Source organism: Xiphias gladius, chromosome 20 (assembly GCF_016859285.1).
Source record: "Xiphias gladius isolate SHS-SW01 ecotype Sanya breed wild chromosome 20, ASM1685928v1, whole genome shotgun sequence".
In the NCBI taxonomy this organism is placed as follows: Eukaryota; Metazoa; Chordata; class Actinopteri; order Istiophoriformes; family Xiphiidae; genus Xiphias; species Xiphias gladius.
The window spans coordinates 25,234,626-25,299,914 of NC_053419.1; the positions used below are offsets into that span (position 1 = coordinate 25,234,626).

General features: G+C 47.5%; 3 protein-coding genes across 10 annotated transcripts in view; 2 read left to right on the top strand and 1 right to left on the bottom strand.

Moving 5' to 3' along the window:
* Positions 1 to 721: 721 nt before the first annotated feature.
* On the top strand, positions 722 to 41,539 carry myo5b (myosin VB). Of its 6 annotated transcripts, none has more exons than XM_040157507.1 (39): positions 983 to 1,009; positions 10,376 to 10,486; positions 10,916 to 11,087; positions 11,685 to 11,829; positions 12,481 to 12,637; positions 12,896 to 13,039; positions 13,127 to 13,208; positions 13,676 to 13,783; positions 14,031 to 14,140; positions 14,231 to 14,496; positions 15,499 to 15,580; positions 15,732 to 15,872; positions 17,007 to 17,129; positions 18,573 to 18,656; positions 20,823 to 20,957; positions 21,039 to 21,136; positions 22,103 to 22,189; positions 23,561 to 23,672; positions 24,116 to 24,327; positions 24,856 to 25,012; positions 25,278 to 25,517; positions 26,249 to 26,485; positions 26,795 to 26,888; positions 27,212 to 27,354; positions 28,413 to 28,532; positions 28,913 to 29,047; positions 29,176 to 29,241; positions 29,752 to 29,991; positions 30,503 to 30,600; positions 32,075 to 32,273; positions 32,372 to 32,465; positions 32,611 to 32,754; positions 33,621 to 33,772; positions 33,859 to 33,948; positions 34,095 to 34,245; positions 36,255 to 36,549; positions 37,258 to 37,432; positions 37,519 to 37,599; positions 39,070 to 41,539. In XM_040157507.1, exons 1-39 carry the CDS (start codon positions 983 to 985, stop codon positions 39,220 to 39,222), a joined length of 5,460 nt encoding a protein of 1,819 aa, XP_040013441.1. In that variant the 3' UTR covers positions 39,223 to 41,539. The 6 variants fall into 6 exon arrangements, with proteins under 6 accessions (XP_040013445.1, XP_040013441.1, XP_040013442.1 ...); XM_040157508.1 differs by having other exon boundaries at positions 30,506 to 30,600; XM_040157509.1 differs by lacking the exon at positions 983 to 1,009 and adding an exon at positions 9,164 to 9,234 and having other exon boundaries at positions 39,070 to 39,222.
* Positions 41,540 to 52,164: 10,625 nt separating this feature from the next.
* il7r (interleukin 7 receptor) lies at positions 52,165 to 61,454 on the top strand. 2 transcript variants are annotated; one of them, XM_040158039.1, is made up of 8 exons: positions 52,165 to 52,296; positions 54,579 to 54,714; positions 54,803 to 54,960; positions 55,415 to 55,566; positions 56,281 to 56,437; positions 56,544 to 56,655; positions 56,742 to 56,814; positions 57,493 to 61,454. In XM_040158039.1, the coding sequence occupies exons 1-8, from the start codon at positions 52,176 to 52,178 to the stop codon at positions 57,901 to 57,903; spliced, it is 1,320 nt and encodes a 439-aa protein (XP_040013973.1). In that variant the 5' UTR covers positions 52,165 to 52,175; the 3' UTR covers positions 57,904 to 61,454. The 2 variants fall into 2 exon arrangements, with proteins under 2 accessions (XP_040013973.1, XP_040013975.1); XM_040158041.1 differs by having other exon boundaries at positions 56,547 to 56,655.
* The window catches only part of capslb (calcyphosine-like b), an 8,571-nt gene continuing 4,689 nt past the window's right edge, over positions 61,408 to 65,289 (bottom strand). Inside the window, exons 3-6 of one of the 2 annotated variants that reach the window (XM_040158042.1) lie at positions 64,789 to 64,966; positions 64,489 to 64,698; positions 64,131 to 64,247; positions 61,774 to 61,885 (exon numbers count right to left, since the gene is read on the bottom strand). In XM_040158042.1, the coding sequence (XP_040013976.1) occupies positions 64,146 to 64,247; positions 64,489 to 64,698; positions 64,789 to 64,966 (490 nt within the window). In that variant the 3' untranslated portion in view covers positions 61,774 to 61,885; positions 64,131 to 64,145. Of the gene's footprint in view, positions 61,886 to 64,130; positions 64,248 to 64,488; positions 64,699 to 64,788; positions 64,967 to 65,289 lie in introns of both variants that reach the window. The other variant, XM_040158043.1, reaches the window with a different exon arrangement.

Sequence of the window (65,289 nt, forward strand, 5' to 3'; positions counted from 1 at the left end):
GGGGGAAGAGTTTCTCCGAGCTCACCTCCGATCCAGGTCAAACAGAAAAGAGCAAAGAAGAAACATTACAGCAAAAGAAAGAAAAGAAAGGAAGGAAGAAAAGAAAGGAAGGAAGAAAATGAAAGAAAGAGAGAAAGAAAAAGAAAGAGAGAAAGAAAAAGAATGGAAGGAAGAAAAGGAAAGAAAGAAAAAGAAAGAAAGAAACAAAAGGAAAAAGAAAAACAAAAGGAAAAACAAAAAAGAAAGAAAAAAGGAGAAGGAAAGGAACTAAAAAAAAGAAAGGATGAAATAAAAGAAAGAAAGAAAAGGAAAGAAAGAAAGAGAAAGAAAGAAAAAGGAATAAAGAAAGAGAGGTAGAAAAAGAATGGAAGGAAGAAAAGAAAGAAAAGGAAAGAAAAGGGAAGGAAGAAAGAAATGAATAAAAAGAAAAGGGGAAACTAAAAAGAAAACAGAAACAAATTTTGAAAAATTATAGAAATGAAATGTGATTAATAACCATAAAAGCCATCATCTGCGACCCCTCTGAGTTGTCTCGGGGCCGTCCGTGGGGCCCCGACCCTCACGTTGAGAACCAGTGATCTGTGTGTGTGTAGCCTGCTGTAGAAACCTGGCTGGGATCCAGGGACACAGCCACTCAGGCAGCTTGGTGCGGCAGGAAGTGCGCGGCCTCTCGGGCTCCGTTCGTGGATCCTCGCTGGTTTTTACTTGGAGGCGTTTTACCTGCGCTGGATCGGACTGTGCGGGACCAGCGGAGGAACACCCGCCGAGACCAGGACCCCTGGGCCGCGGAGAGCCGAGCTCCACCGAACGAAGTGACCGAAACTCCGCCGGACACCTGCTGCCCCTCCCGTCCCTCCCGTCCCTCCCCGGGACATGCGGACTGAAAGACTTCACCTGGTTTAGAGGAGGAAACTTGTGGGTTCGAATGGGAACAAAAGCACCGTCGTAGTTTGTTCGTTCGGGAGGGAAAACGAGCTGGAAAATGTCTGTGTACGAGCTGTACACGAAGGTGAGTGTGTGTGTGTGTGTGTGTGTGTGTGTGTGTGTGTGTGTGTGTGTGTGTGTGTGTGTGTGTGTGTTGGGGGGGTAGTTTCTGTTCAGACTTATTTACCTGTCAACCAACACACCGACATCAGGTCTCTTAGTCCGACTCGCAGACTCCATTCAGAACTCCGTTTAACATCGCGCTGTTTTAACCGAGCAGTCGGCATCGACCGAACTTCATGTTATTTCGAGCAAACTTTCGGTGCGGAGCCTCGCGTCCCCACACGCCGGCGGAGGTGCGGCGGCGGGCGGACAGTGACCCAAAGTTGACATGAGGTGTGTGGTGGATCACGCAGGAGCCGAATGTCTCAGCGGGCTGGGGGCAGGTCTGGCCTTGACTCATTTTATCGGACCATTTGACACAAGCGACACTCGGTGATGTATCGACGGATTTTTAAATGGAGTTCGGCTCCGGGCCGAGCGGGCAGGTGCAGAAGTCGCGGAGCTCGGAGCTCGGTTGAAATGATGACTGTTCATTTCCGGTGTTGCAGAGACAGAAACGGGACCTTCGTCCTTCGGAAGCGATGTTGGGACCAGGTGTCGGAGCGGTGACGCCGAGTCCAGCATATGTTGAGCAGTCTGTCGATCCGTGGGGGATCTGACTGGACCTGACCGTCCAACCCGGGCACAGTTAGCGATACTCGGAGGAGGGAAGTTGTTTGTTATTTCGCTGTGAGACCGTTTATCTGGAGGCAGAGCTTTGATGTGGACAGCAGCTCTGTAATCCTCCTCCTGGACTCCGTGGTCCACATCGTTAAGTAGTGCCACTTAAAGCCTCCTCACCCGCTGTGAGACGACATAATCCGGGGCTGAGGGCTGGGGGCTGGAAGCTTGGAGGCTGGGGGCTGGAAGCTAGGGGCTGAGGGCTGGAAGCTTGGGGGCTGGGGCTGGAAGCTGGGGGCTGAGGGCTGGAAGCTTGGGGGCTGAGGGCTGGAAGCTGGAAGCTGGGGGCTGAGGGCTGAGGGGGGTCCTGCAGCTCCATCTGGTTTGTGTTCAGGGACTGAGACTCAGCTGACTGTTTGATGCCTGGTTTGAAAATCAGTTTTATCTCTGCTGAAACAGGTTCTGCGGGTTCAGACGGTAGAAACGCTGAGGTGCACATTTTATCTCCCTGCAGCAGGTTGTTTTGTCCGGCGAGTCCGTCAGTCAGGTCGGTTGGTTTCCGGTTGGTTTTTATTTCTTTGGGAGCAGAGGAGCTCAGACTCGGCAGCCGCTGCCCGACACGAAGGTGTCGCAGCTAAAACACTGAAGACACAAGTGTCTTTACGATTCTTTGCTAGAAACGGCTGATTTTAAACATATTCAGGTCCTGATCACAGGAGCTCTGAGTCAGTCAAGCACGGTCCATCTACACCCACATGTGTCCAGACATACACGAATCCCGAGGGACCTAGCAGAAGGAGGAAGCTAAAACCTTAAGAGGACCCCCCCTAAAACCTCAAGGCAGGATCTTCTGAATTATAACAACTGATCCTAAACAACAAGATCCAGACTTCAGCAAACCGGAACGGAGGATGCTGGTTTTTCTGCTCTGAGATCAGCTTCAGACTCTTTGTGTTGCGGGTTGAGTGGTTGAGTCTTTGAGACAGGTTTTGGGTCTTGCGGATCAGGATTATCCTGAAGCACCACACAGCCCCTCTGTCGTTGCTGAGGTGGGGCTGGGGGTGGGGGCTTTGAAGCTCTTTACGCGTTTGCCTCGGATCTCCAGCCCAGTATCTGCAGGAAGGACTGAACCTGGTGAGGAACGTCCAGCCTCAGGGACAGATGTGTCCTCTATGTGGAGGGTCGGGTGCCGCATGGATACGTAGAACGTCTGACCTGGGGGGGGGGGATTAGTCAGGTGATCAATTAGTCAAACAACTGAAAATGAATCAGCAGCTATTTTGATAACTGATAAACAGTTTTAGTCATTTTTCAAGTAAAGAGACTAAAAGTTCTGTGGTGTCAGTTTCTCTAATGTCTCGGTGATAAAACAGATAATGGAGTCAACTGGTCAGTTGACGAAAAATCCGTCAGCAGCTATTTTGACGAGGGACCTAATTGTGTTGGTCAATTTTGAAGCTAATGTGTCAGGTGTTTCCTGCTGCTCCTCCCAGACTCTCAGAGCAATTGACGCTTTTCCTCGTCGCACCTGATGGTTAGTTTCTGGTTGTTGGTCGGACAAACGTTTAAAGACGTCACCTGGGGCCCGAGAATAGTTGTCGGTTCATTTACTGTTGATTGACTAATCAGGACGGCGTAACAGGTGGACGTCTGCCGTTGGACGGTGTAACAGGTGGATGTCTGCCGTTGGACGGTGTAACAGGTGGACGTCTGCCGTTGGACGGTGTCACAGGTGGATGTCTGCCGTTGGACAGTGTCACAGGTGGATGTCTGCCGTTGGACGGTGTAACAGGTGGATGCCTGCCGTTGGACGGTGTAACAGGTGGATGCCTGCAGTAGGACGGTGTAACAGGTGGATGCCTGCCGTTGGACGGTGTAACAGGTGAACAGGTGGACGTCTGCCGTTGGACGGTGTCACAGGTGGACGTCTGCCGTTGGACGGTGTCACAGGTGGATGCCTGCCGTTGGACAGTGTCACAGGTGGATGCCTGCCGTTGGACAGTGTCACAGGTGGATGTCTGCCGTTGGACGGTGTAACAGGTGGATGTCTGCCGTTGGACGGTGTCACAGGTGGATGTCTGCCGTTGGACAGTGTCACAGGTGGATGTCTGCCGTTGGACGGTGTCACAGGTGGATGTCTGCCGTAGGACAGTGTCACAGGTGGACGCCTGCCGTTGGACGGTGTCACAGGTGGACGTCTGCCGTTGGACGGTGTAACAGTTGGATGTCTGCCGTTAGACGGTGTAACAGGTGGATGTCTGCGGTAGGGAATTGTCACAGGTGACGGTGTCACAGGTGGATGTCTGCCGTTGGACGGTGTCACAGGTGGATGTCTGCTGTTGGACGGTGTCACAGGTGGATGTCTGCGGTAGGGAATTGTCACAGGTGGATGTCTGCCGTTGGACAGTGTCACAGGTGGACGTCTGCCGTTGGACAGTGTCACAGGTGGATGTCTGCCGTTGGACGGTGTCACAGGTGGATGTCTGCCGTTGGACGGTGTCACAGGTGGATGTCTGCCGTTGGACAGTGTCACAGGTGGATGTCTGCCGTTGGACAGTGTCACAGGTGGATGTCTGCCGTTGGACGGTGTAACAGGTGGATGTCTGCGGTAGGGAATTGTCACAGGTGGATGTCTGCCGTAGGACAGTGTCACAGGTGGATGTCTGCCGTTGGACGGTGTCACAGGTGGACGTCTGCCGTTGGACGGTGTCACAGGTGGATGCCTGCTGTCCAACCTGCTGCTCTCTCTCTGTGGATCAAAGTTCCTCCACAGGTTGCTGCTTCCTGTTCACCTGAGGCTGATGTCATGGTGCTGACACGTTGCTGGGCGGAGACTCAGGGACTCCTGCTCACCTGTGCGCTGCTCAGTGTGTAACCTGAGACAGGTGTACGTAGTGTTGCCCCGGTAACGCAGAGCTGTGAGAGGGGACGAAGCCCCGGTTTTTCTTTTCTCTGACAGCAACACGATCAGCAGACGGACAACAGCTTCATGACTGAACAACAGTCTGCAACAACAGTCTGTAACAACAGTCTGTAACAACAGGAGGTCTGCAGCAACAGTCTGCATCAACAGCCTGCAACAGAGGTCTGTAACAGCAGCCTGCAGCAGCAGCCTGTAACAGCCCCCCCCCGACTTCCAGTGCAGCAGGTTTCTACTGGTTGTTCTGGACGCTTTGTTTTCTGGGGGACTGACTCGTCCTGCTCCCTTTACGCCTCGTTCATTACGAGAGAAGTTATTTTCCTTTTTCCGGAGAAACTGCAGAAATTCTCTCCTCCCATTCAACCACACCCCGGCTCTACCAGGTGACATCCTATCTACCCCCCAGCCCCCCACACGCACTTGAAGTATTCTGACATGAAGCAGTCATCGGCTGTGGGGATTATTTCCACATACACGTCACATTAAAGCTCCGGAAACGTAACTCTGCTTCAGCCAGTGTTTCATTATTATTTATTGTCTTATCATTGTAAAGATCCGTATGTGTGCGTGTATGCTAGGCAGCCCCTCCCGCACTGAAAATACATTCATGCCGTCTACACGGGGGGGGGGGGCATTCACTTTAATCAGAGGTGAAGGCAGGACAAACCCAACCCTCCTTTTTATATTTCATATCAAAACAACTTTAAAAACTTTCAGAGCAGCCTGTTTGTGTGTGTGTGTGTGTGTGTGTGTGTGTTTTTTTTATATATCTATGTGTGTGTGTGTGTGTGTGTGTGTGTGTGTGTGTGTGTGTGTGTTTTAATTCATATATATATGTGTGTGTGTGTGTGTGTGGTTTTTTTTTTTATATATCTGTGTGTGTGTGTGTGTGTGTGTGTGTGTGTGTGTGTGTTTTAATTCATATATCTGTGTGTGTGTGTGTGTGTGTGTGTGTGTGTGTGTGTGTGTGTGTGTGTGTGTGTGTGTGTGTGTGTGTGTGTGTGTTTTGTGTGGGTGTGTGTGTTTTGTGTGTGTGCTGGTATGCGTCTCCGTGTCCTCATTACTGCTTGTGTTTCCTGCTGAGACGCTCATGCAGACGACATGCTGCTCAGCCATTGGACAGTTTCTGACAGTGTCCCAGATAAACAGACAGCTGATGCTGATGGAGGTCCCATTATAACGCAGGGCTTCTCTGATTGGCTGCACCGGGACATGAATGAACAGTAAAGAAGCCGTCTTTATTAAAGAAGGCACCGATTGAGTCCAAGCACTTAACTTTAAATTATTTCAATAATGAACCATTTCTCTGGACTGAACTGGGACAGTCTGTCTGTCTCTTAAACCAGGCTGCTAACAGTTATTTCCATTATTGATTAATCTGCTTAATTAGTCTCTCCATTAATGGTGGAGTTGTTGGTCTATGAAATGTCAGACACCAAAACCCAAAGATAATCAGTTTTGCTGTCGCTGAAAACAAACGTTCAGATTTCAGAAGTAAAACTCGTGATTTTTTGGCATTTTTGCTTAAAAAACAAATTAAACAGTTTTCAATGGATCATCTAATTGTTTGTGTTTTAATATAAATGTCCCTTGTAACACAAACCAATCTGAAAAGAGAAAGCATTTTTCCCACGGTGTGAATAACAGGTCTTCCCACACCGTCACTTATTCCCCTAATTTCTGACAGTTTGTGAAATATTCCACTTAGCAATGAAGAAGAAAAATTAAGAGAAAAACTGGACAGTAAAGTTGTGAGTTTCATCTCCCTATGAAAGTAAATATTTCATAGTTTAAAGCTTAATTCTGAAAATAAAACGACCAAACTTCAGCTGCTCATGTCAAAGTAGGTGTATCCCAGTGGTTCATAGTTGATAGACAGTACAGAGAGCAGCAGTTCTCAGATAAGACTGAGACAAACAGCGGCTACAGTGGGAACATCTATCTCTTCTTCCCCTTTTCAGATAGTAAAATATGAAAATGCCTGCAGCAATCAGCAGGTTTTACCCTGCAGAGAAACAGACTGTAGCTGCTCAGTCACAGTCGACTGTAGCAGGAGGGTCAAGAGGAACTTTGCCGTCTCCAACGGTTTCTGGAGTCGCACGTCCTTGAATGTCGTTATGTCCCGTGATTTAGTCAGACGACGTCACAGCCATGAAATGAGAGCGCGAAGACCAGAAGAACTCTTCCTTACGTTGTCCAGGTCTTTCACTGTGAAAGTCCCTATTTCTGTTGAGCTGAAGGATGGTTTTACGATTACCGTTGTCCAGTGGGAGAATGAAGACCTGAAAAATGACCAAGAAGTGTCTCAAGTGAAAACCGAAAATCAATTTCAATACAAAATGGTAAATAAATACAAATTGGTCCTGACATGTGTAGAGGAGCTCTGTGTAAAAGTCTAGTTGAATACTTCACTTTATTTTTTGCCGCAGATCCTTCAATAGATTTGTGTTAATCGGATCATCACAAACTAACCGACACACTGGTAAATCAGTGCAGGAATACTGGTTTGTTTCTGGGAATACTGGTTGTGGTTTGGGGCCTGGATGGATGAAGAGACAATGGGCCCCTACCTCTGTGAAACAGGACCCCCCCCCCAGACTGTCTCTGTCTGTAAACTGAGCTTCTAGCTCGCGAGTCTGCACTTCCTGCGTTTGTCTTCTCTTTAAAGCTTCGAACCACAGTTGTTGTGTGTAGTTGATTCATCGTTGCAGCAGGTGCTGATGAACCCGTCCGTTTACCTGTCACCGTAGAAACCTTTTAGAAGAGGTTTCTACTCTCAGCTCAGTTTTGACTTTGAGAAGCTCACGGAGCGAGAATGTATCGTCGGTATGGATTAGACAGCTGGTATCGTAGCTGTCCTTCAGAAACCTGGACGTCAGAGCGCAGCGGTGTCTGTCACCGTCTTCAGTTTCACGGGGGTTTGATCAGAATCTGGTTCTGATTAATGCACAGTCCCAAGACCAAGAAAGCTAGAGAACCATCAGTCCTTTTTCAAAACAACTGAAATGATTCTAAAAATAGTTGAAGATATATTTTCTGTCAGTCGACTAATCATTGCAGCTTCGGTTACAATAAATAATCAATGACATAAACAAACCCTGCAGCAACCCTCGCCAGCAGAGGGGCCCGTAACCACCTCGATCCACCTCCGATTGAAATCCAGCTGAGTTCTCTCAGTCATTCGGACAGGTCTCTGGAGGACTGACCCACAGAGCAGATGTCAGCGTTCTGCTGGTTCTGGACCGCTGCAGCACATCCAGCCGCTCTCCATGTTCCCCCCGGTTCCCTCTCTGAATCAGAGCCTCGTGGTCACGGTGACTGAGACGATGGTTCAGGCTCTCAGAAACTGAATGTAGGTTAATCTGTTTAAATGAATCCAGGTCTTCTCAGCCTGGTACAGTTGTCTGGATGGACTCAGATGGCCCCTAACTTTGCCACCACCGCTGCAGGTTTTCTTCTCAGCGCTCTGCTGAGCTAGTTCAGTGTCTCGATTCTGTACTTGTGAAAGTCCAGAGGCGGAAAGTAGAAAATCATCCTACAGACACTTCATTAATCTGAAGGCAAATTCAAGTGTCAGTGCAGCACGATACCGAAGAGTTCACACTGTGACACCGTCGTAAAAACGAGACGTTATTCAGACATGAGACCGACACGTAGGACAGTAACAGTCTGTAACAGGGTTCAGGTCTGAGAGGAGTCTATGTGTCTCTGACTGTAGGGAGTCTGCCATGCAGTGTGGTCCACTCGTCCAGCTCCACTGGTACTCTCAGAACAGAGAAGCCGGAGTCAGCAGATTGATGAACCATGGTGTGGTTCTCCTCCTCTTGGTTCTGCGTATGAATCGGATGTTCTGCTGTTGGCTGAGGCTCAGCAATCTACATCGGTTTTCTCCCGGTTTCTAGTCATCGTATGTTGGTCTACATGACTCAGCGCTGGTTAATCTTCTTACAGCATCTTTTCCGAGATAATCTCCTGACAGTCTGTGGAAAACAAAGGAAGCAACGGTTCTAGACGTTGGCGGTCGTGGCTGACTTCTCTCCTTCAGGTTCTGTGTAGCTCTGTCTTTTTTAGTAAAGAACCAGATATTTCTAACACGGTCGTTCATCTTTTGTTCTGATGCTTTGACCGGGAGAGTTTCGTGTTCATCGCAGACCTGAGGAGAGAGAACCGTCTGTTATTTAACCGCCTATGAGAACGTGAGTGGGACTGTCGCCGCAGAACGCGGGTGTCTGAAATAACTCCTCACTTCACAGCTCTACACAAGATGTTCCTTCTTCAGGGCTCAGTGGAAAGGCAGTGCAGCGGTTCCATGATGTTCCTCAGTGTGGAACACGAGGAAGGAGTGTGTGCTGTCGTTTCCACACTAATGATCAGCGAGGAGCTAATGACGCCTTTGATCGGGAGCAGAAACTTGTTAATCTATAGAAGCAGATAAAACTTCAGACAGAACTTTAATTAACCCTGATTACTGTGAAGACAACGTGAACTCTAACAGGAACCGAGCACAGGCACTAGGATCAGGTTTCCCCATGGTTACAGGGACTCTGAGCTGGATCTGGATCTGTTTTCTATAATGTTGTGATCATCTTTAATTTTAGCGCATCGGCTCGACACAAACGTAGAGAAGACGAGTAGAAATAAACAGGAAGTTGAAGAAAATGGAAAAGGTCATTTTATTTCATTTGGAGGTTGTGACGCTGTGATCAGGGGCTCTTTTTCTTTTTTGCTATTAGAGGCCAAGTCCTAATAAATAACTTAAATCAGTGGTTCCCAAACCCTCTGTGCCCCTTTTTTGGAAGCTGTAATTATTTCACACCCCCACGGTGCATAAATTAATTACACTTCTATCTGCTGCTGAAGTTGCTGCGTAAGTGAAAACGGAAACGAGGCTTTTGGACAGAAATCTCTTGATTCGACCGGTGCGTCTTTTCTTCACTCTCAGAAAGTCTCCCGTTTCTTTATTTCAAATGAATCCGTCTCAGACATTTCGGCTCGTTATGACAGAAAACGCTGGCGGCAGTTAATGAACTGCAGCAGGTAGTGACCAGTCTCTGACGGTGAAAAACACATGACAGAGGCCCGGCCTTCGGTGTCTGAATAAAAAGCGCTGCGCTCAGATCAGATTCCCAGCTTACATTCGCGCTGAACGGTATTGGAGAAAGAAAAGGAGCAGACAAACGAAAAGCGGACACAGGCTCAAACATGAGACCAGAATAAAGTAGTAAAGGCTGATCCGGCTTTTCCTCCTTCATCGGCCCCCGAAATTTAACAGACACCACATTTAGCGGCCGGAGCGACATCTGCTCAGATCGAAGCAGCTCTGAGAAGAGATGAAAATCTGTTCTAGAGTCTGACAGAATCCCAGTCAAACCTCCCCTGTAGAAATGACTGGGTGCGGAGCTGAAGATCACCTCTGACTTTAGGTGGAACTGGATCAAACAAATACCGTGTTCTTCTTCTCCGCGCCTCTGTTTTTCTTGTAGAACGTGAGTAGGGTCGAATTCAGCTGGGACATTGCTGAAGAACTTACTAGTGAACCGATGATCTGTCAGAAATAAAACCTGTTGTGACCCTCGGAAGCAGTTTGATCGAGTTTGAGTCACGTTTGATAACTGAAGCCCGTTGATCTCCTTCGGAGACTGAAATGAAGCCGCCTGTGTTTGATGATTGAGGAGGTTTTAATGCCGCACGATGTTCGTCACCTCCGTGTTTACCGACGGGAAAGGCTCCTGGTGTTCTGTCACATAACGCTGATTGAAATCCCGAATCAGAAGCTGATGTGGTCTGACCTGATGATGTGTGTTTCAGTTCACTCGGGTCTGGATCCCGGATCCTGAGGATGTGTGGAAGGCTGCGGAGATCATCAGAGATTTCAAAGAAGGAGAGTCGCTTCTTCACCTCAAACTGGAGGATGAGACGGTATTTACACGCTCTCTGCACACACGTCGTAAAACCTGGCAGCTGCCACAAAAACACAGTTACCTCAGAACACGTCAGTGAACCAGGACCTGTTGAAAACAAATCACCACTTCAGGCTGGGATGATGTTCTTTAGTCCCTTCTGCTTTTAATCCCATTTAAAGATGAAGTCAGCAAACACTCAAAGCCTCATCCATTCTGCTCCATGTGTCTCCAACATTTAGACTCAGTGACACACACACACACACACACACACACACACACACACACACAGAGACTTTCAGCTGTTCATTAAGATATGGATGAAAGTGAGAAGTCACAGTGAAACACATCAGAACTAAAAGACGTGCAGCCTTCTGCTCCGGTGAAAGCCATTATTCGATTTGATATTGATTGCGTATGGATCGTGTACTGTGTCGTCCTGTCTCAGCCTCTGGAGTATCCCGTCGGTCCGAAGAGTAACCCTCTTCCCTTCCTCCGTAACCCCGACATCCTGGTGGGGGAGAATGACCTCACTGCTCTCAGTTACCTGCACGAACCTGCAGTCCTGCACAACCTCAAAGTCCGCTTCCTGGAGTCCAACAACATCTACACATACTGCGGTCAGTCCCCCTGCTGATCTCTGATCAGTTTTTAATGCCATTATTCTCATGGGTTCCTTTATTATATTTGTATTGTTTTTTTTAATTATAGAATTTAATTTCCTTTTAAATTTTTTCCGTTTATTATTTCTATTTATTGTATTTTTTTTTGCTTTTTATTTTTTTTTTATGTGTTGATTTTATTGATCTGTCTGTTTTACACACGCGCATCATCGCTAATTAGTGGATTTCACCTGTTCAAGCCTTTGCTTAGCTTTTTCTGATCCTCTCAGCTCTAATAGAAAGTCATTGATCGTATCGTTTTCTAATCTGAGTGTGAGGTATTTCTGATCACATGTTCACGATGCAGCTGCAGCACCTCCACCCTGTGTGTTTTGCTTCTTTATTTTGGAGTTTCTGCTGAAGTCGCACTCCGGCGGGAAATTCGGCGTTAGATCATTTTGTGAACGAAGCCTCGGCTGCTCCTGGTGCGACTCTGCCCCGCAGCTTTAACTCCTCAAACACTGGCACACACTCTGCTTGGAGCTGAGGATGTTTGTGCGTCTTTGGGCTGATCCCGGCTCCCGCGGCGCCGTACTCTGTGTCTGTTTTCCTCAGGGATCGTACTGGTGGCCATCAACCCGTACGAGCAGCTGCAGATTTACGGAGAGGAGGTCATCAACGCCTACAGCGGGCAGAACATGGGCGACATGGACCCTCATATATTTGCTGTCGCTGAAGAAGCTTACAAGCAGATGGCCAGGTCAGATCTGAATGTGTGAGTGTGTGGTTCAGTGTGGTTTTAAAGGTGGCAGCATCGGATCAGATCAGATCAGATCAGACTTTATTGATCCCTGAGGCAGATTCACATGTTGGAGCAGCACAGGGTAAAATTCCTGTGTTTCCTGTTTCCTGTTGTGTGTGTGTGTGTGTGTGTGTGTGTTGGTGTAGGTGGATAATTAAAGTGCTTGGGTCACAGTTACAGACACACTCCTAATTTATATCTGATTTATCGGTTCGCATTTAATTATACTGTAAACATCACAACTGCTACAGCTGCCTCCAACCACATCAACGGAATCACTCGTGGTAACTGGTTTAAACACGTTAACTGGTTTAAATGCATGTTAACTGGTGTAAACAGACACGGGAACTGGTTTAAAAACCTGTTAATTCGTTTAAACAGGCACGTGAACTGGTTTAAACAAGTGTTAACCGGTTTAAACGCACGTTAACTGGTGTAAACAGGCACGTGAACTGGTTTAAACAAGTGTTAACTGGTTTAAACATACGGTCAGGTAGCGTCTGTGTTGGTTAGGCAGCAGCAGTAACACTCACCACCAGCTGTGTCAGAAATCCTGTTGTGTTGCTGTGAGTGTAAACGTCAGATGACGGTTGTGTGTCGGCTCTGTAGAGATGAGAGGAATCAGTCCATCATCGTGAGCGGAGAATCGGGAGCAGGAAAGACGGTTTCTGCAAAGTACGCCATGCGTTTCTTTGCCACGGTGGGAGGTTCATCTACCGAGACTAATGTGGAGGAGAAAGTCCTGGCCTCCAGTCCCATCATGGAGGTGAGCAGTCTGGCGCAAGATTTAAACTTTACAGATATTCTGTTTCATCGTGAAAACGCTTGGAGCCTAGAGTTTCAATGACACTGACAGGGTTCAATGTGTAGTTGCTGGTTATTTTTCCCCTTTGGTTAATTTTGAAAACAGAAAATCGCTGTAAAATGGCTGAAATGCAAAAATAACTTGGCTCTGGCACTGCTCCAGGGCTAGAGTGGGTGCATGTTACACTAATAGTCTTTCCTGCTCATGTTTGTCCACCAGGCTATAGGAAACGCAAAAACCACACGAAATGACAACAGCAGTCGCTTTGGAAAGTACATTCAGATCGGTTTCAGCCGCCACTACCACATCATCGGAGCCAACATGCGGACGTACCTGCTGGAGAAGTCCCGGGTTGTTTTTCAGGTCTGATCTGATCTGTGGGCAGGATTCAGCCGGCAGTGCATTATTTATCCGTATGATATGTCTTCATTGTTTGTGTTTGTTCTACAGGCTGAAGATGAGAGAAATTATCACATCTTCTATCAGCTCTGTGCCTCTGCCAGTTTACCAGAGCTCAGGGACCTCAGCCTCAGTAAGTCTACGCACTGATCTGGATGTTTGAATGTCTCTGTACGTGTTGTCTCACCACTACTACTACTGCTACTACTACTGCTACTACTACTGCTACTGCTACTGCTACTACTACTGCTACTACTACTAATACTACTACTACTGCTACTGCTACTACTGCCAATACTGCTGCCACTAATACTACTGCTACTGCTAATACTGCTGCCACTACTATTACTGATACTACTGCTACTACTACTACTATTGATACTACTGCTACTGTTACTGCTACTACTGCTAATACTGCTACTGCTACTGCTACTGCTACTACTACTACTACAACTGCTAATACTGCTACTGCTAATACTGCTACTGCTACTTTAATCTGGTCTCCACCATCGTTCAACCTCCCTGTTGCCGTAGTATCAGAGGGAACCATGACTGTGAATCCACCTTGTGTTTAGATTGGTTCTGGTTTCTCTCATTCAGCCAGTGCAGAAGACTTCACCTACACATCTTTAGGGGAGAACATCTTCATCGAGGGCGTGAACGATGCTGAGGACTTCAAAAAGACCAGAGAGGCCTTCACACTGCTGGGTGAGGATGGACCCACAGACCAGTGCTTTGTAACCTGTTTGGCCTGTGACCCCTCAAAATGAGGCCGTGTGTACAGAACGTGTGGCCCTTCATCACAGGTTGCATGGTCTGAATGTGGACATGAGCTGTGAGCGGGGGTTTAGTAGTAACTCATTCAAAATGGATAAAATGTGTCATCTTTAACACAACACATCAGGTCAACATGTGTGAAACATCTGTTCAACATCTGTTTGTCTGTTATTTCCAGGAATAAAGGACAGCAGCCAGAGCAACATTTTCAAAATAATGGCCTCCATTCTTCATCTGGGGAACGTAGCGATCTGCCCAGAGAGAGACGGAGAGTCCTGTCACATCTCAGTACGTCACCACCATGGTTACGGCTCGCACTGATCATCAGAGCTTTAATCAGTCGTCTAACAGAGAAGCTGTGTGTTGTGTGTGTTGCAGAGGGACGACCTCCACCTGAAGCACTTCTGCAGACTGCTGGGCCTGGAGCTGCAGCAGATGGAGCACTGGCTCTGTCACAGGAAGTTGGTCACTGCCTCAGAGACGTATGTGAAGACTATGTCCAGCAAACAGGCGGCCAACGCCCGGGACGCTCTCGCCAAACACATCTACGCACGCATGTTTGACTGGATCGTGGAGCACATTAACATGGCCCTGCAGACGTCCTCCAAACAGCACTCCTTCATCGGGGTCCTGGACATCTACGGGTACGAAGGATAGACCATAATCCTCTGCTTTACCTCTTTGTTTTCTATAACGTCACATTCAACACGGCCCATGCACACCACCCGATGCCCTCCCATTTTCCGACACTTCCAGATTACGTGAGTGTGATGTGCGTTAATATTCCCAGCAGCACGGCTCTGTGGATGAAGATCTGCTGTTAGTCTCTTCAGGCGTAATGAAGAACCTCACTGTATTTTTCACACCGTCCTTTGGGTATTTCCATCTTGAGTTCTGTTTCCCATTTATCTCCGATACACAGAAACACACCAACAATGTTCCTTTCTGCATCACAGAGCGTCACAGTCTGTTTGGTTCGCAGAGGAAATCTGCTTTTATCCTTTTCTCTAAATAATCTCTGACTTGTACAGAATTTAAAAAAAATCCCAGATCTCCAAGTCAAACTCCTCCTTTACTGTTTGAAAACTTGATTTCGCCTCCGTCGGCTATCGTGTTTATGGCTGCACTGCAGGTCAAAGATCCCTTGTTGGAGTATACAGTCATCCTGTAGACCTTCCTGCAGAAAACTTTAACCTCTCCAAATCACACCGTGAACCGGAAAGACAAGCTTTTTTCTATTTGCAGTCAAACAATGGACGCGACATCCTTCGTACTTGAATAATTGATATGAATTGTATCACGCCTCTGAACCAGAAGGTGGATCTGAGCAGCGTAATAATTTTATCTCTAAGGTCTTTGAATGAACTCGAGACCTCGTAACAGTCGTTCTTGGTCATTTCGAGACCTCTCTAGTGTTTTGCTGGATAAAGGGGCAGAGTTAGTCCAGGATGTCCAGGGAACATCTGTTTTCACTATGTAGACGTGTTCACCTGTTTGTCTGTGTGTGCGATCTGTGCAGTCTTAATGCATTTTGGCTTAACGGGGACGTTGGCCGACAATGTTGGACGACAATGGCCCACGTTGATGCAGAAACTGGTACCTAAGACTCACTAGGATAAGATGGTCCTTTGTCTGAATGTCTGCAGGTTTGAGACGTTCGAGGTGAACAGTTTTGAGCAGTTCTGCATCAACTACGCCAACGAGAAACTTCAGCAGCAGTTCAACTCGGTGAGCCTCGCTCTCTCTTTCTGAAAACCTTCAAGGACGTGTCTGTTACGTGAAAACTCGTCAATGAATATGAACCGTGTTATCTCTCAGTGCTTACTACAGCGTTTATTAAAATCTTTCACCGTAGCTGATTTTGGTTTTGTCTCTTCAGCATGTGTTTAAGTTGGAGCAGGAGGAGTACATGAAGGAGCAGATCCCCTGGACTCTGATAGACTTCTATGACAATCAGCCCTGTATCGACCTGATCGAGGCTCGACTCGGCGTCCTGGACCTGCTGGATGAAGAGTGTAAAGTAAGACTGACGATCAGACCTGCTCCTGGTCCTTAGAGTCCTCATGAACTTCTCTGTTTCAATGATACAGATCCTGTCACAGTTTCTGTATCGATATACACTCAGTTGTCAGTTTATTAGGAACACCTTGACTAAAACAGTCTAATCCAACAATCCTGGAATAAGTCCTGCTTCATGGAGGTTCTAATCTTCAGTTTGTGTTGATTCACCCGTGCGATCACTGTGGAGGCTGCGGTTTGTGCTGCTGTTGTATTACAGCGCATCACACTACAACCGCAGTACAGAGTAGGACAAGTTCAGCAGTAGAGGATGGAGGACGCCGTACGATCACCGTCCTTACTGACACCAGCGCTTCAGCTGCCTCTGCTGCTGTTGCGTCTCAACTCACGTTCACTAGCGGACTTCTTTCAGATATACACCACACTGCCCCCGTTCATGTGTTTTGACACGTGGGGATGTCTGAACAAGTTAGGAGCTGAGAGTTTGTTGCACAAAGTTCAACTGTCCTATAAAAGTATGAAGCTGAACTTCAGATAAACTGATGTAGCAGGAGCAAATGCTGTATTTACACTCTGAGACCAAAGTTTATCTTCCTAAAGGAGCCAGTGGTAAAGGACCAAAGGGCTGTTCCTGATGATCATGGTCGCTGACTGAAAGCTCTCACCTGGCGAGCAGCTGCTCACATGTCTTTGATAAATAAACCATTATTCAAAATGACTCTCACCTGAGAATCATGAGGCAGGAACAGATGCAGGATGAGAAAACAGTTCTGAGTCTGATCAGTGTTTGTGTCACCAACCTCTAACCTCTTCATTGAAAAACAGGAGATTTCTGCTCGACTTCTTATGTTTAGTTTAATGAACCATTGAGTTCCCTGTTTCCAGATCCGGCAGAGCTCTGAGAGGATGAAACTCTGCTGACTGGACCGGTTCTCTGTCCGTCCCTGTAACTGATGGGAATGTTCTCCCATGTAAATGTCTCATTCTCCCTCTCGTTCCCACCAGTCTTCGAAACCACTGATGATCATGTGGAACAACGTTAGAGGGATAAATGTGTTTTTCAGAGCTCAGGTAGCCTGAATAAAAGTTGCATTTCCTCCTCCAGTTACATAATCTACCCGTTGTTGTGTTTCAGGTGCCGAAGGGAACGGATCAGAACTGGGCCCAGAAGCTCTACAAACAGCACTCCAGCAGCGCTCACTTCCAGAAACCTCGGATGTCCAACACCTCCTTCATCATCATACACTTCGCTGATAAGGTGAGCAGAGGACGGCTGCTGGTTTGATCCCCTCCAGCTCCAGATTTCGGTTCTGTATCAGCTCTTTTCCAACACAACAACATCCTGCAACAGCTCATTTTCAGAAGCAGCATTGCATTAATAAAGTAAGACGTGTGTTTGACTGAGCACTGCAGGGAAATGTGTTTCAGTTTTGACTGGTTTCCAGCACTGAAAACGTAATGAGACTTTTCACAGGAAATCAGCAAAATACATCAAGAATAACTGACTTCAGTGATTCCACATCCACAGATGCGTAACTTCACTTAACAGTTGAGTCAAATGTGTGGACAGAGCTCATTTTAAAACAACGGGAGTTGACCAAAGTGCTTTACAAACACATTTAAAACGCAACTGAATAATTAAAACACAAATAAATAGATAAATGATTCCAACAGACCAAATGAAAAGAATTTTACGGATGTATTGATGCTTCAGAGGACTCAAACCTAACTGTATACAGGCGGGATTTAAAAGTGGTGATAGCTGGTGAAGATCTGTTCCATGGTCGGGGAGCAGAAATGGAAAAGGCTCAGTTTGGTTTCTGACTGAACCTGAAACAGAGGAGTGATCAGATCTGAGCCGTCTGTAGCAGAGCTTTAAAAAGAAGTCCAAAGAAACTTTGACCGGAAACCAGTGGAGAACAGAACCGGGGAGATGTGGTCTCTGTTCTTGGTATCAGGAATGAGTCTCGCCGCTGCATTCTGAACCAGCTGCGGGTGAGCGAGGGAAGACCGACTCCGAGAGAGTTGCAGTTGTCCACTACGCAGTCTGCAGATCTCAAAAAAGAAAAGGTTTCATTTCTGCTGTAAATCGGCAGACGGTATTAAAACACAGCAGAAAGACTCATTCTCCGTCCGCTCTCAGGTCCTCAGGGTTTCTCTTCACATTGAGTCAGACTGTCCTGATTAAACACAAAGAGTCTGCAGACTGTTCACTGAAACAGAGGAAGTGCACAGGTGACACAGGTGTTTGTCAGGCCGCAGGATACGTAAAGAAATGCAAACAGGATTGAGGTCAAGATGTTTTACTCATAGACTTCAAGCGGAATTCCAGGCTCATCTCCATCTGTATCAGTATCGTATAATATGGAATAAACACAACACATCTGCGGTACTTCATGACAGGATCATTCTCCTGGTGCCGCCACCGGAAACATTTCAGCTGCAGAGGCTAACAAACCCCGTTTTCATGGGTAAACACGATCAGCAGTTAATCACAAGACAGAAGACGCGCTATCACACAGGAGACGACATTTACTCAGAGCATCAGTAACAGCCGAGCGTGAAATAAAACTGGAAACACTGGAAACCACGAGCGGCTTTGCCTGTGGTTAACATTCCTCTGTCTTCCTGATGGTTGGTGATTGTCTGTCAGATGTAGAGTCTTCCAGCTGCTGTTCACTGAAGACTGTTTTCTGGACAGGTGGAATATCAGTGCGAAGGGTTTCTGGAGAAGAACAGAGACACGGTCTACGAGGAGCAGATCAACATCCTGAAGGCCAGTCAGGTAAGAACTCAACCAGAACCAGGTCCACACATCTGACTCTCCTCGTTTCACGGTTTACAGTTTTCACTGATGAGCAGACGTTGTGTGGAGAGTTGTTCGTGTTCACAGTCGCGCAGGTCTGACACGTAGAACCTCCTCTTCGTGAAAAGACAATCCAGTAAGGCAGAGCGTCGCAGGGCCTCTTACAGCAGTGGGTCCCGGTGTTTGTTCTGTTTTACCAGTGAGTCGACTGACGACCCCCCCTCCCCACACAACCACGCCCGCTACCTCCTCACACACATTTCGAAATAAAGCCCCTCTGTTAACACACAGTTGTGGATAGACGAGATGATCAGACATCCGCTGTCTGAGTTTAAAGGTGCGACGTCGACACCTTCGGCCGCCGGCTCCTGCTTTCTGAGCCTCTGACTTCACTGGAACCAGAGCTCAACAGATGAAAGAGGAGCTATGATAAACCTCAGGCTGACTCGTTTATCTGCTGGGGAAGCAATTAAAATGATCCGTTTTCAGAGCTGTCCTTCCCATCCTCAGTTCCTCATAAATCCAACCGGCCGTGGAGCTGATCTCAGATCTGTCTGCTGCATCTGAAGATTCAGAAGCGGTCAGGGCGGAGGGAGGACAGCGCTGTCTGAACCTGCGTGCGAGGAGATAAGAGATGGTCTGTCCTGAGGATTTATAGAGACATACAAGGACGTGACATGTTGTTTCTGTACAGCTCCGCCTTTTAACTGTTTCTGTATGAAGTCCATGTCCACTGAGTGAAAGGTCCTGAAGCATTTTCCCCAAATGTTAACTAAGCTGTTAATTAACTTTTTCCTTACCAAGTTAAATCTGATGCTGCGTTTGTTCCACCGATGGACAGCTGGGGGCAGTGATGAGCCACATTTACAAATGTATTATGAGGAAGGAAACGACTTCAACGTGTTTGTTAGGGCTTGAGGAAACACACTGAATGTGAGCAGACACTCACAGTTCACCCTCAACGACGACATCCGACAGGATGTCATCTGCTGCTCAACCCTCTGATGATGGGAAGGAGTCACCAGGTCCTGAGCGGAGCTGTTCTACTCTCAGCGCGAGGAGAAAGGCCTAACAGGAGGAACTGGGACAGAGTTTCTGACTGTGTTCTCTGCTCTCTGAGATCCGTAATGAGGCCTGAGGCAAAGCCCTGAACCTCAAACCCAGGGAAGCTGCTCAGGGGTCATAAGGACTGTGCAGCTTCCAGAGTCCCTGTGGCTCCTAAACTACAGCTCCTGACCCAATGCGGGGCAGTTTAGGGTTAATGGGTAGGTCGCGAGGCAATGTCCTGATCCTGGACACGTTTCCTTCTCCTTCACATGCGTTGAGTGGCCTCCGGTGTCTGTCTCGGTTTGAGTCCGATTCAGAGCCTCCACAACCAGTCAGTGTGTTTAAGCCCTAAACTGACATCAGAACATAAACATAAAGACCAGAGCTGTCAGGGCTTCGCCACATCTGGACCAAGACTCGCTTATTATGTGTGGATACACGTTCGTTTGACTGAACGGCCACAAACTCACCAGTGTGCACATTAGGGCTGCAACTAACAATTATTTTCATTATGTCCATCCGAGGTTGTTTTGTCCGACAGTCCAAAACCAGGAGATGTTCAGTTCACCATCATGTAGCCAATAATTTACCAGGGATTGACTCACTGTGGATTAATTTTCTGTCAGTTGACTCATCAGGTAATAAAGTTAATGGTTAAAGCTGTAACCGCGGTCGCCCCTCCTGTGTCCCGCAGGTTCAAACGGTGTCGTCTCCGTGTGTAGTTTCGGCTGCGTCTTGTGACGGCAGCTGTTTTTGTTACGTTGTTTTTGTCGGCACCTTATTGACATTCGTTTGTGTCGGCGTGTTCGTTGGCAGTGCTGTTGGGCCCAGAGGTATTTTAATGTCCACAGGGCAGCGCCTGTGTTTTCTCTGTCACGAATTATCCTTCAAAGCTGAGTATTTTTGTAACATGTCTACAGGGGGTTTGGGAGGTGAAATCTATATGAAAATGATAATAAAAGTGAGTTTCGTTCAGCATCGTCAACTGAACCCGACATCGCTTCAAAGTCCTAGTTAAAGTCTGATGTAATAATTGTGATGATTCATCTAAAATCAAACTGTCGGTACAGTATGAACGTGGCTGCCTGCTTTCCCCAGTTTCAGCTCGTAGCAGATCTGTTTCACGAGAAAGACGACGCGCCCCCCTCGAAGACATCCAGAGTGAACGTCCGAGCAGCAAAGTCGACTCCCAAAGCTCCCAACAAAGAGCACAGGAAGACTGTGGGGCACCAGGTCAGATCACTGCTCCTCTCTTCAGGACCATCTGTAACAATGTCCCTGTCGCCGTTGCTCACGGTTTTCTGTTTGATCCAGTTCCGCAGTTCCCTCCATCTTCTCATGGAGACTCTGAACGCCACAACTCCTCACTACGTTCGCTGCATCAAACCCAACGACTACAAGGAGGCCTTCTCGTGAGTCACTGCTTTATTGTCTCTGCACGACAGAAAAGAGTCAGAGTTCACGTTGTGTGAGTCGGTTGAAGGTTTATGGCAGAAGTGGCTCGGATGTTTATTCACACATGAGACTGACGTGTTTAAATGCCAACAGATTAACGTAATGAGGTGCAGGTCTGAAGCGGATTAAGGATTTCTTGAAATTCCTGATCTGTTGGTTGCAGCACCACACGCTGCTCTGATGTAGACCTAACAAGACAAACAAGACTGATCCTCTGGATGAATCGGTTAATCATTTGGTCGTTAAAGTGTCAGAAAACAGTGAAAAATGTCCAGGATTGTCTTATTTCGTCCTTCAAAGATATTTGCTGTCTCATTAGACAAAGAAATCCTGACAAAACAGAAGCTCAGTTGATCAAGTGATGGATTAATTGATTATCAGAATAGTTGCCAGTTACTTTGCTGTCGATCGACTGATCTGTGAGTCAGGTCAGGTCTCGTGTAAAGCTCATAACTCACTGACTGACAGACTGGACTGCAGGGAGCCGGAGTTTGTCGTCTTATAGGAGAACTTCAGGATGCGGGGGGACAATGAAGATGTTTGTGTCTCGGGAGGAGATTTCTGCTGACACATTAGATGTGTCCACGGCTCAGTGGGGAGACTGCAGCCCGGGAGTTACAGATGATCTATTGTTCCCTTCAGAGGAACGACACTGGGGGAGACGTGTTCTGAACAAGGCCCGTTTGAGGGCTGTTAAATTAGATGATGGGCCTCAGTCACATGTTTTAGTCAGACTCGTCTCTCAGCTAACACACTCCGTCAGTCAGCTTCAAACCGACTCTGTAGGTCTTCGCTCATCCTGCTGTTGTGTGTGCGATGCCAAACAAAAAGATGAGGTAGGACGTGACTTTCAAACCGCATCTGAACTTTAAATTTCAGGTAGTCAGAGATTATGTTCAGCGGCTTCCCGTTTGCTGTTGCAGGTTCGACTCGAGGCGAGCCGTGCAGCAGCTCAGAGCCTGCGGGGTTCTGGAGACGATCCGGATCAGTGCAGCCGGATACCCATCCAGGTGAGTCCACCTCTTCTTCTCAGTAACCGCAGCACTGATGTAGAGACTGTACTCAGATCTGTCTAACAGCATTTCACCGTCTGCGTTATTCAAATCCATGTCACGCCTCAGATATGACCCAAGTCATCTGGTTGTTTGGAGAGACCGGGCTGTGCTTGTGCTTCAGGCTCAAAGCAGCAGCGACGTCTTTCAGTGTCTCCGGCTTCTTACCCTTTTCTCAGCAGCTCTCCCTGCTCTGAGGCTTAAAGTCTGCTTTTTTTAAATTGAGTTTTGTGATTCCTTGAGGCCTCACTAGAGGACAGAAGGTCAGCACTTCCCTTGAATCTAATAATCTGAGTCGTGACATGTAAACCACATGAAACGGAAGAGCTTTAGTCACGTATGTTGCATAACTGTTGCAGGGTTTCAGGTAAGTCAATCACTGAATCTGCTGATTATTTTCATGACTGCCGAATTGGTTTTTAGAATCTGAAGATTTATCTCCAGTCCACAATCCCCAGTTACAGGAATGGAGCCAGAGAATACTCTGAATGATCAGAGCAGGTGCTGTAGTTTAAAGGTTTTCAGAATGCATTCTTTTTCTAATCTAAGTTTTCAGATATCTGTGTGGACCCACTAATGTTGCCCAGCATTAGTGGGTCCACCAGATTTCTCTGAGTTTGTTGAGGAATCTTTTACGTTTGGCAGGAGTTAAAGTATCTGCTGTGAGACAGCGTTGAGGGATTTCCTGTGATCCTGTGAATATTATAGGATTATATAACCTTTCCGGAAATTCTTTGCCATAAATTGAATTTGGTGATTTGACTTCATTACCTTCACCAGAGAGGTTCTGTTTTTTCACTGGCATCTGTTTGTTTGTCAGCATGATCACACAAAAAGTACAGAAGGGATTTGTACTGAACTCGGTGGAGGGATGGATCAGGGTCCAGGGAAGAACCGGTTACATTCTGGGGCAGATCCTGATCATTTACTATGAATTTGAATTTTTTTCCTCTGAAGTCTGGTGTATGTTGTTTGACATTGATGATGGTGGAAGCTGAGCCCTCTGACGGCAGAGTACTGTCAATGTGTTTATATTTAACTATATTTATATTTGCAGTGTCCTTCATTGTAACGGGTTGTTCTTTTTACCGGTCTTTGGTTGCTGTTGTTTTTTTGTTGTTGCTGTTTCCTCTTGCCGCTCATCTTGTTCCAGGTGTGTAAACAGCAGCGGAAATTATCCGCAGGTGTATTCACAGCGAGGTGTAACACGGTCCTTCAGTGTTATTCAAGTGAAAACGCGAGTAAATAAATAATCACAAAACAACCTCGCACAAGGGAAATGTAGTTTTCGTTAGAGAAATAAAAGCATGCGTCGTGTTTTGTTTCCAGGTGGACGTACCCAGACTTCTTCAGCAGGTATCGAGTATTGATGCAGAAATCCGACATGATGTCGGCAGACAAGAAGCTGGTGTGTAAGAACCTGCTGGAGATTCTGATTAAGGTGAGAACACGTCTTCACGGAAACACCAGTGGTGGGAAATGAACTGGTTTCATGCCGTAATGTTTTATAGACCTGATGTTTGGGTACTTTTATCGTGTCGCTTGTGTATTTCTGACTGATCCAGCGTGTGGATAACGTCTCCTCATCCTCTGGTGGTTGGAGGTTCACACCGTCCACTTTCTGTGCTTTCAATAAAGTAATCGTCAGTTCAAGGACTTCTGTCAGGTGATGTTTGCTGTACTGTTAACTCGGGTAGCAGCTGACTCCTGTATCACCCCGTGGATTTATTTAATGCTATTTTCGATTTTTAGTTCCAGATGTTTTGTAGGAGCTGGGGGGACTTGGTTCGCGATCAGCCCTCGTCAGTTCAGTACTTAACGGATCATCTTGACGGACGGAGACTGAGATAAATCTTTCAATAATTTTTTCCTTTTGTTTCTCAGGAGCCGGACATGTTCCAGTTTGGTCGGACTAAGATCTTCTTCCGAGCGGGGCAGGTAGCGTACCTGGAGAAGCTGCGGGCTGATAAGTTCCGCGCGGCCTGCATCAAGATCCAGAAGACGGTGCGAGGCTGGCTGCAGAGAGTTCGGTACCGCAAGATCCGCAAGTCTGCCGTCACCCTGCAGAGATATGGCCGAGGATACCTGGCCCGCAGGTTAGTTTTTATCAACACTGGGAATAACTCGGTTCTCAACTCCTCCTTCCAGGTTTTTGCATATTTGTCTCAACACGGTGGAGGTGAACTTTTGCAGAACTCACTGTGGACAGTTTCCACAGGGACCAGTTCTTAAATCGCAGAAATGCTGTTTCGGAAAGGAGAGTTTACGCGTTGGGACAGAAGACAAACATTTCACCGCTGCAACAGTATTTTTTAGGTCTTACGAACCAGTGCGGAGTGGACACGACGCAAGAAATAACATAACTAACCAACTAGATGAATGAAATGTCCCGAATGTCCTTTGATAAAAGGCAGCGAGCAACAGGAAAGTTTAAGCATTGGTTTCAGAGAAAGGCTTTGATGCTGTTGGTGGAGGAATGTGGAGGTTCAGACGCTGCTTTGTAGAACCTGTAACTACGCCCTGCATCAAGCAGTGGTTTTGTGGCGTCTGGGCAGCGTGAGACCGAGTCCGACTGTCTCACCTGAGTCTGCTCCTCTCTCCCGTTGTTTTTTTTTTTTCTCCAGATACGCCGAGTACCTGCGTCTGACTCGAGCGGCGCTCCTCTGTCAGAAACAGTATCGTATGGTGAGAGTGAGACGGGCCTATCTGAGAGTGAGACAGGCTGTCGTCACCATCCAGGCCTACACCAGGGGGATGTTCACCCGCAGGATTTACTGGGAGGTAAAGTGTCTCCAAACGAAAAGCCTCGGCCTCCTTCTCCTCCCTGTACACGTTACCCGGAACAGATCGGGTCTGCGAGGACAGACTCGGTCTGTTGTCCGCTTTGTGTTGTTGACGTGAAGAGTGGATTGGAGACAAAGTGTTTCCAATTTAAGGTGGAATGTGATCAGGCGGAGTCTCAGTCCGTCCCACCGTGTGGCTGTGCTCTGCGCTGTAGTGAGAGGACTTTGGACGCTGTCTGATCACTGTCACCTCTCCTCTGCAGTTCCTCCTGCACCACAAGGCCATGATCATCCAGAAGAGCGTCCGCAGCTGGCTGCAGAGGAAGAAGTTCAGACGGGCGCGTAACGCCGCCGTCGTCATCCAGTGTGCGTACAGACGCATGCGCGCTAAACGACAACTCAAGCAGCTGAAGATCGAAGCGCGGTCCGCCGAACATCTGAAGAAACTCAACACGGGCATGGAGAACAAGATCGTCCAGCTGCAGAGGAAGATGGACGATCAGGTGCAGAGACTCAGTCACATGCAGCAAATACACACACACACACGCACGCAGCTGAACACAAACTACATTCATCGGTAGAACGACCGATGCTCCTACAGTGGCACCTCTAATGTTACTGCCACTAACACTGCTCCATGTGCTACAAGCAGAGAAAACCAACCACAGAAACCTGCAGAAATAAAACCGACAACATCTTTTATCAACACTGAGCAACAGGTTCACTCAGCTCATGAAACCTGGGTAGAGATTAGTGACACAGTTGTGTCCTGAAGTCCACGTTCTGCAGAAAGCTTTTCTCTTTTTCCTCATATTTATCAGGTACAATTACGATAGAAACGTGTCAAAACTGGTTTATGACAGACTATAATGTAGTTTATAAGCAGATCTAAGAACATGTTTCAGTGTTTCTTAACGTCCAGTGTTTGTTCTACATATTCTATTTTATTCCATCCTGCGTTTTACCGTGTTGTGGTTCATCGTCTTTTCATCCAGCAGCCTCCGCTGACGGAGGAGTCGGAGCCGGTGACAGAGACGCTGACAAACACTGAGATTTGATCACAGCTGCGTCAGAGTCTGTTAGAAAGCAGTTACTACGTCTTTATAGTCTGAGTCATCTTTAGAAGCAAAGTATTTTATTTAAAGTAAATTGTTATCATGACAATAACAATAATAATACTGTCATCCGAAATATTCTGTCCTGCCTGTTTGACCTGTTTTTTTTCCTGTTTCAGTCCAAAGAGTACAAAGCTCACAATGAGCAGCTGCTGATGGCGAATTCCAGTCTCGGCTCAGAGGTGAACAAACTGCAGAAGGAGCTGGAGCAGATCCGGGGTCAGCAGGGAGAGGGAGGTCAGCTGACGTCACTGCAGGACGAGCTGGAGAGGCTGAGGGAGGAGCTGCAGGAGGCGTACGCAGAGAGGAAGAGGCTGGAGGAGGAGCACAGCACCGAGAAACTGGGCCTCAAACAGGTGAGCTCAGTGCCAGAGGAGGCCTCAGCCCGTGGTGCTGCTTATTCTTCCCTTCTGGGTTGAACGGGAGGAAAACCTGTGGAGTGAAATCTGAAACGTGTTCAGTAGTGAGGAAAAAAGGAAACATCTGATCTGCTGCAGAGTGGCGTCGGACCTGCACCTCGTTAACGAAACGCGGGGCTAATTTTCCACGAGTCACTTCTGTGTCCGAGTCCTTCCTCAGTCGGATTGTATTGTAACTGTGTGAGCAGGGCTTCGGTGTCCTCGGTAGTCTCAGGTCTTCATTCCCTCTCGTGTCTTTGACTTCAGAGGGTGAAGGAGCTGGAGAGAGAAAACTCTCTGCTGAAGAGTGAGAAGGAAGAAATGAACCAAAGGATTCTTCAGCAATCAAAGAGCGCCGCAGGTAAGAACTGAACACATCCAGGTGTCACTGCACCTGACCACATCTGCTCCCTCTGTCCCGGGGGAACAGGAGTCATCTCAACACCGTGAGTCTTAGTTTAACATGGAGTCTCTGAAAACAGCCATTGTCCTGGGGGGGGGGCATAGTATCTATGAGCATCGTGAACACGTTTTATCAAAAATCTGGTCGTAGATATATTAAAACTAATGAGATCTCGACCAGGAGGAGATCTCAGTGTCCAGTATGAACAGGAGTGTGTGTGTGTGTGTGTGTGTGTGTGTGTGTGTGTGTGTGTGTGTGTGTGTGTGCGTGTGCTTGAGAAGAGGACAGCAGTGTGTCCCAGAGGGAAGGGACTCTGCAGACCGAGCTGGACGGAGAGAGGCAGCGATACCAGAATCTGCTCAGAGAGTTCTCCAGACTGGAGCAGCGATGCGACAACCTGAAGGAGGAGCTGTCTCTGACCAAGGTGAACCTCAATCTTCATTACACCTATTACACTTTGATTCACAGACGTCACAACCGGTTCCGATTTTGACCGGAATTGAACGTGTCCAAACCGCCGCTGCAGGAACAGACACTCCTCCACTGTTCCTCAGTTTATTTTAAACACTCAGCCGATCGTGACCAAATACACCGAGCGTACAGACAGATTTGCTCTTGGGAGACATGTCCCTGTTCTTTGAGAGAACTGGTCCCATTCACCAGTTTTCTCCTGAGAGGTTCAGACCCATCGTAAGAGTCTGCCTTCCTCCACAGTCTGAATAAGTTTTAACCTCTGGCCACGGCCTTAGAGCTCATTGGGAAGAGCATCCCGACGGCTTCCACAGCGCAGCAGTTGTTGGAATGAACGACGACACAGACGTCAGGTAGCTGCAGCCCGAGCTCCAGACTGGATGTGAGTTACTGTCAGTGTCGGACTCCGGCCGTCACGCTCATCTTCTCCGGCTTCAGAAGAAATAAATCATCTCACACAAACGTGAAACGCATGTTGCTGTAACAGCGGTAGCATGAGACAGGGCCGAGCTGACGCAGAGCAGCAGGTGGGGGCTCAGCATCGGCCCCTGTAGGCAGCCCGCTCCGTCTTTGGCGGGTCATGGTCCTTCGTCATAAAATAGATTTCATGGATGTTACTCTCCTTTTTTTCCAACGAGCAGCAGAGAGGCAGTACAGAGCTGGTGTCCAACTTTTAACTGTGTTAAAACTGGACCAAACCACGTTGGAGTTGTTCTTGTAGATCCTGACCTTCATTTTCCTGCCATATGTGTGCGTGATGTTTTCAACATGTGCCAGGTTCTACAGGACCCTGTAGACCTTAGTGTTCTAGAGCTGCATGGGTTTAAACCTGAGGTGTCACTGATGGCAGCTTGTTTACTTCCAGCTGTGACCAGGGTTCATGTCTGTATATTTACGTCAGGACACGGGGCGGCTGAGGAAGAGCATGTGAAAGAATGAAACTTTAAAAGTCAGTGCAGCTTCAACTTCAGGGTCAACAGTGAAACTTTGGTCTCTCCCATCTTCCTCCAGTTCCACCCCGGCCACCGCAGGAACCCGTCCAATCAGAGCAGCCTGGAGTCGGACTCCAACTACCCGTCCGTCTCCACCTCAGAGGTCGGAGACACCGAGGACTCCGTTCAGCTGGTGGAGGTGAGTCTGTGAGGAGAACTCAGTCGGCAGCTCTTCGTCGCTTTTCTTTAGGTTCCTTTGTCCAGTTCAGACAAACCTGGGATGTCTACAACTCAACAGATGTCGAGTTTATTTTTTCGGCAAAAGGAGCCAAATAATGTTAAGTTTCATCTGCATTGATACAACATGTAGTCTGAGAGGATCAAAATGAAAGCTTTCGTTTAGAAGATCAGCCGCGGGTTTTGTATCTGCGCTCATCTGAAGGGAAGAACAGGAAGACGGGGAGTCCGGTTGTTAGTAAACCGTACCCAGGGCCAGCCTTTACATTTAACCTACCAAAGACGCCGTGGTGAGCCGCTTATCATTCCACTCACGCTGACCGTGGTGTGGTCGGGTTGCAGGAGATGGGGGTGGAGAGGGCTGCGATGGACATCAGTCTGTTCATGAAGCTGCAGAAACGGGTCAGAGAGCTGGAGCAGGAGCGGAAGAGACTGCAGATCAGCGTGGACAAGATGGAGGAGCTCGCCAGGCGCAGGGTGATGATTTTTAGTCAGTATTTATTGTCCAGCTGTTTGACTAAAAGAGGAGGACGAGGTCGTTCCCATGAGTGAAGATAATCAGACTGGTTCATTTCTCTCTACATGTCCTGTTTTCCTACTTCAAGGGCGCGGAGGCGAAGAGTCCCACCTCTGAGCAGGAAACTGCAGATCTGGCCTACAACAGCCTCAAGGTACAGAACTGACGTCTTCTTCTCTTGCACATTACAAACCTAGGTCGTCTCCTCGCTCTGAGGTTGATAGACGGTGAAGTTACAGTTACTGGCGGACTGAAGATGAATTATTAGCTGAAGTGAAAGTGCTGGATGAAGCTGAAATCCTCAGAGTACGTGAGTGTCAGTAACTTCACTGAAACCAGTGGTAAACGTAGCTGGAGAGCTGGACATTTCATTTAAACTGGAAGTTAATGCGACAGTGAATGAAATGATAAATGACCAGCTGTTTGACCTGGTTCTGTGGAGCGTGGCATTTATTGCTATCTGGGCTCGGTAGGTTCTGAATCTGCTCTCAGGCCGTTAGATATAATTATGTCACGACTATAATTTAATCTGAACCTGAACAAATCCGCTCGGGGATCATTTTGTTGTGGTTTCGTCCTACTGAAAACAGTTGAATCATAACTAAGGAGTACCCTAACGAACCGTGTTCCCCTAATCTGGATCATTCGCAAACTGTCCCTGCAGAGACAGGAGCTGGAATCAGAGAACAAGAAACTGAAGAATGACCTGAACGAGCTGAGGAAGACCATCGCTGAGCGCGCGTCTCAAAACAGCTCGTCCAATGAGCTGCAGGACAGCTACAACCTGCTGATCAGTCAGCTGAAAGCAGCCAATGAGGAGCTGGACGCCCGCAAGGAGGAGGTCCTGATCCTCAGGACCCAGATAGTCAGCACCGCCCAGCTACAGGAGAAGAACGAACACATAGTAAGTTTAAACCTGAACGCACTTCCATTTTACAGGGTATGATACAGTGGGAGACAGCGTCAGGTGGAGGGGCTCATTTGTTTTCACGGTGGTTTTTCAGCCCTGAAACCACCATCAGATCATTTAGCTTGTGATGAGCATCCAGAACAAAGCCTCCCCCTGAGGTGCTGCAGAAGACGAGATCAAATGGATAATGAAGAAATATGAACTTTACATCTTTATCAGATTATCATGGGGGGGGCAGCTGTAGTGGCTAATGGCATCGTGTACTAGTACACACACGCTTACAGGATATACATATAGTAGTAAAGAGTAAAGAGTCCGGTCTAGACCTGCTCTACACGAAAAGTGCCCAGGGAGAACCTCTGTGGTCAAGTTTGGCTGCTCTATGAATAAAAGTGAATTGAATAGTCCACAGGCCACCGTTACAGGTGCTACAGCGCCAGACCGAAGAGACTGGACCCGGTCGGTTACAGGAGTAAAGCAACTTTTTCTGTTTGCTGTGTTTCAGCAGGAGAGCAAGAAAATTCCTGAGCTGAACAACAGCAAAGAACCGGTGGACAAAGAGGAGGCTCTCGAAGCCTATCACGGCCTGTGTGAGTCCAAAAGGTAAGTGACGCTGCTCCGTCTCCTCCTGAAACGTCCTGTTAGAGGCAGTTCATGGTGTCAGTTCCCAGCGATGACAGTGGCAGGTTGACCAACACGTCTCGGTTCGAGGACACACATCAGAGATCGAACACAGCTTCTCATTTCAGGCCTCGCCTGGGACAGGACTTACAGGAGACTTCTGGGAACTTTTTCTAGCGACATTTCTAGTTGTTCTTGTTCCTGCTGCTGTCTGCTTCCTCTCTGTTCTCTGCACCGCTCCTCACTATCTGCTTTTTCCTCTCTTTTCCCTCCATCTCTGACTCCATGTCTCGCTGTCCTCTGCCTGCTGGACACCAGTGACCAGCAGGACTGGTACTATTTGAATGAAGACGGAGAGCTGGGTCTGGCTTACCAGGGCCTCAAACAAGTTGCCAGGTTTCCGTTTGATCACTTCTTCTTGCTTTCTCTTCTTTTTCTAAACTGTTAACTCAAATAACAGCTCATCTGTTTAACTTGTGACACACCTGGTGTACCCGGGGCTCTCCTCACAAAATGGGGTCTTGAGATTTGCATGTTAGCTGCTAGGCTTTAAATGATCTTTCGGTATAAACCGTGAATCTTGTGAAACAGCTCGGTGGCGAGTAGAGAAGCTCAGAGGTCAGTGCGGAGCAGGACCAGTTCAACGATCAGTCTGGTGTTATTCTCTGTCACTCTTCTCTTGTTAGTCTGCACAAATCCCACGTGCAGACTAACTGAAAACATTAATCTTCAAAAACTCCTCACAAAAATTTTGTTACATTTTTTAAAAAAAGACCCTTTGACAGCAGCTGCTCACTGTAGTTTTTATCAAACAGAAGGAAATTGCATTTGTTGGGGACTATTTTCAGAGGTGGATTAATCTACATTTGGCGCTGTAGTGAGTATTTGTTGCAGCAGGAAAGTTGTGTGTGTGTGTGTGTGTGTGTGTGTGTGTGTGTGTGTGTGTGTGTGTGTGTGCGTGCGTGTGTGTGAGAGAGTCTAAATAAACTACAGTGTGTGTTTTCGTGGTGATAAAGGAACGCGTGTGTGGCTCTTTGATGCCTCCACAATCTGCACCCATCACTATGTGGTTCTGGATTTCTCTGAGCCGCTATCTGATTCAGGTCAGGTCACAGGTCTCACATCAGCAGGTCTTATTTGGAAATAACGGCAGGTAACAGCCTGTGTTGTGCTTTGAGGGGGTCGGGCAGGTCGGGGTTTGCGAAGCCGGACCTGTGCAGGACTCTGGTTTAGAGACAATAGGGTATTTCACTCACTGGCTGCACCACAACACCACCTTAAAACAGGAGGTTAACACAACATGAGAATGATGTGGTAATACAGGTTTTTACAGACTCCTGCTACCTCACGACTCTGTTTACTCAAACATCTGTAAAGCAGACTGGTAGTTTTGGGTTTTGATGTTTTCGTAAACGTGCGGTGAAAAACGTGACCCTCTTCCTCCTGGTCCTGTCAGGCTGCTAGAGGCCCAGCTGCAGTCTCAGTCCAGGCAGCACAAAGATGAACTGGAAGCTCTTAACACTCAGATCGAGCTGCTGAAGGCTGACATCGAGAAGAAGCAGGAGATACTCAACCACACCATGTCTCTGTCTCCTGAGGCTCAGGTGGAGTACAGCGTCCAGCAGGAGATCACACGGCTCACCAACGACAACCTGGTGAGAGAAGCCGCCGCCGCTGCGCAGCACAGACACGCAGCCGACAGACTGTGATGCTTGATGTCTTATGGTGGCGCTCTGTGTTTTCCTGTTTGTAGGACCTCAAGGAGCTGGTGGAGAAACTGGAGAAGAATGAGAGGAAGCTGAAGAAGCAGCTCAGGATCTACATGAAGAAAGTCCAGGAGTTAGAAGGTGACAGGAGAACCCGAACGTGGACATTAAACTGCAGCGTACAGTGTGTTTCTATCTGATGGCTCTGGCTCTTTCTCATTCTCTTTCGCTTTCTCTGTCTCCGTCTCCGTCTCTGTCTCTGGTTCTGGCTCGGTCTCCGTCTCAGCCTCTCAGGCTGCAGGTCTGACCAGCAGGTCCAAACCCGAACTGAGTCGCCAGGTGACCGTCCAGAGGAAAGAGAAAGACTTTGAGGGGATGTTGGAATACTACAAGGACGATGAAGCCCTGCTGGTCAAGACTCTGATCACTGGTAAGACATGGACTGTTCACAGGTCAGCCTCCACAGTCCGGTTTGAGTCAATAAGTGGAGTCACAGCCGGCCTGTTGAGCAGTTTAGTAACCTGTCATCTCACCTGGTTAGAGGTTGTAGCAGCATCAGTCTCACTGGACCCGTAAAACCCTTGTTGTCCTGCACGTGCAGGGATATTTACCGAACCCGCTGCACATTTCTGCGCTGGGTCAGCACAGTATTTCAACGGAGGGAAGTCTTTACTGAAAGTCCTGCTGCAGTTCATCTAATTTGAATAAAGTGCTGTTGAACAAGATCTTATCAACTGCACGCATCCATCCTGCAAGAAGAAGAGTTAGGAGAGTGAACATCCTCGTGTTCTGGTGTTCATCAAAAACATCTGATGAATTCTGAAAAATCAGTGGGAGATTTTTGGCGACTGTCACTTTAATCATGTCACACTGCTCTGGAGGCCGTGAAAAATGACTGGCTGTTGCTCTCTGTCTTGGGTTGTGGAGCCGACCGGGGATCTGTTTTTTTGCCTCGGTATTCTGAGGCGTTTTCACTTTCTCTCTCTGGGTCTGTGTGACAAACAGCTGCAGATTTTACACCTGCTCTTCTCAGACGTTAAACTTCAGACTCGGTTTCCTGCCGCAGTCTGTGGAGATAAATCAACAGATATCTGCATCGGTTTTCTTTCGTCTCAAACCTCAGTGTGGTCCCTCAGTAAATAAAAACACCGAGCGACTGTTGAGGGCTGAAGAGGGTGGAAATCTTATATTTGCGGTGGTTATTTTGTTCTCAACTGACAACGCCGGCTGGAGCGACGGAGTCTCAGCAAACGCGCTCAGTGCAAATGTGTGGTAAATGTGTCGCTGTGTTTTCAGACTTCAAGCCCAACACGGTGACGGCCACTGTCCCCTGCCTGCCAGCATATATTCTCTTCATGTGCATCCGCCACGCCGACTACATCAACGACGACCAGAAGGTGGAGTCTCTGCTCACCTCCACCATCAACGGCATCAAGAAGGTGCTCAAGGTGAGGGTCGGTGCCTGTCCGCTCGTAGATGCCTGCTCTGTCGTTGCGGTGTCGGTTTTTTAAACCTGTTTTCCTTTCGTGTGCAGAAGAACAACGATGACTTCGAGGTGACGTCCTTCTGGCTGGCCAACTCCAGCCGCCTGCTTCACTGTCTGAAGCAGTACAGCGGAGACGAGGTCAGAGCTGAGGGTTCTGCTGAGAACAGACGCCTTCTGTTTTTAGCTTCTCCGGTTGTAGCGATGACTGTTTGCCGGATCGGGTCGTTCTTGTTGTGTTGCAGGACCTGAGCAGAGTCAGATGTGTTGTGTTTTTTCTTGTTCAGGTGTTTATGACTCAGAACACAGCCAAACAGAACGAACACTGTCTGAAGAACTTCGACCTGGCAGAGTACAGACAGGTGCTGAGTGACCTCTCCATCCAGATCTACCAGCAGCTCATTAAAGTGGCAGAAGGCATCATACAGCCCATGATCGGTGAGTTTCTGCTGGACAGGGGGGGATACAGGAGGACGTCCTTATGTCGTCAGGACGTCTCACAGGCAGAGGAGTCAGGCGGCTACCCTCGTATCAATTATTACAGCTGCTGTTTCCTCTGTGAGCCTCGTGGCTCATATGCTCACACCACTGTGAAGGAATTATGATAAGACACGTTACTGTGCTTAACTCTAGGTGTCCGGTCTATTAGCAACACCCAGCTCAAACGAACACAGTCTGCTCCAACAGTCCTGACATAGGTCCTCAAACCGCGAAGGTTCTGAGGTTCAGTTTTTGACTCGGGTGTTTCTATTATTTTGTCCACCCCATTCACGTCAGTGAGAGCGGGCTAAATAACAGACACCTCTCGCTGTGACGCGCCACAGCCTCCGACATGATCACACAGGACAACAGACTGAACCTCGGGACCTACCGCGGGACTGGTCCCAGCTGCTGTTCCTAATAAACTGGACACTGGGTGTATATTCAACGCAAATATCGTATGACAATAACTGTCATCACCGTGACGCTGTGCATGATAGAAAATGATCTGCAGCCTGCAGTGAAAATGAGAAAGGGACGTCCCCCGGACGAGGATCAGGGACGTCCCCCGGACGAGGATCAGGGACAGTCCAGTGCGTTCTGATGGCGAGGCGCCGCTATAAACCACATCTCTGTCAGCTGAGCGATGGCGTCAGAGATGAAAAATTCCTCCCACGGCGACGCACAGTGCCCTGAGTGAATAAACCACATAGCCACAGAAAGAACTGGCAGCCGACAGTTTCACTTTTCAGTTTTCAGAAACAGCCACTTTCGGTTTCACTGACATTTCACAGGTGAACCAAACTGACATCTGAATACTCGAATCAAATATAACTCTGTCTCAGGAAAGATGTGAGGCGGCTTCCAAACATTTGCAAGGTGCGTCCCTACTTTGAATGGATAAGATGAATGTAGAACAAATGTATAAGAGCTAGAACAGTCATAAATACAGGATTATAGAAGGTGTTCAGGACTTCCGGACGTAAAAGCCTCCTGCGCCTCAAACGACAGAGGCATCGTCGGTAACGTGGCCTTCAGAGAGTAATGTGTTTCTGCCGTTCCATATTATATCCAGATGATGTGTTGTTGATGACGTGGCCCAGGTGAATTCAAGTAAAATATCAAACGTTTATGGAAATGAAATCATTGAAATGATACTCCAGAAACAGCCCTGATTGCTTTATCTGCCACTCGTCAGTACTCGGGGTATTTTCTCTGCTCGCACCTGGTGGCTTTGACTCGGTGACAGTCTGGGACTTTTCTCTGACGTTGTCCTGAAGCAACCACGACACCGTGACGCGGCTCCTGTTGTTTATCATCCAGGGGTCATCCAAGCCGACGGCTCCTGTCTGCCAGTGGTGGAAGAATTGTTTTCTTGGTGTTTATTTATTCAAGTACAGAAATGTGATCAGTAAAATGTAGTTACAGTTTTAGCTCCGCTGGTTCTGCAGACAGATACGTGGCTCTTCTGATAATCGGCTTGATAGTCTTTTATCTCATTTCTCATTTTCAAGCAAAAATGCCAAAAATGAAACGGGCCCCGGTTCTGGAATGAGGAGATTTTCTGCGTTTCTTCCTCCTATATTGTAATAAACTGAGCATCTGTGGGTCATTGGAAGACGTGACCTCAGAGTCTGGGACATTATGATTTTTTTTTTTCTGAGGTTTTAGAGACCAAACGATTACTCGACTCACTTGAGGGAATAATCTGCAGATCTGCTGATAATGAAAACAACGATTGGTTTCAGCTCCAGTCTCGGGGACTCTGGACTCCTTTGGTCTGTTTCTGACTTCTCTTTTACACATAAAACCTTTTGCTACCAAAAACTGAGGAGTCCTGAACTTAGAGAGGACGTGCGCCTTATTTTTACGAGCTTCCCCTCACCGGGCCGGTTTGTAGCTTCTTTTATCTGTGGGACGTTTAGCGGTTTCAGCCCCCGGTCTGTCTCTCTGTCTGCCGTCTCCAGTGTCAGCCATGTTGGAGAGCGAGAGCATCCCCAGCCTGGCGGGCGTGAAGCCGATGGGCTACAGGAACCGTTCGTCCAGCATGGACACCGACGGCGGCGGCCCCAGCAGCTACACTCTGGAGGCCCTGATCAGACAGCTGGGACAGTTTCACGGCATCATGAGGGACCAAGGTCTGGACCCTGAGATCGTGGGTCAGGTGGTCCGACAGCTCTTCCACTGCGTCAACGCCGTCACCCTCAACAACCTGCTGCTGCGCAAAGACGTCTGCTCCTGGAGCAACGGCATGCAGCTCAGGTAAAGCCGCTGCCGATTGTCTTTGGTCTCGCCACGGATTCTGCACATGAAGACCGGGTTCTGGTCCACGTGGGTACTGAAATAACCCCAATGATGTCATAGGGATTTCATCAGGGAGCGATGAACAGTTTGTGTTTCTCTGTGAACGTCATCCAAAGTGCAGCAAAGAGAAAAACCCTAAATCAGATCAGCGTTTGCTCGACCCCCCTTTAAAGAACCTAAACCGCTGAAGTGCTGAAAAAATCTGCAGAGTGAGGTGGATACACGAGTTTAGCTGTTCACAAAACACACAAAAGAACCGTATAGGAGCCGAGAACCCAGGTAGATGTATCCAGCAGTGAGGCACGGACCGTGATTGAAAAGGGAAAAAGGAATAGAAGCTGTGCGGCTGGTAACGGCTGAGGGGAAAACGATTCATGGAAACAGAGCAGTGAGGTGGGAAAGTACAATTCAGTTTTGTTTAAAAACTGCAGGTCGTGTTTGCGGCGGGAGGAAATAAAGCGGGTTTCGGTTCCAAAAAACGAGAAGCTGTAAGAGCTCAGCGGGTCACGCTGGCTGCGGCGGGGGGTCCAGAGAGAGACGGACGCTTTATTAATCCCAGAAGGAAAATACAGCGTTTCTCACAAACACCTCTTCCTTAGCTTTTCATTGCCTCCTGACGACAAAGCAGTGAAGTGTGTCGGTGTGTGTGTGTGTGTGTGTGTTCAGGTACAACACCAGTCAGATGGAGGAGTGGCTGAGAGGAAACAACTTGTATCAGAGTAAAGCTGCCGCCACCCTGGAGCCGATCATTCAGGCCGCCCAGCTGCTGCAGGTCAAGAAGAAGACGTCTCAGGACGCCGAGGCCATCTGCTCGCTCTGCACCGCCCTCAACACGCAACAGGTCTGCTCACGTGACACCCGATCAGTAACACACGTCACCGGATCAGAACGCGAGAGTAGGCTGATGTCTTGTCGTGTCTCCCGCAGATTGTGAAAATCCTGAACCTCTACACGCCGCTGAACGAGTTTGAGGAGAGAGTCACCGTGTCCTTCATCAGAAACATTCAGGTGAGAGCAACACAGGCGCTTCCCGACACGACCTCGCCGCTGGCCCCTAGCGGCCTCAGGGTTCGCTACGCCCCCCGACCGACGTGGCCATCTAGAACCGAGCTGAAAACCAGAACCAGGTTCCGTCTTCTCACCACCTGTCGCGCTCGAGCTCTGAGGAGCTGGGCGGATGAAGTGGAACCATACCGGGAAAACGTGTGTGCCGCACCCGTACCGTCGCCGCTCGGGTGTTGGCCTCAGCCCGACCTCGGCGTCAGCTGGACGCGGCCTTACACTGACCGGGTCCGCCTTCCCACAATGCACCGCACAGGTAGTGGAAAACAAACCATAACATAGACAGGCAGCTGGCGTCGAGTTGGGGCGAGCGGGGCGTGCCCCGGCTGGGCTTCCTGTCACGTTGTACAGCCTCCTGCCGTGATTGGCTGCGTCGGGAGGTTTGAACTGGATTCAGGAAACCCCTCGTGAACTAAAGAAACTTCAGATGTGAAGCGTATCAACTCGTAAGCATCGTTTAGTTGAAGGTCTCCTGACTCGTTGTGCTGACGTTTCACCGTCTTTGACAAAACGCAGTCGTCAGTTCACTCAGGAGTCTCGGTGAAACTCGTCATTAGAACGTGTTCGGTGTAAAAAGCCTCCTGATCTCAGAGTTTAACCACAACACTGGTCTCTTCTTCTTCTTCTGAGGTTTTCAGCTAAAATCTCTGTGTTGTTCACTGAGAGAAGTGTGAAAGTCGAACTCTAGGTTGGGTGCGTGTGTGTGTTGGCGTGTGTGTGCACGTGTGTGTGCGTGCGTGTGTGTGTGTGTGTGTGTGCGTGTGTGTGTGCGTGTGTGTGCCTGCAGCAGAGAGTGTCTGTCTCAGGAGTCAGTATTAATGTACACGCGGTGGCCACTTTGTGAAGAACACCTGTTTATCAAACAGACACAGTCCTGGTTGAAAAGATTAAAATACGATGATGATACAGACACAAGAATTTCAACCAGGACCGTGTCTCATCAGCCAATCACGTGGCAGCAACTCCTAAAATCCTGTGGCCAGGGTGAAGGGCTGAAGAGGTTCAGTGGTCGTTCAGACCAAACACCCGGACAGGGAACGCTGACACAACGGCCTCCGAGTTTGCAGAGAACGGAGCCAAAACACATCCTCCGGCGAGCGGCAGAGAGGCCCAGCCCCTCGATCACACAACATGTCGAGCCTCGAAGCGGACGGACTCCGGCAGCAGGTTCCAGCCCCCGTCAGCCGGAACCAGAGACCGAGGCTGTGGCTGCCACAGAGTCGCCAACACTGGACAGTGGCAGACTGGAAAAACATTTCTGCCCCAACATGTAGATGTAGAGTCATCCTGCGCAGTGGTAGAGAGGTGGCCGCTGAGGGTATACTTAGTTACCAGGACGGATGACATGTCTCTCTCTGTCTGTGGCGACGGTGCCGGTGTCCCCGGTTTAACCACGATGTGTGTCTTTGTTTCCAGAATCGTCTTCAGGAGAGAAACGATCCTCCTCAGCTTCTGGTGGACACCAAGCACACCTTCCCCGTCCTCTTCCCGTACACCCCCTCCGCCCTCAGCCTGGAGACGCTGCACATCCCCGCCTCCCTCGGCCTGGACTTCCTCATCAGAGTCTGACGTCTCTAAAAGACCCGTAACGGACCTGCTCTGACGCCCAACGCCGAGTAAACTGGCTACGGACAGACAGACTCATTTCTCACCGTCCTGCTCTCAAGTACGTTTGTCCGCTCGCGACTATTTCGAGTTCATTTCGCTTTTGTCAGCATCTGCGGCCGCGCTGTCGTCCCGAGCGGACCGACTGCAACACCCGTTGACCGTGTGTTGAGGATCAGATCCACCACGAGGGCTCGTCTGTCCTCAGAGTCCAGCTTCACGGGGCCACTATTCTTCTTCTGCCGTCGCACGCCGTACGAGATGGAGGGGCAGGTTCTGATGTGAGAGACGGAAGCCGACAGGAGGAACAGCAAAGTGTCCGAGAGGATGAAGAAGGTCAGGGAGAAATTAGACTCCGCGGTTGTGACAAATACGTGTTTCAGGAGCCGCGAATCCAACCCAGGTTCCCGTTCTATGTAGGAATCTGAATAAACGATGATCTCAGCTGTGCTCTTCCAACCCACGAACAAACGTCACCCTGCCTGAACAAATGTCAGTAAATCGCCCAGTCGGTAACATTTGCCTTGAGATAATTCCTGCGTGAATAATTCTTGTTGTTGTATTTGTTCACTGATGCAGGAATCACCTGACACGCCTGTCGATTCGCATGTTGTGTTTAGGTGTCGGTGGGGAAAGAAAGACGTCTGGCGCTTCAGTGCGTCCGTGTCGACCTTCCACGTAGGACCGAGTCTTTCTTCCTCTCCTGACTTTATATTGGATACGTTGACAGAGAAGATAGTAGTTTCGTTGGGGCTTCATATTCGGCTAATCCACCTTCAGTGACTTCACGGTCTCTGTCCCGACGAAACTTTTTGTTTGACACCGTACAAGCACTGTTTTGCATTTGAACCCATATTATAGGTGCGCAGCTTTAAATAAGTGACGGAGTTTTGTGTCGGCGACGGAACCTAAGCTCCTCCCGGTAGACGAGGAGCGACAGGCCGGCTACAGCTCGTTGCGCGACGAGGCCTGATGGTCAGAGGCCGGAGGCACTAAAATCCCTCTGCTGACCACGTCTCACAGAGATTTACGTACAACGCAGATATTTATTCAAGTCGGGGGCTTTTGATTCTGGGTAGAAAAACGCATCGGTGATCACCATAACATGACGACAAGTTGTCGTGCACATTTCTGAATGTTAGTTTTTATCAGTGGCTCATGAAACACGTCTGTCACAACTTCAGAGACTAACCTCTGTCCACAGGGAAGACGTTTGGACGAAGGTCTGGGAACTAGAGGAGGGGTCCAGTTCTTTGTGACGGGTGTAACAGCACGTTATTAATTAAGGACCAGGTTGGAGAATGTTTCTGGGTTTCTGCTGCCTTCCTCCCGTACAGTTTTAAAACACGAATCAGAAGTAATCAATCCTTTTCGCTTTTTGATTTTCCTTTTGCCTTTTTCGGTTCAGAGTGATCAGATCTGTATTTGTAATCACCCGGATGCGTACAGAGCATTTTTGCTTTGTCCAGCGGGGAGTTGTGTTCGTACACAGATAGAGATCCGCAGTCTTGTGCTTTCGTTTCGGTTGAACGTTCTTATCTGTGTTATACTTCTGTGGAAAATCCCTTTACGCTGCCTTTTCTATTCTTCCAGCTCATTTAGAGAATTGTTTTTTCTGTGTGATATGTACAATCGTGTGGTGACACTAATTAATGACTAAAATACCGAATACACTCATCTAACATTCAGACCTGTGTACTCTGCTGCTCCCTGCTGTCAGACAACAGACTAGAGTTTGCTGCCATTAATTGGCACATCACTACATCCGTCTGGATTCAACTGGCCGCGTTCCTGATGGGACTTCCTGCTGTGCCATTATGGGACGATCATTTGCATCGTAGAGGAAACTAATTAGAACACATACAAACTGTTGCCATACATCTTTTTATGAAGTGTAACTAATACAGATGCAGTAGAAGTACTTGAGATTGATATTTGAAGAGCTTCATTACAAAGTGTTGTATCTTTTTTTGTGAAAAATATTAAAAATGGGAGTTTAATAATCGGAGCGGTCATGACACAACTAACTGCTGAAATATATTTTTTCACAAGATCAAAATCCCTGCTCGCTTTAGGGGCTGTCTACATCTGAATGGACTTGAACTCCAGGAAAACTGTGTAATGTAGTTTCTTCAGATAATGAAACACTCATGTAAATGTTTGAATCTCAATGAATGAAGCACAAAGTAATTTACTGTACTTCAATTTTGGAAATGAAGTAACTATGACTCAAATATAAATGTTTTGTTGTTGATGATTTGTTGGTTTGATGTTCTACATCACGTCTTTGTCAGTCGGTGAGTAAACCAAGCAACATACATACGACCAATGTTGTAGCCTTTTAATGTGTTAAAACCACACTGACAGTCTGCAGCCACGCTAGCAGCTCAGTGAGGCTGTACTTGAGCTATATGCTAATGTCAGCATGCTAACATGCTAATGTTTAGGTGGTATAATGTTTACCGTGTTCACTGCCTTAGTTTAGCATGCTAATGTTAGCTAACTAGCGTAGACACAGTGTCCAGCTGAGGCTGATGGGAACGTCATTAGTGCTGCAGGTATCTGATCTTCAAGCAAAGTGTTGGACAGATTCAAATGTTGACCTGATGATGGCGCTAGAGGAAAGGTCAGAGGATCAGCAGAGTCAGTGCAGTTCATCCTGAGGGGACCATGAACGACCGAACCACATGTCATCACAGTCCATCCAACAGTTGTTGAGATGTTTCACTTAAATCTACAGACCTCAACCTCATGGTGGCGCTAGAGGAAAAGTCGGGATCATCAAAGTCAGTAGGATTCATCCTCTGGGGACCACGAATGTCTATAACATGTCATGTCAATATTTGTTGAGATGTTTCAGTCTGGACCAGGAATCTGTAGAGGCTTAAAAATATTACCGCCCAGTCACAGTATTACTATTTAAATGGAATCTCTGCGGAGGGAAGGAAATCTGCGAATTTGTGGCGTCGGAGAGCGAGAGACTGTCCCGGCAGAGCTGAGCTCTGACCGAATGGAGAGCTGGAACCAGGAACATATTTTACAGATGAAGCTCCTTCCTTCACTGGGGTGCTTCTAAAGCTAGCTAACTAGCTCACAGAGCTAGAACCAGCGAGCTAACTGATAGATAGCACGCTAGGTTAGCTGCGAGCTTTTTTTCCCTCTTCAATAACCGTTAGGGGATAGAAATGATGAGCAGCTGTCGAGCTGACGAGCAGTGACCTGCTGCTGGCGGGGTGGAGTGTTAGCTGTTAGCTCTCCACCCGGGCCCGCTTCACAAGATCGGCACAGCTAATTTTCTGGTGAGACGTTAATGTGGGGGGCTGCGTTCGTATCCCTCTGTTCGGTAACGAATCCACATCAAACGACATGGTTATCTCTGAAAACGGCTCCAGAGACAGGCCACATGCCGAGAGACTCATCTGCTGCTGCTGCAGTGACTTCCTAAGACAAAGCCACCTGAGCACGTCTGGCTCAGGAAACTGCAGAGCTCCTGAGTCGCTTTTCCAGTCACCTCCACCTTCCAGGCTGCTGAGTAAGTCACTAACACCGTGGCTCATGTTTGATGGTAGATTTCTCAGAAATCGACGAATCTACCAATCTCGGTTGAAATCAGCATCAGCGAAATGACCTTTCATAACCTGCAGCGCCTATCAGCAGACAGAGGTGGAGGTGCCTGTGCTCAATTTCATTTATTTATAAATCCATTTTATGTGACTTTATGCCTCACCGCTAATTACTTTACAGATTAAGATTTAAGGAACAAAACATGGTTATCTTATAAAAAAAAGTGTTGTATTTTTATGGCTCAAACTACTCAACTTATAAAATATATGAATGTAAATAAAATTAGCTCCATCTCAACCATTTACAACAATAAAATGCTGTTTAAACGTTAATGTCTCAGGAATAATAATCCAATAATATAATATATAGTCGTTTAACACTCTGACAGGTGCGTTTGCGCATAATGAGAACTTTGACTTTTGTTATTTTAGGTACATTTTGCTAATAAAACTTTGGCTGTACAATTTTAAATGCAGGACATTTAGTTTGAGTATTTTTAACATCGTACTATTACTTCCTATTACTGCTGAGTACTTCAGCAGTCGATTTGGCGTCAGATGGATCTTCAGATACTAATACTGTTTGATGCATTATTAATAAGACCTGGTTTGAACAGCGGTGGAAGAAGTGCAGTGTGAAAATGCTGTGTTTCAAGGCCTGTATGCAAAATCTTACTTCGAAGTATTATCACCAAAATGTAGTTAAAAGTACCCATCGTGCATCAGAGTGGGTCGCAGTCACTCATATTTCAACCAAACTAACTTGGGGAGGTGGAAAATATTATAAAAAAAATACAATTTCCCAGGGAAATATAATGGAGTATAAGTATAAAGTATAAAGTGTTAAAAAAAAATGGAAGTAAAAGTAAGTCAAAACGTGTTTGCAAATATTGTACTTTGTGCTCACTTACACTCGCTGCTGGGTCTGAAATGAATCATTTCCAGTCAATGTGAAGCGTAACTGTGACCGTTCATTATCTCCCGACAGAGGAAATTGTCCCTGGTTAAAGGAACTGCCGCATAAAACCAGACATGTCGCACAAGACACTCGACGAATGAATAAGAAGCTCACCGGCAGATGCACCACCCACAAAAAAACCCTGTAGCGAACGCATACGGGGACGGCGCGAGCGATCGGGCCCCAGCAGCAGCAGAGCGGAGCGGGTCTACCGCCGCGGCTCTCTGAGGCCGTTCTGACCAGAGAAAGTTGAAAAACTCTGTGAACGTGGAGCCGAGACGATTCCCACAGCAGCTCGGTGTCAGTTGTGCCAGCTGTGAGCTGAGCATCTGTTTCTGAGGCTGTCCGTGGTTTACCTGTCGCTCAGGTGGCGCGAAGCCTCGGGGGACACTAGGGATTCTACAGTTCCCTTTTTTACAGCCTGACGTATCTGATTCCTCTGAGCCGTAGAAAACACATCAGAGAGCCACACACACACACACACACACACGTCCCGATGCCACAGATACTCGCTACAGCAGCGGTTGTAGATTCATCCGCGGCTGAAAATAGTCCCCAGCAAATGCTCCGTTTCCTCCTGTTGTTAAAAAACTAGAGCCATCGAATGTTTTAGGAAAATTACTGAGACAAGAAAGTGACTCTGACATGACACCAGATTTCTCCTTCAGCTCATGAGCACAAACTTGTTTTTCTGTGGGTGCGGGAGCAATGGGTGGGGGGGGGGAGCAATGGGTGTGGGGAGCAATGGTTGGGGGGGGTGGGTGTGGGGAGCAATGGTTGGGGGGAGCAATGGTTGGGGGGGTGGTTGTGGGAGCAATGGGTGTGGGGAGCAATGGGTGGGGGGAGCAATGGGTGGGGGAGCAATGGGTGTGCGGAGCAATGGTGGGGGGGGGTAATGGGTGTGGGAGCAATGGTTGGGGGAGCAATGGGTGGGGGCAATGGTTGGGGGGGTGGTTGTGGGAGCAATGGGTGTGGGAGCAATGGGAGCAATGGGTGGGGGAGCAATGGTTGGGGGGTGGGTGTGGGAGCAATGGGTGGGGGGGCAATGGTTGGGGGGAGCAATGGTTGGGGGGGTGGGTGTGGGAGCAATGGGTGGGGGGGCAGTAGGTGGGGAGCAATGGGTGGGGGGAGCAATGGTTGGGTGGGGAGCAATGGGTGGGGAGCAATGGTTGGGTGGGTGGGGGAGCAATGGGTGGGGGGAGCAATGCTGGGGGGGGTAATGGGTGGGGGGAGGCAGTAGGCGGGGGGGCAGTGGGTGGGGGGAGTGGGTGGGGGGGGGCAGTAGGGGCTCCAACAACAAATTCTTGCCTCAGGGCCTGAATCTGAGCTGCGAAGCTCAGATCTACAGCTGTTGGATCAAATGCGGCAGCAGAAGCACGAAGCAACGTTAAACTCGAGTCACGTACAAGTAACTGTAAAGTGGAATCAAGGAAACTACTCGAGTACATGTACTTAGTTCCAGCTGTGTGAGGCAGCCAGGGCTCGTCTCTGAATCATCGGTTGGTCCGGGACAGAGACTCGGCGCCGGGGGGGGTCAGTTAAGCGTCTGGTCAGTTAAACTTCTCAGTGAGTCTAATAAAATAAACTACAGGGAGTTCACGTTTCAGCTCAGCCTGGAGCAGCTAGTCATGTTTTTGAAGGATGAAGACACTTTCTGAGTCAAGGAAGAGGATGTGGTGACGAGTAATTTCTGAACAAGTCTAACCCTAACCTCTGTTTGCACAACATGCAACACCTTTCTACAGAAATTCACCGGCACGTCGTCTGTAGAGTCTGTCGTCAGACCCGCTGACTGACTGTCGACGGGCCGCGCGCCGGTGTGACGACGTGGGGCTGATGTTGGGCTGAAAAAAGCAAAAACAACAACTGAGGAGAAGCAGGAAGCAGCGTTTGTACCGAGGGCGAACAGAGGAGACATTCATGTGGCTGTTGTAGCCCGGGCTTCAAAGACTCGCTCATTTTGGTGTGGCTTCACTCAAATTCAGCACCATGAGATTTTACACTGTGGTTTCATGGTACGGGTGTAGGTGTAGAGATGGGTGACATAAATAGACGTACCCTCTCTACATGTATGAAGGCATATATGTTTATATGGGACGACTTCCTGAGCAGGAAGCCGCTTCTCAGCGTGGACACGCGTTTCTACGTACGCCAACCGTAGGAGAGGAACCACGTCTGCCCCAGAACTGTAGCACGACGTCCATTCACCGTCTGCTTACACTTCACGCAGGATGCCGCGGGTCACGGGCCCGGGTCGGCTCAGGTCGCCGAGGTCGCCCCTGAGCCGAAAAACCGGGTCGTCCTCGGCTCTAATTAGGGAGAACTAGAGTACACGCCCACCGGTGCTGCAACGGTTCATTGAACAGTTCAAATGAGCTCCACCTCAGCCGCCGACGTCAGAATCCTCTTCGCACTGCAACGCGCCGGGAACAATCATAATAATGAGCTGCCGGTCGACACCGACCGGCCGGTCGCTTTACAGATTCATTTTAATAGTACACACCATCAAGCTCCAGTTCGTCATGAATATTCAGATTTTTTATGAACGAGTTCGACCCAGCTCCACCTCCAGCTGAGACACTGGGGACTCGGTAACTACGATTCATTAGGACAATAACGGTTTATAGGTAAATAACGCTCAGTCATTCTGCAGAACAAGTTCTTTTCCCTCGAGAACATGTAGCCGGATTAAACAGCGGCGCTTGTTTAACCAGCGACAGAGCATTTCTACATTCTGCCGCTGATGCTTTTACTTCAGGAGATGATCTGGGTCCTTCTTCTACCACAAAATATGATTTATCAATAATTCTGATTAAATGTTATTAGTATATTATTTTTATCTTCGCCTGATCAAATATCAGTTTTCGGAACTTAGCTCTGATAGGATCCGTTCTGCAGAACTCTTGATTCTTTAAGAACATGTTGCCGATAATATTTCTGTGCTTTTTTGTGCTTATCGCTTCTACTTGGAACCTCGTATTTGACTCTGTGGTTTTACTACTTTTACTCAGGTAAAGTATCTAAATACTTTTTCCACCACCGCCAACGACCCGGTGACCGAACCAGAGCTCCATCCATCCTCCAGCTATGAGTAGTAAGTACTGCGCATTTGGTAAATACTGTATATGTGCGGTGAACGTGCAGGTGACGGTCGCCATGTTCCCTGCCGCTCCTCTCCCGGCGTCTCGAACCCACCGGGATCCAGAACCACAGCTCGCAGTGTAAACAGGTGGCTCATGAGATTCCCATCGGTGGCAGAGAGGGAGGCGACCAAACACATCAAACCACAGCTGAAGATGTTTTGCGATGTTGAGCGGAGATAGGAACCTCAGCCGTGTGGTTTGGCAGGGGCGGGGGTGTGCTTCTCTTCCCAGATAAGGTGCAGCAGAGAGCAGAGTGTCATCCAAACACTGAAGAGACTCTTTATTTCGGCGCAGCCCCGGGACCTTTAACGATAACCCTTTAACATCCCGCTCTCTCACCCAGCATTTCTCGCCAAAGTCGAGAGGAAACAAAACCTGTCCCTCTTTCCTTCCACGATTTTTGGCCACTTTGCCTCCTAAACGCTGAAAACGCAGCACGTTAACCACAGCTGCCGCCCACAGACGCAGTCGAGAGCTCGACGCCCCACCAACCCCCGAGCCCTCGTACCCACCGGGCCTCATCTCCGCCCACGACCGTCTCGTGCTCACGCAGACGTACGGCACCGAGAGGATCCTCTCTGACGCAGGATGTGTGAACGACAAAGCGGCGGTGGAGAATTCGACCCGCTCGGCCCGGAGCCACCACACGGTGCCGACGCACGTGGTCCGACAGGGTCCGGACGCTAATCAGCACAACCGATCGGGCTGTTCTGCTCCATGAAAAATGACGCTGCCATGTCAGTGTGTAACTTTCAGGCAAAAAAAACAGACACTGCACCGATGGCCAGTTACAGCCAGCTGCTGAGTGAAGGGTTATTTTTATATGTTTTTCTATATTATCCTATTATGAGACTAAAAGAAAGCAGCTGATGGTGCTTATTAAACTCAGGTGCTTGTACTAAACAGAGGTGTTATTCTGTAAAGAAGGCACCCAAAGACACATGGTTGTCTATATGTGACAAACGACCCCTTATATGGAGGCGGCAGGACAATTTGAAAAACCGTCCTTGGGTCCCGTGTCTCGTCTTTTTCTACAGATAAGTCGTTAAATGGGGAGAGTCCATCATGTCCAGAGGGAAACGTCCGTACGAGGGAGGCACGTACCTGAGGCCTCAGCCAATAAGAAGATGGCCGCACTGACAACGTTATTTACTATGTTTAAACCTGATACCTGCTGGACCAGGGAGAGAACAGACACTCAGACCCAGTGAACTGATGTGGATGCCGTATGCTTGTCAGGGACGCACAGTCTGGCCCAGAGCTCCGTGAGCAACCTCAGTCTTTAAGACTCTGCTGTATTTTAATCAATAGATGTGATCTAACTTCTTGCGTCCTGCCTACTTCACTAAACGAATGCGCGAGTCCTGACGTTTTGAAGGATGGACTCAACATGAGCTAGCCACGGCTAGCCTTAGCTAAAGCTCATTTCCCTTTTTCCAGCTCTTCCCCGTCAGTGAAATCATAGCGATTGAGTTTGTCCGACCACGTGCGCGAGGCGGGAGCTGGTAGATCTGAACGACAACTGAGTCTGGTACTGAAACAAAAGCCTTAAATTCAGTGGTGGAAAGTCACTGAACGGAACTCACTCTCTGGACTGTAGTTAAGCACCACTTTGAGGTTCTCGTACTTTGTACTCGTGCTCGACTTTGCCGAGGTAAACGTTGTACTTGTTCTTCTTTACAGGTGGAGAGCAGACGATGACGCGCTGACACATGCTCAGGTGTCTTCTGCCTGCGACAGGTACCACGGGGCCAGTTATATTGTCCCGTGTGCTCGGCCAAACCCTGGGATTTTTATACTCACCACTAGCTCAGGTGACATTCGCCATTTAGCAGTAGTTTAAGGTTTTAAGCCTCCCACAGTCTGAGTAGTTACTGCTGTTACTGCTGACCTCCGTCACACGTCCCAACATGCCCTGCCTTACGACATAAAACGCACATTCCTGTAGACCGAGAGCAGGAAGCAGCGCTGACCGCGCTGAGGCCCGCGGGCCGCACAGCACCTGAGAAACTAAAGGCTGGTGGGTAAAGACGGAGCAGCTGAAGTGCTGAAAGAGGAAGGGAAAGACAAGTACATGGCGACTGGGACACTGTGGTACTCCCCCACAGGCCCGTTGCAACAGCCACCCACCACAAACGTGTCAGAGTTTGGATGAGAAGCGAAAACCTAGCTAAAGACGAGCTGATTCTGGTCTTTCATCCAGAAATGATTCTGTGCTCCAGCAGCAGGTTGCCGTAGCCGTCCTGTGACATCATGACAAGTTTGATTTCGGAGCACGAGATGACACGTGTGTGCACACTGGCCTTATCTGAAAACAAACCAGATCACTTGAGTAGGCAGGAAGTGGTTTTTACATCAAGTCGGTGTATTTTATGCTATTTTCACAATTCAAAAATTTACGTCAAAGGGATTTACTATCTGTCCAGCATCACGAAACCTTCCCACAACCTCCTTTAAGATGAATCTTGCTCGAGTATTTGCTCCTTTTTTTTTTTTAAATTCTCTTTTCTCCTCCTCTAGATTTTACTGGGCAGATTAAGCTTTTATATGTCTAACACTTGAACTTGTAAATTATGGCCACATAGTCCTTTAAAAATCCATATTCGTAGACTGAGGTTTGGTGGCAGGGCCCAGTTCTGCTGAATGACAGACCTTCAGTCTTATTTAGAAGATTTGACCCCGTTGACACCGAGTCACCTTGACTGAGTCTGGTAGCTCAACCTGACTGTTCAAACCACCTCATTCCAGGTCTCCCGTCTCTCCAGGACTCTTGTCTCTCCGAGACTCCCGTCTCTCCAGGACTCTTGTCTCTCCAGGTCTACTCTCTCTCCAGGTCTACTCTCTCTCCAGGACTCTTGTCTCTCCGAGACTCCCGTCTCTCCAGGACTCTTGTCTCCAGGTCTACTGTCTCTCCAGGACTCTTGTCTCTCCGAGACTCCCGTCTCTCCAGGACTCTTGTCTCTCCAGGACTCTGTTTCTCAGGACTCTTGTCTCTCCAGGTCTACTCTCTCTCCAGGACTCTTGTCTCTCCGAGACTCCCGTCTCTCCAGGACTCTTGTCTCTCCAGGACTCTTGTTTCTCCGAGACTCCCGTCTCTCCAGGACTCTTGTCTCTCCAGGTCTACTCTCTCTCCAGGACTCTTGTCTCTCCGAGACTCCCGTCTCTCCAGGACTCTTGTCTCTCCAGGTCTACTCTCTCTCCAGGTCTACTCTCTCTCCAGGACTCTTGTCTCTCCGAGACTCCCGTCTCTCCAGGACTCTTGTCTATCCTGGTCGACTCTCTCTCTCCAGGACTCTTGTCTCTCCAGGACTCTTGTCTCTCCGAGACTCCCGTCTCTCCAGGACTCTTGTCTCTCCAGGTCTACTCTCTCTCCAGGTCTACTCTCTCTCCAGGACTCTTGTCTCTCCGAGACTCCCGTCTCTCCAGGACTCTTGTCTCTCCAGGTCTACTCTCTCTCCAGGTCTACTCTCTCTCCAGGACTCTTGTCTCTCCGAGACTCCCGTCTCTCCAGGACTCTTGTCTCTCCAGGTCTACTCTCTCTCCAGGACTCTTGTCTCTCCGAGACTCCCGTCTCTCCAGGACTCTTGTCTCTCCAGGTCTACTCTCTCTCCAGGACTCTTGTCTCTCCGAGACTCCCGTCTCTCCAGGACCCATACTTAAGTTTTATTCCTCCCAGATTAGCCATCACTGTCCTGGTCTCAAACAGCAGGACATAGAGCAGCTCCAGTGGTTCCCTGACACAGACCGACACAGGAGCGCGTTGTCGTTAATCTGATCCCTGATCAGTTCCACCACTAAATGATGTGTGTGGGTGAGTGTCTGAAAAATGTTAATGTTTGGCCCTCGGCTTGCTGACAACTGTTACCGTCGTAATTCAGCAGCTGGTGTTTTTGTCAGTCACCAGGCCGCTTCGGGCGCATCCCTGCCTCCTTCTGGACTGGAGGAGGCCCCCCCCCCCCCGATTCACATGGAGCTGAGAAAACAAAGGCGGACTGGGTTAAAGTATTTGGGACGGTACCCGGATGATGGGCCCTTGTGGACAGATTTTGTTCGCTGCTGAACAACAGCCAAATGTGACAATTGTTGATACTTTTCTGTTTAAATCGAGAAATTTGCAGAAATTTTCCTCTCAGCCTCGGAGGGGGCGGGTTTTTGTTGGATTGACGGCAGCCGGAGGGAGGAGTCAGTGCCCGAGCAGCTAATTAGCTGTGCACACAGTGTGGTGTGGGTCTATCTTTAGTCTCTAGTCTGTTTACTGTTATACTGTATTTGGTCTATTTAGTCGTTGAACAAAGAACGCTGAATGAGGCGACTTGATTGGCCCGGTGGAAACAAGTTCTCCATCTCCTTAGACGGAGAACTGGCAGGATTCTGACTGGTTAATGCACAGACAGGGGGCGCTGTCATGAAGCCAAACACTGTATTCTGAAGAGAGAGCAGATACGTATGTATGCTGGAGCAGACAAAAAAAAACACTTTATGAAGCACCTGAGTGTCGTATTGATGTACGTTTTGGCCACTTGGGGCGTAAAGAAGCTGTAAATACTGACATATAATCAGCTCATTGGTTGATATGTTGAACTTGTGATCAGCTGCTTATTTCCACATCCAGCAGTTACAGAGCAACATGATGATCCTTCATTGGATCTGGTGTCTGTGTCACCTGATGAGTCTAGGTCCAGTACTCCCTCCCTCTTAGCTCTGGTTTTGGTCTCCACCGGCTCCTGATGGAAACATCTGGCTCTTTAGCTGCTAAACGCTCCGCCGTGTTCACCAGCTGGTCTCTACCTGTGTCCGTCTGCTGTTTGCTGCTGAGCAGGTAGCGGACGGAGGCTTTTAATGTCAGTCGAGCTTAAATTGAAGCCGATAACATACTGTGGCAGTGTATTTGATGTAATGAGAGGATTAGTGTTTCTGTGAGTGAAATCCTGTTAAATCCTTGTGTTTACACTCTTTGATCTGCTCTGAGCACTGGCAGTCAACTGTCCAATAACCCATCTGTCTTCTTATTGCACGCAACCTGCTGTTTGCTGAACAAAGATGTTTTTCTGACTTACAGAACATCCTGTGAGCAAAGAGCTCCAGCAACCTAACAATACCCCTCCTCCCCCTTCCTCTGCACGTTGGCCACTCCTCCTTCCTCTCCCTGCCTGCTGACAAGAAAAGCTCTCAGCTGGTGAGACTGCTGGGTTATGAGAGCGCTGCAGGTCAGGTGAGTTTGTTTGTGCAGCCGTCAGGAGACCAGGTGAGGAGATGCCGTTTGGCCGGAGGATCGCTGTGCCGCCGCCGCCGCCCCCGCTGCTGCTGCTGCTGCTGCTGCTGCTGCTACCGGCTGGAGCTCAGGCTCAGAGTGGAGACGGAGACACTGACGTGGGTGAGAAGACCATTTAAAATGCCAGATGTATTTACATCAGTGATGCATTTGTTTCTCGTGGCCCGGTCCTGTGCCTGAGCTGAAACGAGTCCAAAGCTGATCCTGAAATGTTTTCAGATCGTGACACTGTCACTCAGGAGCCCTGGGGGTCTGGGACCTAGCTCTGAAATCTTTGAATGAGTCTGGGTTAATGCTTCGACCGACACATAATGAGTTATAACTGAGTGCTCTACAAAAAAGACCCTTCATTTTCATGTTATTTGAACCACAGTTAACTGTCAGGAAAAAAAGCTTTGCATCTTTTAACACATCCGAATGAACGTAAAGTAAAAGTAGTTTGCTGTTCTGTCAGCGCTTTGCTCCAACCCACTGGTTCCTGCACGGCTCTGGTCTGGGTTCAGTACCAATAATGTCACGTCTGATGAACAGTTAAAGATTCAGGGCTAAAGCCCCCCCCAGGTGTCACCTAACCTCTAGTCGCTATTTAAAAATCATTTTTTTAAAACCCCAAATCTTCACTCTGATGTTGGGTTATGTCACTCAGCAAATACTATATATATATTTTATATATCAGGTTAGAGATTGTGGAAATTTAGTTGATAAATGATATTTAATGCAGTTAGTGTTAGAATACCGGTAACACTTTACTTAACCCCGAACCCCCCACATATTCATATTCAGTATAAATGATTATAAAGCCAGGGTTGGCGGGAGGATCATAACAGACTGTCATGTAGTTTATAGTTAAAGCAGGTCTGACTACATGTTTCATTGTTTCTTAATGCTCAGTGTTTGTTCTACATATTCTATATTACTCCATCCTGCGTTTTACCGTGTTGTGGTTCATCGTCTGTTCCTCCAGCAGCCTCCACTGACGGAGGAGTCGGAGCCGGTGACAGAGACGCTGACAAAAACTGAGATTTGATCACAGCTGCGTCAGAGTCAGTTATAGAGTAAAGCGTTACTGAGACATTACGAGAGGTTGTAACAGTCAGTGGATAGAAAACCACACTGATAAAAGTCTAGGGCCAGAATTAGTTCTTAATTTTTGTGAATGTCGTTCAGAGGGTGGTGTCAGAGTGAATGACTAGATCGGCAGGGTTAAGGGCTGCACTTAATCAGTTCTACTCTACAAAACATTTGAAAACAGTTAAAACGCCATCACAACATCCCAGAGCACAAGGGGGCGTCATTAAATGTCCCAACCAACAGACCAAAGGCTAAAATTATTTTTATATTTAAAGGGACTCTAACGTGAGGCCAAACAATTCTCCCATTTAACGGCCCGGAGGCGACAGATGTTGGAGCATCAAAGCGTTCGGCAGCGTGCGGGTGCGTGAGACGGTGTGACACAGTTCGTAACCCTGAGGATGGTGGGAGCAGGAAGGTCAAGGTGGCAGGTCACCGGTGAGATTTCACGATGTCATGCGTGGCGTTGAACAAGCAGAGATGTTCGATGCAGATTAGACATGTTCAGAGCGACGCTCTGTTGTCAGTCAACACGCTTTCCCCGGCTCTCAGGATTAGCCACATCATACCGTTTCATTTTTACGCAGGCGATGCAGGGTTTCATCTTCCTGTCAGGTTCGGTTGCGCTCAAACTGCTTTGAGGATATTACCCCAGACTGCCTGCCAGAAATATGGGATTCATTCTAGATTCAAGCCGGAACTTTGTCAACCACATAAAGGGAGATATTCCGTCTTGTTTTTCTCAGTTAAGAAGCATCTTCAACATCAAACCATTTCTGTCTGCCACACCGGAGCAACTTACTCGCGTGTGTCTTTCATCCGGTCAGGATCACGGTAACTCAGTGAAAAAGCAGCTTTTGACTGGAACCCCCAGAGGAGAACACATAGCTCCATCTTTAGTATCCGTCACTGGGCTCCCGTTGTTTCCCAGTGTTCAGTCGAAAGTGTTAAGTTCGATCTGCAACTCTCGTCATGGCACCTAAACTGTGGAGTGAGTTCCTGTTCGCAATCCCGACCGCAACTTTTCCTTTGAACGTCGGCGAGAAAACACACCTTTTACCCCGGCTTTTAACCGACTCGTATGATTTCAGATCTCCTGGGTAGTATTATGTTACTTTTTATTATCTTAAGTCATCTTAGCTTTTTACTGTCTGTCTTGTCCTCTGTTAAACCATTTTTAACTGTTAAGAAAGTAATAACTTTCTTTGATCAGCACTTCTGTTAACTGTCCGGTGTGAGTCCAGCAGCGTCACAGGCGAGCATCAGTGGAGTATTTGTGAATGATGGAAACTGTCGTTGCCGTTTTCCCTCAGAGCCCAGAATCAGCTGCACCTCTCATATCACCAAAGAAGGAAGCAGTCTGACCTGTCAGCTGCTCAGAGGCAGAAACGACAACGAGGATGATGAAGACGACGATGAGGGCGATAGCATCGAGAGAATGACCCTGTGGTAAAACATTTTAAATAACATTGAGTATCATCCTTCACTCCAGCGGAGATTTGGTTAACGACGGAAATCACTGTTCTTCTGTTCACAGTCACACCGACTACAGTACGACAATGAAGAGTCTGAAGTGTGTGGAGGATGTTGGAGACACAATCCGCTCCATAGACCAACCTGTGGTCGTTTTCAACCTGACAGTTCGCTCAAAGAGAGGACGCCAGATTACAACCGCCGTCGACCCGAAGAAAATAAGTAAAATCCTCTAAGCAGCTCTGTGTGCACACTCACGTTGAATTTACAGAAATTAAAATCCCAGCAGAACGTAAAAGCACAAGAATACAGGACGGCAAGATGTTTGTTTTCACGAGAGACGAGGCTGAAGATCATTGGTTTTATTTTGTTCTTGACTTAAAGCCAAGATGAATACAACTAAACCAGCAAAGTGCAGCATGAACTCCAACGGTCTCTTCCGTTGGCATTTACACGGCTCTATTGCAACGCAAATACTGCACGTTCTCTCTTTTATCCATCAGTCGTAGGGTTGTTGAATCTGACCAAATTGCCTTGCCATTCGTCAGCGCCACCGAGTGGACAGGAACAAATCAGTCAATGCAGCTTTAACTCCGCTGTCAGCAGGTTTCCTCGGCCTCCGCCACACCGCACCGCGCTCACCGCTGTCTGTTGGTTCTTCGTTGTGTGTCTGCAGTTAAGCCGAGAAGTCCTCGGGTGTGGAACGTCACTTTCAACCAGGAGTCTAACCAGGCTGTCATTCGCTTTCGGATTCCGTACCACAATGATTACCTGAAAGTACACAATCAACTGTTCCAGCTGCACATCTGGACCGCCGACAAGAAAATGGTAGATGATCTGATTTACTGTACTGGCCCAAATATATGAGAGATTTTTTTTCCGGAATTATGTTTGACAACTGGGAGGTCGTCGGATGTTTAGGAACCTGTGTTTAGACAATTACGATTTATCCACAAAAATCAGACATTCTTCTGAATGGAGAGAATCTTCTACAGACAGTGTTGCATTATGGGTTGTTTGTAGCGTTATAAATAACGCCAGGCTACTGAGAGTTTTCAGTCTGTTTATAGTGAGTCTGGGAGAGTTACTCAGCCCAGAAAGTGTTCGGTTATTTAGGCTTAAATAAACTCATGACAGGTGAACACCAGTTCACAGCGTCTCCGGCTTTACTTCAGAACATGAACCAGGGACAAAATCCGTCAAACGGCCGAGAATCGCAGATGACGAGCTCAGAAAGACTGAGGTGTGAAACGGTCTCTGAAGAGTCTGCGACTGACAGACGAGCCACTCAACTGTGGTTTCTGTTCAGCTTCAACGGACGTATTTCATGTTTCACTTTTACTAGACTAAAGGCTTCAGGATGTGGACTGTCTGATCCTCAGATTCATGGTATCCAGGTCTCCCAACTGTCCCAAACTTTCCCAACATGGCCGTGGTATTATCAGGACTGCCTTATATTTGGGCCCACAGACTAGTTTGCTTCAGTATTATTTCGACCAGTGATGACTGGATTCGGACCGTTTTTTCCCTGTTTGACCACAGATCCAGAACGTCTCATCAGAGAACAACATGAAGGTCGACATGGAGCACCTCCTTCAAAGCACCGAGTATCACGTCGCAGTGCGAGCCATACCGGTGAATGTTCTGAGGGGCAGCTGGAGCGAGTGGAGTGAAACGTTCAATTTCTCCACTCCTGCTAGTAAGAACATCCAATCCGATCCTGCTGGTACGAACCTTTCTAGGAGACAGAAGAGAGTAGTGACCTTATTGACCTAACTGTGTCCTGCTTTGTTTTCCTCTGGAAGAAGACGTCCAAAAAGAGACACACGAAACGGAGGAGGTGATGTACAAACTGCCTGTGTTTCTCATCGCCTTGGTGGTGGTGGTGACTCTCAGTGTCATTTTCCGGAAAAACAAGTACGGCATTTCTGCTTTCTTAACAGGAAATAAGCGCAATTACACGCGTTCCTTATATTAATCCGACTGTTCTTTTATCTTCACAGAATAATCACTTACATGTGGCCGAGGATCCCACATCCTAAAGACACACTGGTGCAGATCTGCAAGCCAAATAAAGTGAGTACTTTTACTGTGAGGCTGAAGAAAAACAACAGCGTCAGTGAAATTAATCCGAGTCCTTGTGAAACATTTAGTCGTGAGTCGTGGGGATGCATGGGCGACTCACAGGGCGAACTGCTGTAGCCGGGGAGCTAACTGCTAACACACTGGGCAGCCGGGAACACGTCGGCACCAGTCGGTCACAACGTCTTCTCCGCACTGGGCCGTTTACGCCGTCCGACATGTTGTTCTCAGGGCTGTTCGTCATTTCATCCGGTAAAGGCTTCCTTCTCGCTAATCACCAAACCGCCTTCAGCACCGTTATTGGTCAATGCCGCAAACTGGACACAACAGATTCAAACACATCTATTATGCCCCCACGAGCGAGTCCATGAAAATGAACTGATTTCACCACAGTTAGTGTGAGGATGAGCCCCCCCCAAAAAAAAAAAAACAAAAACAAACAAACAACAACTATAGAGATGCCAGAGCGATTTTTAAGACGGGTATTTATAGCAGGTCTGGAAGGTTCTGACGACTGACAGCCACATCACATCGGACAACACTTGTCTGTGTCGTGGACAGTTACAGTGTGTTACGTTTAACTTGGAGAGCTGGTTGTCGCCTGTACGTGAGGCTTTACTAAAACCGGAGCTACCGATGAAAACTAAATGTGATGTTTTTCTGGTTGTGCAGGGTCTTCTGTTAAATTTCAAACCTGAAGTGTTCAGCACCCTTAAGGTCTACCCGATGGAGAAAACAGAGGTGCAGCCGTGTGAGGAAACGGAGCCTTCCATCAGTCCAGCGGCTGCCGACAGCACTCAGCCGGACGGTCCCTGCTCCACCCAGAGCTCGGACTGCAGGAGCACCACCAGCGTCAGCACAGAGGAGCTGGAGCTCTCTGCCCTGCTGAGCAGGATCTCCTCCGACGGAGAGGGAAGCCTCCAGAGCGCCAGTCCTTCCCCCGTCAACGTCCTCCCGCTTGGGGACAGACCTCAGACACCTGAGCCTGAATGCGGCAGCGAAGGAAACGAGGCTGAGGCGTTTGAAGTGAGTCAGCAGGAGGAGGCCTACGTCACCATGTCCAGTTTCTATCAGATCAAGTAGGTCACGACGAGGAACTGGACCAGAGCCAGTGTTTATCAAACTTCCGAGAATTACACCTTAAGATGCTCTAACAAAGTGCTTCGCAACTTGGGGCTCAGGACCCCCATGAGGTCCAAAGATAAATCTGAGAAGGCACATAAATTTAATGAAAACATCTTTTTTTTTCTTTTTTTTACGGCCACGTGAGCAGCAAGTCTGTGGATGATAATGTCTGTCGGTCTGAAGGCTTTTCTCATTCTCCATGCACCGTGGAAGTAGAAATCCCTCCTCTGCTTCTATACTGTCTGTCGGCCCACCACTCAATATCTCAACAACTACTGGACAGATTTCCATCAACGTTTTTCCAGACGTCCACTATGTCCAGAGGACGAATCCTACTGACTTTGTTCCACAGTCCAGCCCCACAGAGCTGTAGCATGGCTGAAGACTCTTGGCATCTTCCACCTTTTCATGCCCCTAAAAATCCTGCAAATCAAACAATCTGAGAAGGAAAAATCTGTTTTTTGTCCACACTATGACCAGAACCCGGCACGAGTGGTTACAAGTGGATATTGCTTGGCTTTAAAGGATCCTGAGCAAAAAAGGCTGGGAACCACTTATCTAAAGAGCCGACCGAGGAGCAGACAAGTTGTTATCAAGAAACTCGCTCCTACTGACGGCGAAGTGATGGAGGAACATTTAAGAGAAGCTCTGACCTATCACATGGTTGATAACGTGATTGATTAGACCAGGGATAACTGATCAGAGATGGGGATTTGCTCTACAACTGGGCCACTCTTCATTCTTCAAAAACAAACCGTACATAATGTGATATGTTACTCTGCAAAGCGCACTTGATTTGATTTTATTTTTAGTTAACATTAAATCTTCTGTAGCAATTGAGGGGCAGTTTCCTCTGTCACAGATTACAAAAAGAACAGTTTAAAGTTTGTGCATCAGAAATTTGATAAGTAGCTTTTATTCTCAGGTCTGCGAGTAAAAGCGGAGAATTTTTACTTTTATCTTATCTTTTCCTTATATCTATTATTTCACAGAATGTAGCAGTTTGATAAATGCCAGTTATTGATCTGTAGCCGTTGAAATGTAGCTTTTTGTGCATGTTGTTGCTTTTGATGCCATATGATTATATCGAGCATATTTTCATGATGTCTCGCACATTGTATGCTGACATACAGACGGGTGACAGGTGAATGGAGAATCCAATATAAAGTGTCTTCGTCAGGTGTTGGGCCACCACCGGCCTCCAGAACAGCTTCAGTTCTCCTCATGATTGATCCTCCAAGTCTCCGGACTCTACTGGATGGACGGACTCCGGTCTTCCTAAAGATGTTCCCTGATCTGGTGCTTTGATGATGGTGGTGCAGAGCGCTGTCTCGGGCGTGGGTCCAAAATCTCCCACAGCTGAGCACCAGATCTGGTGACTGTGAAGGCCACAGCACGGGATTCCCATCATTCTCATACTGATCCAACCACTCGGTGACCCCTCCGGCCCTCCGGACGGGGGCACTGTCACCCTGTTTCTCTGCTCATTTTTCAGGTTCTTCCTTTAACTCGTCACCCGTCTGTACCTCCTACGGTCCTCTGCTGTCGTCCAGAGGTGGTTGTTGGAGGAATCTAAGAATATCATACCAGTGTTTCTGCATGTGTTTTACTACAACTTACACGATACTTTAATTTTTCCAGAGAACAGTCCCACACAGCAGCTTACTGGTTAAAGGGTCAATTCATCTTTTCGCTGGACACGCAGAGCATTACCTGTCTCAAGCAAGTTTAAAGTCTGCATGTCTCAACCAAACAGAAATAAATGGATTCTTGTTGCTGTCTGGAGGGTAATCTCAAAATGTATGTAGCGCCGGGTGACAAATGAAAGTAAATTTAAATCTAAAGAATACTAGTGAGGCGTGATTCCACCAAGAGTCTCCAGAACAGCTTTAGTGCTCCTTGCCATAGATTCTTCAAATGTGGAGTGCGCTGTTTAACACATCAATACAAAGTCTCCCATAGGTGTTCATCCACCTAAAAAGGACCCCAGAACTTTGTTAAAGCCCACTAGAACTCCTCAATACCACCAGAACCACCTGAAGGACTGTAAAACCTCCTAAATGACCAGCAGAATCCCCTATAGAGCCAAAAAAACCCAAACCAGATCCTTCTAAATGACCTATGAGTAACCTCTTCAATGAATACCACAACCACAGAAACGATCCTTAGAACCAAGTAGAGGACCCTCGATGAACCTCGTCACTGACCACTAGAACCCCTAAAGGGAAAACAACAACCACCTGAAGGACCACCAGAAACAACAAAAGAATAACTAGAACCTTCTCAATGACTAAGATAACCACATGACGTATCACAAGAACCACCCAAGGACCTCTACAATCTCCTCAATTGTCCCACCAACAACCTAGATCCCTAGAACCACCTAGAACTTCTTCCTTGATCCCTTGAACCATCTAAAGGACCACTAGACCCACTTAAAAGATTCATAGAATCTACTCAGGGACGACAAGGGCTTGCAAAAGGACCTCACCAACCATCTAAAGGACTCCTATCTAGTCCCAGTAGAACCTACTCAGTGATCACACCTAAGGGATCCCCGAGAACCCCCAAAAGGACCCATAGAACTTTTTCAATGATCAACAGAACCACTTATAGGAACCCCTAGAGCCCAGAGAGGTCCTCTAGAACCTCCTCAATAACCACAAAGGACCCCTAAAATCTCCTAGATGACCACCAGAACCACCTAAAGGACCCCTAGAGTCTTTTCAGTGACTACTAGGACCTCCAAAAGGACCACAACAACCTCCTAAAGGACCTCTACAACTTCCTAAATGGCCACTAAAACCCCAAGAACCTGCTTTATGTTATGTAAATAATGCACACATGTCAGACCAACGTGAACATGCAGGTGTTCCACCACAAGCCCTCAGAACAGCTTCCCAGCTCCTTATGGACAGAAACCTGTAGGGAGGCATCTGTACTCATCTGTCACCTGTCTGTGGAAGGATTTACTACACATCTTTGATGGACTAAAACATGCAAAAACACCTGCGAGGTCCTTTGGAGGAAAGCTGCTTGTATCTGAGCTCGTCAGATACAGACTCCTGGTGTGGTCTGGAACGGGCCGGTCTCATTATTATAAAGCACTCGGCCCACATTCCCCCTCATGACGATCATACCTAGCAGTCTGCAGGTGAGCTGTGGATGTGCTGCAGCGACCTTACGGGACTGTTTCTGTTTCTGCTCTGAGTCATGGAAACGCCAAAGACAATAAAACAACGCTGCTTCTCAAAACATCTGACACAACCTACACCTCATGTTTCTTTACAGCGACAGCTGGGATAAATACACAGAATGTATCAATGCTTTATTTTCTCAGAATTAAGACACCTGTCTGTCACATTTCACTCCACATTAATCTGTACTAAACACACAGTATAACCTTTATGTTAATGTTTCATTGTACCTATTATGAAATATTGTTTAGCCAATATTTCTTTATTTAAACAACACCAATCATGTTGCATATCAAAGTACAATAAAATAGAAAAATGGAAATGAAACCTAAAGTCTCCTCATGTTTACCCACATTACAACATGATAGGGTACACATTAAGATAATATTTTAACTTATATTTTACTATTTTACTACTTTTAAAAATTGACAAAGTGACCAGAATCACTCTATAAACCATGATACTCACTACCTTTATTTTGAAAGAAATTATTTATAACTAGCTGATTACAAAGCTATAGATCTAATGAACTTAACACACCAGAATGGTAATTCATTACAAATGCATCCTGATTGTTTAAAGGCCACGTACTTTATCTGTCTTCAGCATAATTAAGGACAGTTCAATTCCTCTGATTTGATTCAGAGCTTCCAGGCATTTCTCATCATTAGAATAAAGTAGACGTCGTGGTCAATGGAGGCGCTGACTCCACAGTAATAGTTGACAAACTCCTCTCTGGTCACCTGTCGAAAGGAAGAAACTCTTTACTGTTGAGTCACAGCGTGAGACAGGATCAAAGTGTGAACAGAGTTTTACCACAGAGAGGAAAGAAAAGGTGGGAGGTCGAGTATGATTAACCCGTTAGTTCGAGCCCACAGCCGCTGGTTTCCATCCAAATCAGCCAAATGAGAGAATAATGAAAGACGTAACCCGTGAGGTGAATCGAAACGAACTCGCCGCATGATGACGGCTTGGAGACAAATGGGGACAAAAAAAAAACTGTTCAAAAAAAACCTTCATATTTAGAAAATATCAAGCTAACAAAAAGATTTTCAGGAGTGTATTTAATGAAAAAATAAACTTAGTCATGTATTCAAAGACATTCCAGAGACTAATCAAAATCACATTTGTGTTGAAAACCTATTCACACACCTATTCATAGTTTGGGGCTCGGGCTTCAAGATCAATACTTCAGCTTTGGGTTTCCAATCCTAGCTTTTCCTTTACACGCCGTCTCTCAAACTGACAAAACATTAGTCTCCATTAATTTAAAGAGGAACAAGATGTAGTGTTTAACTTCGCTACAGAAACTGAATGATGGCGGAGATATTCGTGGTTCACTCGAGGAGATAAATCACAACACATTCAACCTGGGCTCAGGTTTTATAATAACTGCAGACTGTTTCTGCTCAGCTCCGTCTACAGAACTTTAATTGAAGCGTGGGAGCCAGTTTTAAGAGAGAGGTGTAGGTGACTGTGGTCTGACGCTGTGTACCTGTTTGACAGGAGATCAAGGTGACGTCTGTCATTAGGAACCCTGGGTTTCTGACCTCCAAAACCCGAGGGAACCTAGAAAAGGTTGAAAATAAAGGTGAAAGGTTCTTTTTCACGTTGCCGTGTCCCGGGCCGGCAGCGCTCTTCACTTCTCTCACTTTAACCTCCTCCGTTTCTTTAGCATTTCAAAATAAGATATGTGCATGAATCTAACTGTGTCAGGTAAATGTCAGGCAGGGCTAACTGTTAGCGCGCCAACTAGTTAAACTTCTAACTAATGTTAACCATCCACTGAAGAGCTCCCTGTAAAGGTTATCACACTTTAAATAAACTCAGTGGCTCAGCGAGCAGCATTCGGGAAGAAACGCTTCCACCAGCATGTTTTATTATAGTATTCTCTCAGTTTTTATAAAAGATATTTTATTTCAACAAAGTAGCTTAGCTAGCATTAATGCTAGCTAATATTAGCTGCTACGTGGGTTAGCCCTCATCTTACTGACGTTATACTCAACCTGATTAAACTGGGTTTTATTTGGCTAGCATAAAAAAAAAACGTACAACTTAAAAAATGATAGTTCGTTAATGCTTTAAAAATGAAGAGCTACAGATTGAATCAGAGTTTAACAGACAGTAAATTTCAGTTCCTAAATGTGGCTCAGTTTTAGCCTGGATGCTGCTTCTTTGTATCAGGAACCAGAGGAACGCTGCTGTTCTGTGTTCACGCACATTTGAACTGAAACTGATTCACTGAACAATATCACAGAAAATTATTCAACACTAAAATTATTAATCATCATCATTAGGAGTCGAGTATTTAGCAGAAGTTGCTTGTTTGCTCATTTCTAAATGTGTCTACTTAGGATTTTTTCTTTTTATTATATTTTACCATTGCTGGACAACAAGTGTTGCTGTCTGCTTATTTTATTCCCTTTATGTTTTATTTACCCCTTACGGGGGTCATCATTAAAAAAGAGTCTAACAAAGAAAAGTCCAAAACAAGTGAGGACGCACTAGGTAATTAACCATAAAATAAATGATTTTTACAGGAAAAACTCAAAATTGGCTTCATATTTGGATGGAAACAGCGAGTGAGGCTGTTTGTTCGAAGAGACGTGTGAGCAGAGTCCAGAAAGTGAATAGGATGATTCAGGTCTGAGCTGAACTAGAGAGAATAAGGTTTGGTGAAAAGTGTTGATAAACCTGCTACATTTAAAGTGACTGAACAGACAGAAATAACTACTGAGGTTTGTATCTTGTATGGTTCTTTGTGTCCAAATACAGCCTCATTTTGACATATTCAATATGTATTTTTCTCTTGTTGGTATATTTTTAAAATAACAACCATACAATATACTCTGCAGAATATTTCCAGATTAATTGATGAGGAGACTCCTTGTAGAAAATGAAAATACAGACTTCTCTGAGATAGAAAACACCCTGAGATGGAAAACTCTACCGCCTTCCTTCCGCCACCCGTATGGTGAGTTTGTTTACCAGAGCGGCGCTAAGTCAGAGTTTCCAGGCGTGTCTCATCATCACGATAAAGTAGACATCTGTATCAATGGACGCACTCACACCGGCATAGTAATTCATAAATTCCTCCTGGGTCACCTTCAGAGAGTAATGCCGACATGAATTTACACTTCTGTCAGTATTCTGTAAATGACCTTTAAGGACCAACAGCATTTTCATATGGAAGAGATCTGTCACTGTCATGTGACATGTGCAGAAGCAGCAGATACGTGGGAATCTGACACATTTACTGACCTTCAAACACAGAAACTTATCACTTAAACCACCTGATAAAAAAAGCGGCAGCATTCACTGAGACAAGACGTCGAGAGCTTCTTACCTTTCCATCTTTGTCGTACGGAGAGTCAAAGCTGTCCAGAAATGTCCTGAAGACTTGATCCTCTGTCCACTCTCCGTTCTGATACTTGGGGTGGTACTTGGCGTTATAAACCCCCCGCAGGTCTTCAATGGTGATCACCCCGTCACCTGTCTTATCCAGCTTCCGGAACGCCTGCATGACCACCTCCTTCCTGGCCTTTGACATGGGGGGCTGCAGGTCCCAGATCGTGGAGGTTGAGAAACATGAGATAATCGGCACCTGTGACCTGTAACCTGTGCAAGAACCGATCCGTGTATTTACCCTCAGAGTGATGAGGAACTCGTCGAAGTCGATGGTCCCGTTCCTATCGCGGTCGAAGTGCTGAAACAGATCCGTGGCCTCCTGCTTCTCCATCAGGATCCCGTAGTCGTTTAAACCCTTCAGAAACTCCTTGAAGTCCAGGGAGCGGTTGTTGTTATCGTCCATTATTTTGAAGGTTCTGACAAACACATTAACACATTACGACATTAATTTTGCAATACTAAGAGCACTCTGCTGAGAACAACTGGCGTTAGGACGAAGTATTTAGGCCCTGTACTTCAGTAAAAGTAAAAATACCACAAGTCAGGCCTGCGTCCAACATTTCAGTTCAGTGAAAATACAGAGGTATCATCCACAAAAATGTCGCAAAGTATCAAATGAAAAAGTACTTATTATGCAGATTGAATATTTATATTATTATGATTAATGTTATGCAGAATGAATATTATAATATGTATTATATTATGTAAGTATCACTGATGCAATAACATGTAAACAACA

Coding starts and splice junctions, on each gene's coding strand:
- myo5b (XM_040157507.1), top strand. CDS start 983: ATGTCTGTGTACGAGCTGTACACGAAG. Junction 13,209..13,675: donor GCTCAGGGACCTCAGCCTCA/GTAAGTCTACGC, acceptor TCTCTCATTCAG/CCAGTGCAGAAGACTTCACC. Junction 33,773..33,858: donor GCATCAAGAAGGTGCTCAAG/GTGAGGGTCGGT, acceptor TTTCGTGTGCAG/AAGAACAACGATGACTTCGA.
- il7r (XM_040158039.1), top strand. CDS start 52,176: ATGCCGTTTGGCCGGAGGATCGCTGTGCCGCCGCCGCCGCCCCCGCTG. Junction 52,297..54,578: donor AGACGGAGACACTGACGTGG/GTGAGAAGACCA, acceptor GTTTTCCCTCAG/AGCCCAGAATCAGCTGCACC. Junction 55,567..56,280: donor GGACCGCCGACAAGAAAATG/GTAGATGATCTG, acceptor GTTTGACCACAG/ATCCAGAACGTCTCATCAGA.